Source organism: Teleopsis dalmanni, chromosome 2 (genome assembly GCF_002237135.1).
Source record: "Teleopsis dalmanni isolate 2A chromosome 2, ASM223713v2, whole genome shotgun sequence".
NCBI lineage: Eukaryota > Metazoa > Arthropoda > Insecta > Diptera > Diopsidae > Teleopsis > Teleopsis dalmanni.
This window is the reverse complement of record NC_051847.1, coordinates 22473757-22539431: the sequence shown is the minus strand read 5'-3', so window position 1 is coordinate 22539431 and position 65675 is coordinate 22473757. Positions and strand designations below refer to the sequence as shown.

The window sequence follows — 65675 nt, the reverse complement described above, 5'->3', positions numbered from 1 at the left end:
TATTCATTTAATATATAAGATAAATAAACTGCTCAACATCATTAATCAAAGTAGTTAATCAAGTCATTAAAATTCCCATCTCGAAGTGAGTTTATTATTATTAAGTTACGGAATTTTTTACTATGAACTAGAGATCTATTGTGCTCGATTCATGAAATCGAAGTATTTCTTCAACTTCAACTTCCTGTATAAATTGTGGTATTGAACCTATATTACTGATCTTTTTTTGGCCGATATGGCATGTATAATCCTTCGCTTATGCATCAGTACTAGGTAAACCCTTAGCATATGTCTTCCCGAATCAAATGGATATTCCTAAAACAGTAGAATTAATTTGCGACATATGGACTTACTAGTTCGTCTTCTTCTTCATTACATTGCGTTCCCAGAGAAACATTACTAGTAAGCAACTCAAAAATGTTGCAAATCTAATGAAATATTTTGCTTTCTTTTTAAAAGTATGTTTGTTAAGTAAAAGTAAATAGTTTGATAATATGGATTTTAAAACATAAATATTGAGATCTATAGACTGATAAATAGATAAGTAGATCCAAACAATAAAATTTTGTTATTACAGTGGGTATTATATTACAATTATGTTATTTTTCAGCTACTCATTGTATAAAAAAATATTTTAACTAAACATATGAATTTTTCATTTCCTACATTTTCCAATAAAAATCATTTAAAAAATTATATAATATTATAATTATTTATATGACCATAAGAATATAAAATTATAAAAATATTTGCCAGATAAACTTTTAAAAATTGGCAATAGAAAAAAATTTCAACGCATAATAAAATCATAAATAATACATTTGTTGTCAAAATGTATCTTATGCATTATACAAAATTGTCAATCTCCCACAATGGATGACAACTTCGTCGATTCCATGAGTTATGACTGCCAAAAGATTTAGCAAACATAAAGAATCTGTAATTATTTTGTTGCTAAAGTTTTTATTCGCAAATATCTTGAAATTAAGAAAAAATTTGAAATAAAAATGCAACTTTTTAAGTTCACATAAAATTAAATAAATTGTCTCCAATAGAATGCAAATCTATGTTTTATTATTATTTCATAAGTTTTTAAATAATTTTTTTGTTAGTGAGATTCATGGGTGTAGATGAAATTCAAAAAGTACGCTACACTCTGAATCACTGAAGCTGTTAAGCTTTTAAAAAAATATTTAATTTAAATTTAATTTAACAATAAACATTATTTTTTAATTCTTGTACAAATATATAATAATTAAAATAATCACTACAATGAGTTTTAACTTTACCATCTCTAACTGAGGGGTTATACCGTAGTGTTTACTATACTTAATTTTTATACAAAAGATCACTGTACCAGACTTGTTACTTTAGTACCTTGTTTAATATTGGACATATAAGCAAGATGTTACCATTCTTGATTGACACCTGCCATGGTGATTGTGCGGTGAGTATTTATATATAGATATAGTATTTATAAACAATAAGTTGTTATAAAGTTGGTTTTGTTTTTTCTTATACAATATGAACTTTTATTTCGAGTGTTAATTTTTAATATATTTCTATACGTATTTCGGCAAATTCGCTTCTTTGCCTTCATCAGGAGAATTCCTAATATATAGGTTGTTAGCTCAGGACCTGCAATGTTCATATTTTATTAAGTATCAGTCATGTTTATCAGATTAAGGATCATTAGAAATCTTCTTTAAGGTACAATCGATTGAATCTAGAAACAAATTATGATATTTAAGATCTAACTGCTCCTATTCAAACCCAAAACGAAACATTAGTGAATCATATGATGTAAAATGATATTGATGTTGCACCAATTTATCCTCTTTATCAACAGAACTGATCAGTCACTTGAAATCACGACATCAAATTGGAAAATGGGCGCACGAACTAAATATTCCGAAAATTTTATAAATTTGCTACTGAAAAATAAAAAAGCTAATGGCATTCTGATCTGCAGAACAGACTTTTTAAAGTATGTACTGTTTAATGTGTATTTTATGAAACTGCCTTCTAAATCAAATAAAACAGATTTTTGCATTCTTCGTGTTTTGTACACATTTAGACTTTAAATGAACTTAATTTATAGTTTCTAAGCTTTCATTTTTTTTTTCTTGAGATTTTTGCAATCACATATATGTGTCTTTTTTATTATCGAATATATTATCTAAAATGATCTTTTTTTAATAATAGTTTCTGCATTATTATTCATTTGTTTTATCTCATCTAATTTTGTAATAAAATGTAAATTATTCTTTAAACGAATTTAATTACCAATGACATGCAGCTTGAAAATACATTTGAAAGTCAATATGCACATTCAGGTAAGTGCCAGAAATCATTTTGTTTGTTTTAATATGTATGATCATAATAATATATGTATATGCTAAATAACAGTAAAAACTCATAATAATCGACATTCCCATACTATTAGTTCAATTTAATTAATATATATTTATGCATAATACGTAATCAGTATACATTATATACGTATGTAGATAATAGTTTATAATAGTTTTTATTTATAATTATCTGCAACAGTAGCGGAGCCTGGACGCAGGGCACACCGATGGAAGTCTTAAATGACTAATAATGACCCTACCTCGAGGTAATACTAGGAATGAACAAGGTCTCTAGGAATGAGGGGGAGTGGTTTAGCCCGTGCGAGTCGGGCACTCACCTTCCGGGGCGCTGGATTGTGGTCAGTGCGTAGGCATTCCACTCCTCCTTGCCGCAAAAAAAAAACAAAAAAAAAAAAAATGTAGATAATAGTTTACGTTTTTAACTGATAACAATACTTAAATTTTAATTTATTATTCGATATAAGACCTCGACATTTTGTCGTCGCGATAGGTGCAAGAAAGGAGAATAACAAACTATGAGTTGAGAATAATTTTTGTCACCATCAGTTTATTTATAATATAACAAAGTTTAGCAACAAATATTTGTATTTAGAATAAAATTCTTCGTGTTAGGTCTAACGAAACATCCAGGACAAAGCCATTTGTATATAGAAATTAATGCAAAAAGAAAAAAATAAACTTTGATGATCATTATCTACCTTAAAACCGGTATGTCTGCTTGTTCTCATTCAATAATCTCTTCGCCGATGCTGGTTACAAGGCCATTTTATCCATTTGGGCATCCCTAGGGTCTGAGTCTTGTGATCTATGCCGTGTTTCTGTTTACTATACAGTCTTAAACCTGCCACAAAATGTTTTCAGAGCACGCAAATTATAAACTATATGTTTTATATTGTTGAAATTAATACTGTTCATTTTTTGAATGATGCTATTATTTATCTTAGTTATATTTTTCATTAGTAGAAGTAAATATTATTTGTAATTGATTATAACTGGAATATATGCCTCAATTTTACTTAATTTTTTTTAATTTGCTTGATTGTTGTCATAACATTTCAGAAAGAAGTATATTGAATTATTGAAATTGATTTACAAATTAATTATAAAGCGATTTCGAAAAGTAGTGAACTGCAACAATAAAAATTCTTTTTTTTAATGGGTATTTGGCAATACTCGAAAAAGCTGTATGGTCAGCCAAAAATACAATTAATTAAATAATAATAAAAAATTTTTTTTTATTTCGAAACTTCTCTAATAAGATATAATAGTTTCTATTAAGTAAAATAGTCACTACGTTATAAATAATAAATAAATAAATAATATATTAGAGAAAGGTCATTGAACTATGTTATAACTTCACTCGACTAAAAATATAATCTTAGAGACATACTCTTTGCAAAAATAAAATATTTTTATATAGACTTTTTATTTTCAGTTTTATTTTTAAACTTTTTTTTTATTTTTTTCTTAATATTTAATATTCTACGCACGCACAAATTACATCACTTAAAACTAATACAACCAGGTTTAAAAAAAAACGCACTTAAAAAGAATTTTTTAAAGAAAATAAATAAATGCTCCTTATTTTACCATATTAAAAACTGCAGGCAGAGGTAGTAGGTTGCTTTAAATCTTTTACGAAAAATAAATTCTAAGAATAATAAATCTATTTTGAATTGTGGGTCAAATTAATATCTTTATCACATAATTAATTATAGCACTTAATAAATCCTTTTAAGCCTTTGTGCCTGCTTTAGCTGTTTCAGCTACTTTTTCAACCTTTTCAATAGAATCAACTTTTTTTGGTGTAGGTACTTCTTTAGCTTCTTCAACTTTTTTAATTTCTACATTCTCTACTTTTTTCACATCTTCCACTTTTTTCACTTCGTCAACTTGTTCGATTTTTTTAACACTTGGTACATTTTCAATCTTCTCTTTTTTCTCAACAGTTTTCAAATTTTCTATTCTAGTTACTTTAGCTTCTACGGTCTTAATATCTTCTTTTTCAACTTTAGAACGAGCTTTACGTCTGACTTCCTCTTCTTCAGTAGTGTCAGGAAGATCAGCTGCTGCCTTTGCTAAAGCTGTAATTTCGGATAGAATATTTGTTCCCACTGGGACGAAACCATTTTTGCCTGCTGTGTAATGTACTTCAACTTCGCGACCGTCGGCATCGATATAACGATAAGAACCGGAAACTTCAAGTGCTTCATCGTCGGTACCAGCATTTTCAACAACACCAGACTCTTCACGGAAACTCTTATCACCACCTTCGTATGTGAAGCGGAAGGAGCCGTCGGGTCTCTTATCAGTTTCGAATTTTAATAATGGTACAATTTCACGTTTCTCAGTTGTGGATTCAACACTGCCAATGCTGGCGGCATAAGTAGCCGCAACGCAAGCCAATAAGCACAACTAATTTTAAAAAATTCATATTAAACAAGCACTGAAATATTAAATATATATTTTTCATTTAACTTACAAACTTAAACATTTTTTGTTTGTTAATTTATAATAAATATTCTCTTCTCTATTATAGGTACACCACACCACCACCAGATACGAAACTATACTTAAGACGCAATCTTTGGCAACATCACTTTTATACTTAACAAATTATTTCTAGAAAAATAACCAAATTAGCATCACTTACACTTTTTCCAAAAATACATAAAAACAAATTTGAAACAACAAAAACTAAATATAAAATAAATAACCAAAATTTTGTTTAATTTGCATGCGTGACTCAAACAAAAAATTCCTAACGCGATTTCATTAGCCGCAAATGTTAATGGCGAAGCTATGCAAATCGACATTGTCGACTTACGCCATTAGAATAAATATTCCTCGATGACTTCTCCATGAATTCGATGATTTCTATGAAAAAAAATTATCAATAAATTCTATTTCTTTTACTTATTTTCTATTGTTAATACATTATTAATACAAGCCATTAATATATTTTTTTTATTTGTTTACAAGCGAACCTTTGAGAACCCGTTTTAGGATTCCACTCTTTTATTTTTGGCCTCAAGATTTATGTAATTATGTCTAACTATTTTAATCTTCTTCTAACAGATTCTTCACTAACTCAACATCATATCTATCTATCTTATACATTTTGGGTGTTAACTCAGAAGTTTGTTAATCTCCAAACAAATACAACTTAATTGCGATGAAGATGGCGATAAAAAATATTTAAAATCATAATGAATAGTTTACAGTAAAAAGAAGTAAAATAACTCTTCGAGAAATTCATGGATCAATTAAAATTAAATTCAAATGAAATAAAAATTTTACCACAACTTATATATAATATATAATTGTGTGGATATATACATAATATTATACTGAGTTTGAAAAATCGGTATAATCAAACCATTATTATTGCTATCTATTAATATAACTGAAACTTAATTTTTCTTACTTTAATTAACAGATTATATATAAAATTTTAATGTTTCAATACTTATAGAGCTATACAATCACAATTAAGTATACATAAATCTATTAACCTCATTATATGTCAATGATAAAAAATAAAACTTTAACTAGCTTGAAGGATTTATATATTATGTTAATTAATAAATTTACATATACAGAGAGCAAATTGAATAGTCTAGATTGAACTGATAAATAATAAGACGGACTTAAGGTCTCTAATTATTACCTACACCTTTATGAATAAGGAATACTATTATGCCCCTATTATATATAGATGAGACCGCGGGATGCTCACATGGCATTGTCAGCTATCATCACAAGCCTTAAAACAGGAATTAGTTGAAAGCGAGTATTAGTCGATGTGCAGAAATTGTAGCATACCAAACTCAAGAAAACTGGCGGAGTTTATTATCTGCTAATGTCCAGCATTTATGAGACTAACGCAAAACTACGTAGGCGATCCATGGTTAGATGGCGCCATGAGAAAAGAGGTTGTTGGATTGCTGCATTCATTAAGAACATATTAATATTCTATGAATTGACAAGGCGTGTTTTTCATAAATAGTTGCTCTTTCCGTCTTGATGACACTAAGGGCTTAGTTGATCCAAGCCAATCTAGTCAAATCTAGTCTAACCTAAGATTCTAAACAAACAATAGTCATTTTGTCAAGTATTTCCTTTTTTGACCAAAACAAGCAGTGCAGAGGCATAGAATGTGACAAGCCTCATCAGCGATTTCCAAGTTCGCTGTCTTTTCAAATATTTGGTGTGGTTCATACAATCTTGTGCACCCTTGCTGACTTAATTCATACTTGTCAGTTTTCAGACTTAAGTTTCGACTGTGAAATCGGATCATGGAATTCCCGAGTGTGAATAAATATCGTTTTCTCATTTGCTTTTAAGATATTATAATTAGAAAAATTAAGAAAGATTTGCATATCATGTTTTTAGATTTATAACAAATGACTAGAAAAAAATTTCAATTGGTATAGATAAATAGCCTTTGCGAACTAACTAAAAATAATATATTCTATAGATTTTCACACTAATGTATCTTTACGGTATAAAAACGCTTGATTCTGTTTTTAATAATAAAAACTTTAAAACATTAGAGATTGAACTTAAGATTTTGTTTTAGATTGTATAAGGATTATAAAGTTCTATTAAATTAAAATCTCTTAATGATATTTAATGAGCACAAATTATAAATTTATTTTTTGAAGTGTTTAAGATTTTAATTTTTCGTTATGACTTATAATTGTTTTTTAGTAAATTGTTTATATAATTACAAAAATATGTTTCGTATATAAAATATGAAAGATTTTAGTTATAATTCGAATGCAAAAATTCAAAACTCTTAAAGAAATAAGTCTTGTTCATAGTTTATTGCCTCATTAAGAACTACCAAATCTAACTATTAGTTTAACAAATTTTTATAAAAATTAATGGTTAAATTTTGTGAATTTTATGATTATTAATTAACACTAATTACCATGGTAACCAGTTTTAGTATTTGACATATTGTCTATGTGAACATAAATTGTATCTTACATATTAATTTATTTCTTTTAAACACATAAAGTGTTGGACTGAAAAATTTGATTATTTATTTTCTTTGATTTAATGATTTAATTAGTATAAATATTTATATAAATACTATATACTCATACATACAATTTTATATATGTACTTTATTTTTACAAATTATTAATCTTACGAAATATATTAATTTTTTGAATTTAATCTGCAGAAGACAGTTTTAATAATTTGACTTTTATATCAATTTTTATTAAATTAAAAGGTTGATTTTTTTAATATACATATTAGATAGGCTTGAGTCAATATAAACCATTGATCTGTAGCGATACCAGATGATGGTAAACCTCCATTTACGCATCAGTATCGTAAAAGTTGGCATTGTTACCTGTTTTGCGATTCTAAGACGTGCTGAAGCACGTTTATTTCTGGATTGAAAAAGCAAAATAAGCGATCAATTTTTCCAGAAGATATATCTTATCATTAGAAAATGTAGAGCCTATATAGAGTATAGAGCGAGCTTTATATCTAAAAGATATAAAATAAGAGTAGAATTGATTTATATTTTTTTACCACGATCATCTTGCCCAAATAAGACTTCAAATAATTTCTTTTACAGCTATACGCACCTGAAGAGTGGATATTATAATCAATAACTGCTGCATAAGCTGGGGTAATAAGAAGAAAGAAAAAATCTCTAACATCCTTTTATGTTTTACTCTACCGTATAGCAAAACAAATATAATGACTTTACATCACTAACAACTAGTAGATGATCCATAAATATATATTACTAATGTGGTGTTAACCATGCCATCCCAATTAGTGATATTAAAGATATGGGTCAACTTGAACTGATAATTTTGAATAACGCTTCAAGTATAATTATTTAGACCTTACAGCTCTTAAAATTTTACATGTGCTTATAGAAAAAAATCCATTTAACTATACAACTGTAAAAACTGATTAAATTTATATGAACAAGAATGATAGGGATGATAGTGTCAAAATGTTAAAGGATATATTAATAAAAAAATCAACATAATATCATTTGGTGAGTGGTTAAAAATAATTTAATTTAATTAATTTTATCATTGCATACAATTTTTTCTGTTTTAATTTGCTTAAAAAATTAGTTATATAAAACGAATTAATATTATTAGTTTTTGATTTGTAAATACAAATCTTTTGAATGTCTTAGTCTTCTATAAGAGACGGAAATTCTTTATTCCTTCTTCTTTGAAATTGCTAATTTTTCATCATATTCTTTGGGCAGTTCTTTTGCTGCTTCAGCTACAGCTGAGATTTCAGGATTAATGATGGAACCATATGGTACGAAACCATTTTTGCCTGCTGTATAGAAAACTTCTACTTCTTGTCCGTCATCGTTAATATATTTATAGGAACCCTTAACTTCGAGTGCTTCTTCATCTGTACCGGCATCAACAACTGTTGCTTTCTCTTCGCGTTTTGTGCCATCACCACTTTCATATTCTACATTATAGGAACCATCTTCATGCTTATTAATTTCTGACTTTAAAATTGGAACAATTTCTTTCTCTTCGTCCGCATTGGTACGTGCTGGTGAGGCAGAGACTGCGACGAAAGCAATGCAAGCTAAAACCGCGAACTGAAAACAAATAAGAAAAGTTAATTAATCTCAAATCATATTTAATTAATAATATCAACGTTAAGATATATTTTTTGCGATTTTAGTTAGTTTTAAATTATCTATCAGAATATAGATTTATATATTGGATACTACTTATGTTTCGAACATAAATTTAGTATCTTAAAAGAATGAAAATATTATCTTAATAAATGCAACTGTGACGTGTCATATGAATGATAAATTTGTTTCAAATAAATAAATTAAAAAAAATTAAGAAATACCAGGAAATATTATTACTATTATATTGGTATATACTATACTACTATATTTTGTAGAAAAAATTGGAAAAGAAGGAAGAAAAAGATATACTAGCCCTGATCGAAATGAAAAAGCTCATGACGAATTTGACAGGTCATAGCTCGAAAGGTACCAGTTACAAAGAGAGAGAAGAATAATAGACAGAAACTTCTTGAGTGAATGCATTGACTGAGGCATTGTTAGATTACAATATAATGAGTCTGTAGGACATTTCAAGTACAGCTCTTAAAAGAATAATCTTCTTCGTTAATCACACAGGTTTAAATTAAGGAACTTTATGTCCGATAACAGTATGGTACTTATATGGTATTTTGACAAAACAGAAAACTCTGCTGTCTCCAAAACCAATCGTGGTTCGTTACGAACATATTATAATTATAATATTATTATATGTTCATAGATTACTACTACTACCACTAATTTATATGTTATTCAATTCGATATGTAAATTATTCGCGTTATTTAAGTAGTGCGGAATATATATATTTGAGTATTTTTGTTAAATGTCTTCTTTTAAGTTATATTCTTTGCTATCTCTATAATATTCACTAGCAAATGTTTTTCTATTTTTTACAGAATTTATTTAGAGTTTTATTTCAATCTGTCATCTGTTGGACTATTTTGTAGCCTCAAGTCACAAGAGTTCAAATTATTTCCTATTATTTATTTTCGTTGAGTTCATTTTTAATTTAAAGTCTGTGTCACTAATATTAAATTTGAACTTGGCCCACTTAAATCTCTCACACTTGTGTCTGTGTTTTTATTTCACTTTCACCATTAGATTAAAAATGATTGATATTACTGTAATATTTTAATCATACCCGTATTATTTTAGAGAATTTTTTTTCAAGTTAAAATTTTTATTAATTTTTTTATTGAAACACTGCATTAAATTTCACTTACATATTTGAACATTTTGTTATACTTGAAGTATCTGAAAGCTTGAAGTTTTTTGGGATGAGGTCTGTGCAGATGAACACGTTTCGATAAATTGTGTTAATTTCAATGCAACGTCCCAACGTCTTATATACCAAAATTTTAACTAAATTGAGGCAAACTTTTCAGAAATAATTTGAAATTTTTAACATGCCAAACATGTTTCACATCCTGTTTTATTTTGTTTCTATTTTAAATTAAGTTTATTATCAAATTATTCAAACCGTGTAAAATATATCTCAACTCCGCAGATTTACTTACTGATATATTAATTTTTTTCATGTTTTTAAATGTCAGGGTTGCTGCCAATTTGCTGCAAAATTATTTAAGAGAAAAAACATGATTGCGAGGTGTCCCAATAAAATACAATATATAGAAAAAATGTGTACGATTTTGTGCAAACTATGTCAGTTCAAAACTGCAAGATACGTTATTTTTTATAGCTGAACTACTCACACATAAGTTCAGACATCAATAAATAGATGTTTATGAATGTATCTACAAACGAGTATCTGTGCATGCTAAGTAGTATCTTCTTGCTCGATGGCGTTTAAGATAAGCACAATTCCACGCTTACGTGCCAGACTTACTAATTCTTCACGATAAAAAATATGTTATTTTCTGAAATAGGTTTTTGTTTGGTAATTCTTCAAAGCGTTTTTCAGCACTTGCAAATATTGACAAATTTGTAGGAAGTGTATTGTTCATTGTGTAACACGTTCATTTACTCAGAACAGGTACTTTTGGATGGTAGTTGACAATTATTTTTAGATATTTCCTTCGCATCATAAATCATTACAAATGAAATAATTAATTTTTTTTCTTAAAAATTACTTTTTGTTTTTTTCATTTATTTAAACAACTATTAAGGTAAATATGTATCACTTAATACAAAATTTTTTACTTAAAGTTAAAACGTTTTTGTTGACCGAAGAGGGGGCACTTTCTTATCGTCTTAAAGTATCGTCTTAAAGTATAAAATATCGTCTTAAAGTATAAGTCCTGCAATTTTTTTGATGTTTTAATAATTGTAATAAATAAAATGCATAGATAATAATAATAATCCATATTATATTAATTATAACTGTAATTATAACTACATATTTGTATTTATAATAATAATTATAATATAAAAATTAATAAACTAAGCCGAAATATTAATTTACAATTTAAAATTAGAGATAAAAAATAATCATCGTAAATTAAGAAGTTTTCTCTGAATCAACATTTTGTCTCTCTATACAACGCGAGAAAACTAACAATATAGTTTTCCATTAAAACTATGTTGTTAACTGTTGGAAATGTATAACCATTATTGAATAGTAGGCTATCCTTATTCAATTAATTGTATTAAACCTAATATATATTTAATATGTATCGGCGTTTTTCCCAAAAGTTATTGAGACGATGGAAACTCAACACAGAAGTAAATTCGCAATTGGAGAAAAAGTGTTAGCTCGTAATTATTCGGGACCGAATAAATGGATCAGGACCGTGATACAGAAATTGTTGGGATATAAAATGTTCTCTAGATGTACATAAGATAATTATTACGTTTATCACAAACAAAAAACTTGTCAACTTATCGTGTAGATCAGGGCTGTATTGGCGCGGGCCAATACAAATCACTTTACAGATTGGAGGGCTACATACGTCCACAGTTGTTTTCGACAAAAATAAACATACGGTTATAATGTTAAATTTGGTTTTATTAATTTGAATTCATTTATTTGTTATACCATAAAAATAAACTAATATAGCTTTACCAGTACACCAAAGGAAAATTTGCGTAATTGTAGCAGATTAAAACCATGTCGCAAGCCGGACAATCATTAGCCCCGAGCTGTAATTTGAACAGCCCTGGTGTAGATGAATCACAATCAAAGAAATGATTTTAGTAAACATTGACTTCTTTTCCTGATAACGTCTCGGAATTTTAAAGATATTATTCCATTTTCATTAAAATATTCTTTACGTCAGGTATTTATTTAAATTACAAGTCATAATCATCTCCAAATAGGGAATTGATCGTAAGCGCTCCCTTGCTGTTGAATTAAACTTTGACTCATTATATGTTAGTGATTTTTTATATAAACTGCATAATTAATTTAATTAAATAATTTATACTACTTGTTTATACACACTTGTTGAGCCGTAAACCAAGCCTACAATTATTAAATCATTTAAGCCATTTATTTTAAAATGTATAAATGCATTCAATCGTTTTTAATAAATTATGTACATTTAAAATATACATATATACACGTATAAGTAACCAATCAGATTAAAATACTTACATATAAAATATTGTATTTAACACAGAGCGCATCTCTACTGTGAATACAATGTTACAAACCATTTTAATTTAATGAAAATATTAGAGGTTGGGTAATATATCGTTCCACTGACAATGCAACAGTATAAGTAACATTATATAGAATATTAATAGCGTATATTCAATTATAAAACAATAGCCGTATCGTTTCGAACTTTCATACATCCTTGTAATATATTCCTTAAGGTTTTTCTTCCAATCAATTTTAATCTTAGTAATACTTTTAGACATATTATTAATAATTATTTTGCGAAATTATGTATTATGTTGCTTTGCCTCGATTTTTTATTAATTAATATTGAAGCTTGTATCAAAAGCTATCCTCTCGACACGACTTTATCCCTCATGTTGACTATGCCATCCGCAATGCGCGGTTTAGGCATACTCAACTAAAAAATGCCCTTCGTAGGTACAACCAGCTCACACAAATAGCTCATTTGCTGCTTGCTTACTTACGCTTTCTCTATTTGATCTGCAATCTCTTCCGCCCAGATGGAAAACATCCGTCTTTTTGAGCACAAGCTCCTTTGCTATTGCACCAATTACAATCACAAGCCTAACGGCAAGCACTTTTCCAACTCTGTCCTTCTAGACTCATCCAAAATTACTCGCATCGACGAGTACCTCCTCTCACACGCTCGAAGGTACCTCACGCGGCTGCACTACCTCCCGCCTGACATCTCAGAGCCTACCACTCTCCCTGCGGACTTATTTCCAGGCCTTACGTAACAAATTCCAACAACACCTATCCCTTAACCTCGATGAGTGGGACTCTGATTCCTCCATCATCCCCAGTCACAGAGTCTACCGCTAGAACTCTCGCGCTTGCGCAATAATCCCGCCCCCTTTACTAATACCCAATTTTCCTGCTTCACGCACATACTTTCTGGCTTAGATTAACCTCGTTCGCTAAGTATTAAGCATCTTGCTTTAATCTCTCTCTCTCTCTCTTGATTACTCGAATAGAGTTGTGTACGCTGCATTCGACTACAATCTTCTATATTCATTCCTAAAAGGTGGTTTAAGTGGGTTCAAGTCTCACACTGTGGCTTTCGATACTTTCCACCTACTGCAAAAAAAAAACAAAAACGAATTTACATAAAGAGAATCAAACTGTACCACAACATAATGTTCGAAATATCTTAATGGTTACAAATGCCGACCGTTTAGCATCATATATAGTTATCTGTGGTGTTCCACAATTGGAGAACTTTGCTTCGATTCAAAATGATTTGAAAAAAATTCTTGATGAATATGGTTATGTGCTTTTTAAACTTCTAGTGCATCGAGTTCTTGTAGCAGAGAAAATGTTTTGCATTTGTAGGGATATCGAGACTAAAAATAAGGAATACGAATATATGCGAGCTGTTGTGAAGAAAATTCTCCATAATAACAATAATGTAATATCACCCAAAAAAGTTGAAATTTAGATTTCATTAATCATTAAGCCAACTTTATCTAAGTCGAGAGGAAAATTCGTGAGTTAATATCTGAATAATTATTAAGTTTATCTCTTTTGTGAAAATTGAAAATGCTCCATTTCGTCAAAATGGAGAATGATCCATATCATGAAATGTTAACAATTAACTAGGTCTATTGAAAAATATTTATTATTTAAGATACGCTTATGTGATCATTAACGATCATAACGAATTTGCTCCAACAAATTTATAATGTTTACTAAAAAGATACAATAAAAGTATATTGAAAAGTTAAGAACCAACTGTATATTCTTTGATTATAACTTTCTTGTGTTGTGTTGCTTGTGTTCATTGAAATTTAAGCTAAGTATTTTAAGGTAGTCTTTGGAAATTGCTCCATGTATCTTCAATTTCAGATTCCTCTATTAATTGTAGTTGCTTTTTCGTAATATCGCTTTTTAAGATTTTACACGAAAAAGTGTAGTGTAGTGTTTGCATGCACAAACTGAAATCCGAGCTTAAAAATTAGTGTGAATTAATATTGTGGCTCATGCAACATTGAGCACAATGATGAGCAACGGATTAAGCTGAATTGTGCCGGCAATAGCAACAATTACTGCTGCTTAGCAGCAGCAAAAATCAAAATTGCAACAATTTATAATTTTGACAGCTTAAGTAATGTTAAAAATCTCATTGCAAATTAAATAGTTTTGCAGGTTTCCTATTTTTAATTTCATTATTAAATGTTGAATCTGAATTTTTCAACGAAGAAGTTAGTATTACACAGTTACACAGTTAGTATTTCGAAGTTTTCTCGTCGAGTTCGGAGTGTTGTGCTCAATGGCTCGACTTCCCTGCGCGGTTGTAAGGCAGAACAGATCGGTTAGACTTGTCCGTAGTTTGTCAGATTGTTTGTTTGTATGTTGTACATTCATTGGTTTGTTTGTTTGTTTGTTTGTTTGTTTGTTTGTTTGTTTGGTTTATTGTGTGTTGTGTGGCAATGTTTTTGGAGGTGTTTGGGGCGCTCCTCTACTGCATATTTGCACATTGGATTAACGCTTTTGTTGTTATTAAAGACACTCTTTTCATTACAATAATTTGCGTTAGTCCAATGAAAGAATTTGATTTAAATTTATTTTAAAAAGCCTCAAAGACATGAATTTTTCTACTATATTTGTTAACCAAGTTGGTGATAATGGCTTTGGTAACATTTAAGTTGCATCCACTAATTCCGTTCAGAAGACAGGTGGGTACTTATTGTACTGAAGATTTGTTCTTCATGTTATTATTACTACCAGTAATATTTTATATTTTTTTTTTTTTTTTTTTTTGTTATTTCTTTGGAATTGTAATTTAAGGTGTTTGCCTTTTGAAAGGCGTTTATTTTGTTACAGTTTATTATTTTATAAATTAACTTAATGTGTTGCACCTTTAAGACTGTCATTTAAGTAAAGGTTAGAAGTAATGCTTTTAATATGAATAGCAAAAATATTGACATTTGACAAACAATAAATTTGCATTTGATTTTATAATATAAATAATACAAATTCTTTAGATATTTTATTTAATAGATTATAATTAATTTTATTCAGGCTTTTGTGGTATGTATGTAAAACTTAAATTTATACTTTAAACTAATGTTGGCACAATTTATGTCATACTCTATTCGCAGGTTTGAGATTATTTAAAATAAAATTTCAATTAGTTCTAAACATCCTCTGGATGTAGCCTTGCAGTTTCTGCAGCTGCTGCAGCTGCCAAAGATATTTCTTTTGGTATATTGGTACCTTCTGGGACGAAACCATGTTTGCCAGCTGTATATTTAACAACTACTTCTTCACCATTTTCATCCACATAGCGGTAAGTGCCGTGAACAACAAGTTCCTCGTCATCAGTGCCTGGGTTTATAACTTTACCGACTTCTTCACGGAAACTACCATCAGCTCCTTGATAAGCAAATGAGAAGGAACCATCTGGTTGTTTTTCTTCTGCAGACTTAACAATGGTTACGAATTCTTTCTCTTTTTCTTCACCAATGCCGTAATTTTTTGTGCTAACTCCAATGGAACCAGCAGCGGCCAAGGAAAGTAATCCAAAAAAGATAAACTAAGAGTAAAGGTAAAACCATTATTGTAAATTGTATTTCAAGCTTGTTGATGTATATATAAGCTTGTTCTGAAAATTTAAACTTACACTTTTATACATTTTTATTAGAATTTCTGATGCTAAGCAGCTATTAGTGTTTAGGAATCAAAGGCAGAACTAATTTCTTGTTGGTTACAATTTCTCTTTTATAGTTGAAAGTTCTTTCTTCATTTGCATTTTAAACTATTTTAAATATAAATATTCTTTTGTTAATATAAAATTATGTAATAGCTTTAAAATTCCAAATTTTAGGTTTAAATTATATAGAATTTATAATCTGTCTTACCATAAATTTGTTTAGCAAGAAGTCAAAAGAAAGTTTTTAATTTCGCATTTAGACTTGAGAGTTCAGCGAACTTTCTTCTTATGCGAATAATAAAAATTAATTTATTTATGTTTTCGTCTGTTTTTTAAAAACAGCCATAATAATATTTAAAAAAATTTCTAAAAATAGCAAAAATATTATGTAACGATTTTTAGACTATAATGAAAAGAATTGAAAAAAAAAATTTTTTAAAGCTTAATAAGAAGTCATTACTCCTGGAAAGATTTATAAGGGAAAGTTCTACAATTTTTTTTTTTCACAAAACAAACTTAGAAATATTTTAAGAAAAAATTTGTAGTCTTCAGTTAAAAGAAAGTTCTATAAATCACTTTTCATTTATCTGATGTTGATATCCATAACAATTCTCTTAAATAAATCTTTTAAAAATGTTGTCATTTTCTTATTTGAAGTTTGAAATCGAAGGCGAAAATAGAGATTTTTTTTTAATATAATACCTTTCGCTTTAATCGGACAAAATGTTTCGTTTTAAGTGAAAACCTCAAATGAAGAATAATAATTCTTAAAATTAAATGCGGAATTTTTGACCTGGTTCGGTGTGACGAAAAGTTCGTTTAAAGCGAAAAGTAATGTATATGTATAACATATAATTCGAACTTTCTATTTAAAGCATAGAAACTGTGTTAATAATTTGAATTGAACTCTGTTATGAGGTTATGCTAAGCCATCATTCCGTTAGAAACGTAGCTCTCTAAATACGCGTTTCACTGTTCTTCTTCAGTTACCGGCCCACAGAGTGGCATAGAACATAGCCCTGGCAGCCGTCTGAAAGTAAGCTTCTAATTCTTTCCGGGGCTTAATGCGACAATTAAACGAATACTTCCTTGGGTTTGTACGAATACAAAGCTCAAAATTATTCTCTAGATGAGGGCTATCTAAAGCACGGTCCACGGGATTCATGCGGCCCTCAGCATGTGTCTAATCTACCACAATTAGGCAACTTTCGATTTGTTGTGTTTTGATAACTACAGTATTTTATTTTTATGGTATCCCAAATTACATTTATTTGGGATGTTTTAAATAATTTATTACACTTCACGCTAATTTACTTGATTTACAAAGATTTTAGTATATATTTCTTTGTACAACTGGTTGAAAAAACTCGTATCCAGTGCTGTAAGTTATTACATTAAAAATTAGATATTTTTTGTATGGCAAAAACTAGTATTAATAATGTTGATGTTGATAGAATTGTTAAATATAAATAATTGTAGAATTCATAAAACTAAATTTAATATTATCGCTGTATTTTTGTTTTCTCCGGTAAAATTATATAAATTATATATATTTATTTCTGCGGCCCTCCAGCCTATTCAGTGATTTGAATTGACCCGCGATTTTATCTGGTCTGGACAGCCCTGCTGAACTTGTTAGCAGACAAGTTCGGATTCTGTTAAGCAATTCTCAAGCGTATCAACTATATCGCTATATAGCTATATTTAACAGACGAGTTTGGATTCTGTTAAGCAATTTAGAGCACTGTTCTTTTCAAGTGTATCAGCTATATTGCTTATATCGTACGCCTCCTTTTGACTAGATATACAGAAAATTATTATTTTGTGCATACGAGACAATTCAGATATACGATTTTTATGCAGTTTCGGTACAGTTTAAATTATAGAGCTCCTTTTTATCAAATATGCAGAAGCTTATTATTTTGTTCATACGAGACAATTCAGATATAAGATTTTTAGGCAGTTTTGACCCGGTTTAAATTATAGAGATTATAGCTGCACCACCATCAACTATATGAGAATATAATCAAGTGATCACGCACTTTTGATATTAGTTTTATATAGATATTTATTTTCAATTATTATGTCAGAATAAAAAATCTAGAAAAACTATATAATCTAAAACTATTTTAAGGGTTTTCTTTGAAGAGGTGAAATAAATAACTAAAGAAACCTAATATTATTTTATGAGAAAATATTAAGTTAATTTTCTTTGAATATATAATAAAATATTAATTAAAATACTTCATAGTTAAAAGAATTAAAAATATTGAAAGCACATTGAACTTGTTTCTGACATTTCTGCAAAATTAATTTAAATAAAATAAAATTTATATACTGCTCTGTGAAAAGTAACGTTATTTAAGTCATAAAGACAACATTTCTATAACAAGTCCGCATAGATTAATAAATAATTTATGCAGTTTATTAATTTATGCAATAAATAATTTATGTAAATAAAATTGCCGTGAAAAAAACTTGCTCACATTTAAGTTTTAGCTCAATTAAATATAGTACGATTCAAAAGCAGAAGCGTTAAGAGCCCCATGAGAATCTTTACGGTAAAGTTTTCAATTAAAAATAAATCTTTGAAAAATTATTGCATATTAATTAATTTGCCAAATGCAAGTACAAATTGCTTGCAACATAGAAAAAACTGCAAATTCCCGTGAATTGCGGTGCGGTAATTGAAATTGATACCAAAAAAAATAAAAACCGCGAATCAAATATGCAAGTGTGGGACGCGGCCTCATAAAACGCACCTAAAATGCATATAAGTGCTACGTTTAAGCATGAACTGAGTGATGCTGCGATGCAGTGCTTCTCTTGGAAGTTCATTATTGACAATATTTATTTGTTAAGTTATTTTGCTTAACATATTTCGTACATAAATTCTGTTAAAGATACTTTAGCCTCTTTAATTGCTTGTCAATTGTGGTAAATTATTGAAAAAAAAATTAATTAAATTGAATGTTGTATTCACATGTTTTACATATGTTTTTATATAGACACATATTTTACTTAGTAAATATTTTCGATATCATTAAAATTGTGTAGATATTCTGATATAATAAAAATGCAAAAACAATTTAAATTTTATTGCATTTTGAATAAAGAAAACTATTAGTTTTTAATATAATATAATTGTCTTATACAAGTATAGGACTTAATGTGCATTAAAAAAATTGCTTGTTGTATCAAAACGGTGGCTTCTCGGCCTAGGATAGAGATATATCTACCAAAAATTCTTTAATTCAGACAATCAATATACAAGGAAGACCGAGGAAGGAAGACACGCTTTTTAAAGGGGGTGCACTGTCCCATATGCATTGTCCCATATGCACTGTCCCATATACATTGTTCTATATGCACTGTTCCATATGCACTGTCCCATATGCACTGTTCCATTTTGCACTGTTTCATATGCACTGTTCCATATGCACCTTTCAGCTACGCTGGGGGCAATTATGGTCAATCCGTAAATGCAGAAAGATATGTATATCTTAAAACACGATACCAAATCACAAAAGCAACGAACGTACAGTAAAACCGCAAATATATTAGTAAACAACAGATAGACAAGAAAATTAAGGTTCAAATTAAGGTTCCACTGTATGAAAAATTGATCAGTAAAGAATAAAGAGCTTAGTGAAGTAATACTTTAGAAATAAAATGCCTTAAGAAAATTGTGGGAAAAAGTGAGAAGTGTGCTATAATAGTTTAACATCCAACATAAAGTCAAGTGCAGTCAATTTTAATGGTTCGATCATGCGCCAAGAATACCACAGTGGAAAATTCTCAAATACATACGAAAGGAAAGGCTAAATATAAAAGACCTCAGGGGCACTTAAGGTTGACATAAAAGGACAATCTTTTAGAGACAGCAAAAAGAACAAAAAGAAAAAAAAACGATAATCGAAATAGGAAGAACAACAGACAATGGTCAAGAGTGGAGAAAATTTTTTGATCCCTTCTTCATGCTGCTGCAACTATAAATCGGTTCATCATACACGAAGATTTCGGCAATACAGTTTTAAGATATCGATAGAAAAAAATTTTATTTTATGCACTCGGATAAGTTCAGATGATTTTTTGTTTTTTTTTAAAGATTTTATTATACTCACACTAATAAATTTCCTATATTCATTCAAATTTAATGAAAGCATAAATATTTCAAAATTATGAGACGTGGGTTGTTTCCAAATGAATTTATTTAGCTTACATTAAAATTTTATTGGCAAGCCAGTAGTGCCAAAATGCTCCATAAATTATGTACAATCTGAACGCCATAACATTAACCCAAATGACTAGATGAGAACTTTATGAGATTGCCAAGACACATCAGTACATTCATTTGACAAAAAGCCGGCAAATGTTTCATTCTGACAAAATTTTTGTTGCTGACCAGTGCAGTGAATTTGTTGAAAATCTCGTTTGTTAAGTTTCAGTTGTTAAGTATCGATTTCCGAAAATTTATTGTTGAATTAATTTTAACTGACTTAACAGAACTGCAAAACTTAACACGTTGACTGCTAATTCACAGTTTGACACAGTAACGAAGCATGAACTGCATACACCGTCGAGCATACAAACCTGTATGTACACGTATATAAATTTGTAGAATATATAATCTTAGATAATGCTCAATCCATAGCATTTGTCAAATTTCAAATCTGAAGCGGTAACAATGCTTTCAACTTTGCTTTGGGTAAATGTTTTACTATTATATACATCTGCAAACGTTGTATTCATATAAATTTCAATTACTATAATTCTATATATTAGTATAATAAGGTGACTGAAACAGATAGAAAAATACCTAACGAAATCTATTGATGAAGACGATTGGAATGAGGATAAGAAAATAAGTTAAAACATAGAGCATAAACGAACTCTTGCCGAAACATCCACATAAACTCAATACGAAAACGAAATTGCACGCCTTCATCTTCTCTTGTTGTGATTCACCTAACTCAAATAACTATAATTCTGTATATTTCTATAATAAGGTGACTGAAACAGATAGAAATAATACCTAACGAAATCTATTGATGAAGACGATTGGAATGAGGATAAGAAAATAAGTTAAAACATAGAGCATAAACGAACTCTTGCCGAAACATCTACATAAACTCAATACGAAAACGAAATTGCACGCCTTCATCTTCTCTTGTTGTGATTCACCTAACTCAAATGACTATAATTCTGTATATTTCTATAATAAGGTGACTGAAACAGATACAAATAATACCTAACGAAATCCCTTGAGGACGATGATTGGATTGAAGATAAGAAAATGAATTGAAACATGGAACATAAATGACCTTTTGCCGAAACATCCAAATTAACCCAATTCAAAAACTAAACTTACACGAAGTTAGTTCTTCTCTGACAAGAAGAGAAGATTCTTTTTGTGATTTAGCGAAATAAGATGAAAACATTACAGTGAAATTGGATTCTGCCTTGAAAGAATGTTTTTCCTCTATCGTAAGAAGAGTTAAAAGGGAATAGATTATCAGTTAGCCAATTTATTGTTAATACTTTCAAATTTCTGCTATATAGAAAAAGACTAAACGGGTATCTATTTAAAGACCAATCGTCAAATCTAAAACTAGACCAGTGACTTGCATATACTGTTTACTTATATATCACTGAAAACATCGGTCCACAAGACAAGCTATACGGTAAGCTGTTTCGATACAGAAAAGTTGTAATCACCTTATAAAACTGTAAACTTACAAATTTTGAATAATACAAAATCTGACCATGAATTACTTGGTGGGAGTTTACACCTCGGCGGACATTTTATACCAGATGAAGAAATTGAATTCAGTAAAATATTCTAATTCCATGAAGGGCACGCACTTGATCTTTAAGTCGCAACGCACAATTCTTCAACATAAATTGCTATAGAGTCGGCGACATACAAATCTTATAAGACACTTCAATGCTAATAGTTGTAACTAGTAAACTGGTAACAAAAGGTGGAATAGTGTTTATAATTGAGGTCTTATGCTCCACGAGGATAAGAGGACTACAGTACGTAAGTAAGTAAAATATAAAACGAAAATTATTTCAAGACACTGTAAAATAATAAATTGATAAAAGTTAATATGTAGTTCCAAGTTTAATAGCTCTTTTATACTAAAACGTTGGAACCTTGAGTCAAATCATAAAACATGCTAGAAAAGGATATTTATTTATCCACATAAAACATATATTATGTAAGCTTATCTCGACTTTATTCGCTCACCCTTTTAATTATAATCAATAAATAATTTAATTAATAATTTTATTACTATATAGTGGGTTTACACTGCACTATACAGTACAGTAGTCAGTGTCCACAACCATAATATCTTGAAGATAATGCTTTCATTTTTGATGGATTGTATTAAGTACTTCAAGATTTTTTAATCAATAATTTTATAGTCGCACTATTATGGTATACAGTGAAAATTTAGTGTAGTATATAGTATACCAATTTATAATTTAGTATAGTATATAGTACACCAAATATTTAATTTAGTGTAGTATAGTTGTAATTTTTGACTTCTGTACCTTGGAGACAACACGTTCTTTTTTGATGCCTTGAAACAAATATTAGAATTCTATTAATTCAGATTCTTCAACTAATAATTTTATTTTATATTGAAACTTAAGTATGTAATTTCCAAGTAAGTTGGAACCAACTTAAGTTGTTTCCAAGTATATCTTGGAGACAACTTTTTCATATTTCATGCATTTTATTAGTTACTCTAACTCTATTAATTAAGATTCCTGCTTACGAAATATTCAATTAAAATTATATAAAATTCTTATTGTCACAGCGATGATTTAATAAAAAACCCAATATAAGTAGAAATAATTAAAATTCAACGCCAACACCTGCCCTGTACGCAGCATGGAGCCACTACCGTCTTAGCTTATCGCTGATTTTACATCTGCAATTAAAATTATGTCGATTTTTGACTACTGTACCTTAGAGATAACACTTTCTTTTTTGATGCCTTGAAACAAGTATTAGAATTCTATTAATTCAGATTCTTCAACTAATAATTTTATTTTATATTGAAACTTAAGTATGTAATTTCCAAGTAAGTTGGAACCAACTTAAGTTGTTTCCAAGTATATCTTGGAGACAACTTTTTCATATTTCATGCATTTTATTAGTTACTCTAACTCTATTAATTAAGATTCCTGCTTACGAAATATTCAATTAAAATTATATAAAATTCTTATTGTCACAGCGATGATTTAATAAAAAACCCAATATAAGTAGAAATAATTAAAATTCAACGCCAACACCTGCCCTGTACGCAGCATGGAGCCACTACCGTCTTAGCTTATCGCTGATTTTACATCTGCAATTAAAATTATGTCGATTTTTGACTACTGTACCTTAGAGATAACACTTTCTTTTTTGATGCCTTGAAACAAGTATTAGAATTCTATTAATTCAGATTCTTCAACTAATAATTTTATTTTATATTGAAACTTAAGTATGTAATTTCCAAGTAAGTTGGAACCAACTTAAGTTGTTTCCAAGTATATCTTGGAGACAACTTTTTCATATTTCATGCATTTTATTAGTTACTCTAACTCTATTAATTAAGATTCCTGCTTACGAAATATTCAATTAAAATTATATAAAATTCTTATTGTCACAGCGATGATTTAATAAAAAACCTAATATCAGAAAAAATTATTAAGATTCAACGCCAACACCTGCCCTGTACGCAGCATGGAGTAACTACCGTCTTAGCTTATCGCTGATTTTACATCTGCAATTAAAATTATGTCGATTTTTGACTACTGTACGTTAGAGACAACACGTTCTTTTTTGATGCCTTGAAACAAGTATTAGAATTCTATTAATTCAGATTCTTCAATTAATAACTTTATTTTATAATTAAACTTAAGTATGTAATTTCCAAGTAAGTTGGAACCAACTTAAGTTGTTTCCAAGTATATCTTGGAGACAACTTTTTCATATTTCATGCATTTTATTAGTTACTCTAACTCTATTAACTGAGATTCCTGCTTACGAAATATTCAATTAAAATTATATAAAATTCTTATTGTCACAGTGATGATTTAATAAAAAACCTAATATAAGTAGAAATAATTAAGATTCAACGCCAACACCTGCCCTGTACGCAGCATGGAGTAACTACCGTCTTAGCTTATCGCTGATTTTACATCTGCAATTAAAATTATGTCGATTTTTGACTACTGTACCTTGGAGACAACACTTTCTTTTTTGATGCCTTGAAACAAGTATTAGAATTCTACTAATTAATAACTTTAATAACCAAGACAACTTTTTCATATTTCATGCATTTTATTAGTTACTCTAACTCTATTAATTAACATTCCTGCTTACGAAATATTCAATTAAAATTATATAAAATTCTTATTGTCACACCGATGATTTAATAAAAAACCTAATATAAGTAGAAATAATTAAGATTCAACGCCAACACCTGCCCTGTACGCAGCATGGAGTCACTACCGTCTTAGCTTATCGCTGATTTTACATCTGCAATTAAAATTATGTCGATTCGATATCGCTACAAATTATGATTATTTCAAATTGAATTGCTCGAAGGTAATTGATTTAAATTGACAGTACTTTGCAGCAAGATTATCAGCGAACACCAACGCGCTACAAAACTTGTCGTGGCAACTGGCAACCATCGTCAAGTCACTGGGGAGTCTACAACGAGGTTTTAGCTGCAACATAAACGATTTGCTACAATTCAGAATATTTCGCTTCGAGTTTGTCATGACGTAAAGGTCAAAGTGCCCTGGGTGACATGGGTAAAGTGATGAGATGCAAAGTTCCGTGATTGTTGTAACGACTTTCAATTTTGTAAAGCAATTTTATTATATATTTAGACCGAGGAAGATTTAAGAATGAAATTAAAGCATGTAAATGTCTTTAAAATTTTCGCTTCTTGCTATTTAATAGTTCACACCTAAGAAAAATGTTGCTAATCATACATTTTCAAGAATTTTGCTTTTGTTTTTGTAATTATTAATAATTTTAGTTTATAGTTCGCTGCAAATTTCGTAGCTTTGCATATTCTTCTGCCAAGGTAAATGCCAAACCAACCTCAAAGATACCACAGTGAATCATGTCTTAAAATTGCACAAATTATGAATTTTTGAATTTTTTTTTTTCCATTGCACTTATCATAAATGTTAGGAGATTCTAAGCTTCTCAGCCTAAAGTGAAGACACCCACAAATGCTACTTGGTTGCCAGTAAATTGCAGGTATCATCCAAACGCCGCCAATGCAAATATGGGGGCTAAATTAATTATGATGTTGCATATTTTCCGCAGTCATTTGCCGCAATTCAAAAACGCAAAACGAAGGCGGTCAAGTGTAAAACGTAGAAAACTACGCAAGCTAAAATAATTTGAATTTTGCCAACAAAGTTTTGTAGACCACATTTCGATAGAAATGAGGTCTGTAGATTACAGAGAACATGTAACATATATGTTTGCGGTCAGAGTTGGCAGATATAAATAAAGAAGTTGGGGATAAATGCATAAAGGCGCTGCAAAATGATATGAATATGAAAGGAAAATAGTATTGAGAGATTAAAGCATAAATTATCATTTAGCTCCTAAATGATCATTTATTTGCTAATTTAAAAGATTTAAATTTACAACATTACATTTATTTTAATGACAATTTATTGCTCATTAAGGTTTTTAATGATGATACTGTTATCACTGTTAGAGAAAATAAATGAAAATTAAACAATCTACAGTTTATAAGTGTAAAAAAGTGCTGTAAGTGCTAGTTTCTTCCATTTTTAAAGTCTGTTTTTTGTGTATACATACATACGAAATATATTCCGAATTGGTTGAAGAAAAATATTTTAAAATTTTTAGACTACAAAATAGGAACGAAAATAGTTTGTAATGATTGTGATAGATAATGATAATGATCATTTTATCAAATTATCATTTAAGATTAGGATAGTTTGCAATTGAATTTTTTTATATCGTTTTATGTTTATTTTTTCTTGCCAAGAGTGACGTGTCTTTACGACGAAAGGAAACTATTCAAAAGTTAAACAGATTCGAATAGCAAAGAAAAGACAAGAACAAAAATTTAGTTAATTTATTGAAATTTGGCTGACCATAGAACTCTGTTTTAAGTATTGCCAAGTACTCATCATCAGGGGTCTTAGGAAATATTCGAATTTTTTAATTAGTTTATAGTCCATATATAATTTGTTTAGACTGCAAGTACCAGTCTAAGAACTCGTGACCGTCAAATTAGAAGCGATAACTAATCGTGTCGTATATAATTGGCTGTGTTCGGTCTATTTTATTTCCATCAATATAGTTCTCCTCTGATATAAATATACATTACCTAAACCTTAAAAATCTGAGGAGGAACAAAAAGTCGAAACTTATAATTTCCATTGAACTATGTCGCATGCCAATCGCAGATTACTCTGTGATTTTGCTTTTAACTCTTGCTCTTGAACATCATTTTAGGTTCGAGAAATAGAAAAAAGTTGCAGGGTGCAATACGGGAAAGATAAGGTGGTGATCACCCTACTGAAAGTTTTATCAAATAGTATTGGTACGAATACAAGCGCTTAAAAATAATTATTAAAATTAAATTAAATAAAAACTATATAATTTGATTTAGAATTATTTAAATTTGATACGATGTACTGGAAATATTTTATTCCTCTGAAAAATATATTGAGTAAAATACAATTCCTACAAAAATTTGGATTTTACTAAGAATAAAAATTTTATTAACTTTTAAATTAATTGCAATCAGTTCACAAACTTAATTGGAGGCAACATTAATAATAAGAAAAGGCAGTATCGTGACAATGTTTTACAGCCACTCAAATCATTTATTATCTGTTAAAATAAACTGAAATTTTATTACCTTTTTAATTTAATAATGTGTCATTAATATTTAAAATGCTTTTGCAAATTGATTTTGTTTTTTTTTATATTTTTCAAGTTAACTACTAATCGTCTAATCTGACTCTATTTAATTATTAATGGTTAAACGATTTAACACGGAATTTGGTTGCTCATTACGGCTCTCCGAAGACTTCACATTTTAAATCTGAATCTGCCACACTAATATTGTTAAAGAAAAAAAAAGATATATATATATGTATGTATTTTTATAAATATATATATATAATATATTTTTTGTATCTACAAGTTTATTACATTTAATTTTAATTGCACCTGTACTTTTGCTGTTTGTCTAATGGATGGGAGTGTCTTCTGCTTTATAGACTTGTGAGAAATCAATTTGCTTGTTGGAGAAGAAGACTGCGGGTTTTGGTTTTAATTCTTTTGAATAATTTTTTGCTTCATCGAGTGAAATATTGTGTCTTAGTAGTCTTAAAAGCTTAACGGTTTTACAAATTAATTATTTTGCTTAATCATTTATTTATCATCGTAATATTAATCATTCTTGAAGCGTTTTTGATATACTTTCATTTCTATTAGAGTTCTTTTCTATATAAAAACAAAAAATATTTGTTGAAATACTTCTATTTTAATGTATAAATTTTGTTAATAAAAGAAGAAAAGAGAATAATATATATCATAAATGCTATTCAGCAACCTCTGTTATAATATCACTATCATTTAAAACAAAAGATATTGTACTAATACTTTCTTTATTAGGGTTCAGGCATTGTCTTTACACCACTTATTATATATGTAGCTATAATAACGTGTTTTCGAATAAGTAGCCTGATTCTAAATGTATCCTTCTAAATGATTCTGTGACTTGCTTATCATAACTTAATACAACATAACATAACTTGTTACATGATAGTTAATATGGAGTTCAAAAACTAAACTTTAGTTTATTTGCTCTTATTTACTAATTTACCACACTAATTTGTTTCAGGTGATGTCAATTACAATACCAATTCAATTCCGACTCTGGAGATATAGATACGGACTCTATTGTTGAGAGTATTAGCGCTTAATTTTCATCGTTCCCTAGTATAGTCACTCAAGAACAGTTTCCTTAATATTCAGCTTTCGAATAACTTTATAAAAGAAATATTCCTGGTCGATAACAGTGTGTTGAAAGGCCGCATGCATCAGCACTTCAGCTAAATATACCTAGAAGAAAGTTTATCCTATTGTTAAAATTTCGTTACCCTATTCTGCCTAAAAAAAACTTAATCAAGGACTTGACTTGAATCTTTGGTTTCTGGTTTTGGATAAGTTTACTTTATCCTTGATCACATATTTATAATGCACAAATTCTAGAAGAAGTCCAAAAATATAGCATGAAGACTAACCATCTTTTTATCAGCTATAAAGTAACATTTAATAGTCTCACACCATATTGCATTTTTGTCAAAATATCTGAGCTCAGAATCAATGCTAAGTAATTAAGCCTCTACAGAATGACGCAGAAAAGTTCTTGCGGCTTCATCGCTTTCCAAACTTGTTGACATGCTGCAATACACTATTTTGGTCCAAATCTTCTCATTCTAAGTGCTGCTTTAAATATCTTTTTTTTTTGGAACATCGATTCCAGGCCAACCCACTCCAGCCGCTGATTACTAATTTGCTAAATAGTATTAATATTGTTAATAGCGGTTACAATTGAATTGGAAGCGATAGTTTTAACCCACACGTTCAGAACAAAATCTCTGAAATTGTTTTCGATATGAATTAAGAGGAAATATTTACAATTTTCGCAACTCTTTGATAGCTCTTTGAATTTTGGTTTTATATAAAAATTATTATGTTTTAATTATTATCAAAAATTTTTTTATTGCTTGTTAAAATAAGAAAATTATTTTTGCATCTAATGACACTTTTGTAGATACATTTTACAAACTGATTTCAAGAAAATTACTAATGAATCTAATTGAATTCAAACATATTTTTAAGCTTATTAAGATTTAAATAAAATGAAAAGCCCTGTTGGATATTTAGATTTTAATGAAGAGAGATTTTTATTTATGAAATTTGTATCCAATATAATGCAGCATACTTTTGGGAAAATATTTAACTCCATATGATTAAAAATTTTGATAAACTTTAAGTATAAGTATAACATCAATTAATAAAATCAAAATATTTATAAATTTAGATAAATATTAAATAAATTTATTTTATAAATTTATATAAATGTAAATAATAAATATTTATATTAACAATAGATTAAATGTTTAATTAAGCAAGTATTATAACGATGATCACATCCAGAAAACTCAATATTTATTATATGTAGTTTATATCTAATTTATATTATATATACATAGTACATATAGCCTACATGGTAAAAATAAAAATAATTTATTTAGTTAATGATTTGTACTATTATGCTTTGAAAATATAAGAATTTTATTTATACTTTTTTTTAGAAAAATAAATAATATTTAATAAACAGGCTTTTTTTTGTCTGTTGATGTTTAGTTAGTTATTTAATTTAGGTAAATACCTTATCATTTACTATATCTATATTCTTTTAATCATCAAGAGTAGAGTAAATTATATTAAATCATCAACATTGAATAAAATCAAACTCTTTTGTTCTATGTGTATTAGCTTTTGTTTTCAAGAAAGTGTTTAATTTGTGTTTATTACTTAATATGAATATTATAAATAATATAAAAATTCTACTATAAAAACTTTATAATAACATTTTTTTATTTATGTTACAATCTATTTTTATGTTAGATAAAGACTTGTGGATTTACAATTTTTATCTGCGTTTAAGCTATTAGTAACCTACTTCCGTTCAATATGTTTCCAATTCAAAAATAAAGAAAAAAATTATACTTTGTTAAAATAAAAGACAAATTACGTTTTTAAATGTTGCAAATCGTTGAGTTTTTTTAAAATAACGAACAGACTAAATCACGCACAGTTAATAAATGTTAATAAGTATGTTCGGATTGGTCGGAAAATCGTGCCTATGATTAAATTGTCAGCGTTTGACTCTGTGAATAGCAGGTGTCGGAAAAAATGCATAATTTGCATTATTAATTACTGAATGTGCAAACAAGATTTCATGCGTGTTCAGATGTACATCGAGATAATGTCTACTGACTTGTTTTCATTTAGATAGAAAAAGATGAAAACGTATGAGCCTGCAAGATTTCACATAATCAATCATTTTGATAATGATGAATAACAAAAAGTTAGTTTAGATATTTCGCATAAATATTTGTCATTTTAATTTCATGTCAATTTAAGAACACTGAAAATGTCTAATGAGAAACATCTCTTTAGAAATACAAAGCAAAATTTTGCAGAGTTTATATATTTTCATCTATTTATATCTGAATGAAATAAATCAGTTGACATTATGTCGATGTAATCTGAACACGCATAAAACTATAACTGAACTCTACTTTTATGTTCCGATCATGTGATTATGGGGAGTATAATCACGCTTATGAGTTAGCGATTAGCAGTGATACTTCGATAGCACTTCTGGTATGAATTCCTATTCTTAACAGTCACAGACGAAAATTGATATTGATAACTTTTTATAGCAGGGGAGCAGGACACTGTCTAATCTTACTTAAGTATCCAAAGGTACTTTAAATCTAGACATAATTACTTAATTTACAAAAATATAATAGTTATATTAAAGATAAAATTAGATCCCACAGAGCATTTAATTACAAGACGACATGGTGCCATGCTGGGTTTGTCTTGACAAAATTCCTATAAATCGTGTTCACCAACACTTGACTAGAATATATGTGTCACTTTCTTGAAGCTTGCCCAGATCCAGACATGGGCACATTCTTTAACTAATTTCATAATATCTTCAACATAAAAATAATGAAATATGTACTTGCTTTCATCAATGAGTCCAGTTTATTGTAAAACGAAGAGTGGGTACTTCAAGATATCCTTAAAGATGAATGTACCCAAGATTTCAAGATTATTAGAAATTTTTTAGGAAATTATGGTGAAGAGTAATAGTTGTTATTCAGCCTTTTTATAATTAATATTAAAGAATAGTGTTTAAGAGGTCCGTCCATTTCTACAGCTCAGTGCATACAGACTTTTAGTACTATGAATATCAACACTATTAATCATAATTAAGTAAAACATCAGAATTTTGAAAAAAGAATTGTTTTTGTGAAATTGATCTTTTACGGATATAATAGACTGCTTAATATATAAATGCAACTGGAATGTCTTCTGTATCTTTGGATTAAATTAAACTTGATTATAATTCAATGACCTTAACATTAAAAGCAACCGCCTTCTTTTAAACAAAAACTGATCTGCAAATTAGTAGATCTATAATGCATAACCCAAAAATCATGGAACCGCAGAACATAACTCAAAAAAACACCTCAAATCTTCTTAACAAAAACAAAAACAATAAAAAACTAGCGAAAAAAAATTATACTTTTTTACTAAAATATTTGTAAATGAATTTTGATTGAGTTTTTGTGCTCGACTGAATCATAAATTTTCACAGTTGAAAAAAGCAGAAAGATACAAAAAAAATCTATAATGAAGTCTTAAATTTACTTCCACGATAAAAATCTTAAGTACTTTAAGCAAAGAAAATTTATTTGTCCTTCTGTCAATGGTCAATAAAAAACCAATAAATATCACAAAACTCAGATGAGACCTAGATAACAGCTTACAGGTCGGAAAAGTTATGCTGCTTAGTGGCTAGTGTTTGCTCTTCAACTTGTTAACAAAATTTTACTTTTTTACTTTTTTCAAAGTGTTCTCTTATTATTTTCTTACTGGAAACCTAAGCGCCAATAATTAAAAAAATAAATGTTTACAGTAACAACAATCAGACACACTTTAATCTATCAGCAAGTTACAAGAATATAATGATCAGTACCCTATTATTAAGTTTTTAACTGATGCATGGATATAAGAAACCCCGAATATGTAAGTATATATTTATTTTGGGAAAAATTAATCAACAAATGTTTTTATGATACACTGAAATGAAATCTCAATGTTATGAGAAAAATGTACTCCAAAAACTTAATGAAAATAAATGTTCTCTTAGTACTTAAAATCATTCCCTAGTATTGCCCAGAGAACATACATATATTCACTAACACTAAAAACAAATATTCTCTTGGTAGGTAAAATCATTCTCTAGCATTGTCCAGAGGGCATATGTTCATCCAGTAGCTGTTCGATATCGCCAATGTGAACATTTGGGTCATTGGCCTTATTATTATAACAACGCAGTAGTTTTCCGAATAAAACAGTGATGTCCTTATCTAAAGTTCCTAAAAAGAGCCAGCGGATCTTTAAACTATTATATTACAATGGATTCACTCTATAAAATCTAAAATGTCCAAATGGTTAACAAGGCCTCACTGGAGGCGTATGGATTAACTTAGGGCCGATTTCATAGTCGTATTTCAAGTATCAAAACTTGCTTAAATATAAATTAAATCAGTAAAGTTGTTCACTTAATTATGACTTAAGTCAATACTTCCACTCAAGTTATGTCTGTGAAGATGGCCTTTAGTTTTCTAAGGCTTGACTAAATTGGAAGTGTGACATTCGTAAGAAGTTAACGCACAATAAAAAAACATTCAAAGTAACCAGAATTAAAGATTTTGCATAGATGACTTTGATGGATTACGAGAAGCAGCGACTAGAGGATTGTGATCAACTTTTTAGCGCTTATTAGCTGATATAACAAATACAACTTCGTAAAAGAACAAGAATGGATCGTTCAACATTATTATTTCAATAGTATATATTCCATAGATAAGGCGATATAGAAAATATGCACTGAGTTACTAAACAAATAAATAACAACCGAACGAATATGGTTTGTCTTCGGATTTTTTTAAAGTAAATCCGTTACTGAAGAAGAATATCTTCTAAAATTATTTCCGAATTTCGATACTATTGCTGAAGAAACAGAGTACCTTCTCAAATACCTAGAAACCCTTGTTTTTTATTCGCAACGTTCAGCCAAATCGAACTTTAATCATATTTTCTAAATGCAATTGCACAGGAAGTGCCAGTAAATCTACAGCAGTGTTAACAACTTAGATTTTTTTTCTTCTCTTGAACGTTTGCTTGGCACACTTGTAGATTCTTTGTAGCTTGCTTGCCCATCTTCGTTTATGTAAATCCGCCCAACTGGGCGTCGGGCTACTTGTGTTAACAATTGTTTGCATTTTCTTTCATTTCGTATAAATAAGAGAAACATTTCTGATTTAGAATTAGTTTTGTTTAAACTATCTGTAAAAACGTGATTTTCCTATTAAATTGCTGACGTCATTGATTTGCCGTGAAAAATAACTCAATCGAACAGTAAGTTGACAGTATCAAATTGTCGGAGCTTGTCGAGCGTGTAATTCGGTATTTTAGTCAAAAATCGCCTGCCGGGTTGTGAACTATTGAACACTTACACTTAATTAAATATCTTATAAAGACATATGTAAAAAATTTAGAAAAAAAAATAAGTTTGTTACCAAAATTGCTAAAAAAATGTATAAAATAAAATTGCAGGTAAATAAAGTTGGATATTCTGAATAAAATATTATTAAAACATTTTAAAAGTGTTACAAACTACCAGTTTCATCTTGTGCGAGGTTGATAGTGCGACTAACCCTATTTAACATATGTTTCTCAAAATTATGATCTCTAAGTCATAAGACTTTCAAATTCAAAGTTTTCTTAAATAAGCGATTTATAAAATTTGTTCAAGGCGGACGAATTTTGGCTAAAAGTTACAAAAGATCTTACTTTGCAGCACTTGATCGTTAATATCTTTATGTTCTCACAGCATTGGATTAATCTGTTAAGTGAATTTATCTAATCGCTTAGTAAAAAACAACACCTGGTTTATTTTTACTGAAGACAAAGACACTTTAGCTATTTAGCTATGTATGACATTAGGCCTCACTAAATTAATGGCGCATGTAGTATTAATCTTGTCTGAGCCTCAATGAAAACATATGAGATAGCTTCTAGCTAAAAGTAATCTAGTGTAGTCAATCTTTTTTCTCTACAAGCTGGACAGGAACAGAAAAAGAGATTTGATAGTTTCTGTCTTTTACTCATCGGTATAGTTTATATAGTAGTTACTGGATGTAATACCCATTTTTGGGCATTATTTTAATATTAATTTGAGGTATTAATATCTTATTAATATCACGATATTAAGATTAAAATTTTTCATTTTCATTTAAAAAAATCTTCTTCCTACAATTTTCTACATCCATTTTCGCCAGATGACACCCATGTGTCAGTGTGTTGGTTCTCGATTGCACCATTTACATTAAGACTGAAAAGTTTTCGGAAATTCTCATTTAAAATTCGCGCGCTGTATATTTTTCGATATTTTAAGTTTATGTAGTTTGGCAGCACTGTCCTTAATTACTATGCCAAAAATGAGCTCGATCTGTCAGACAGTTCGTTTACGGCAGCTGTTGAAACCAGTTCACCTCAGTAGTGCGTTGCGAAATGTCTTCGACGGTCGTACGACCGTCCTGGAAGGCTTTGTACCACTCATAAACTTGAGTTTTCGATAAAACTGATTCCCCATAAGCCTTTTGTAGCATTCGCAACGATTCTGCACACGAAATTTCGTTCGAAACACAAAATTTGATGCAAACTCTTTGTTCAATATTTTTTTCCATTGTTTTTTTCGCAACGCCCTACTGAGGTGAACTGGTTTCAACAGCTGCCGTAAACGAACTGTCTGACAGATCGCGCTCATTTTTGGCATAGTAATTAAGGACAGTGCTGCCAAACTACATAAACTTAAAATATCGAAAAATATACAGCGCGCGAATTTTAAATGAGAATTTCCGAAAACTTTTCGGTCTTAATGTACTTTCGTTTTTTGAAAACTCTCTTTACCATTACGTTTGCAGATATGTAAAGTGTGAAATTCTGTCATAAAATATTATAAGTGACCATTTTTTTATAAACTGTTCTGTTGTGTTAGTTTATCAAAATTATTTTATATTTTTAGACACGCTAGCCGAGCAAAATTTTTGACTAAAAGTTCTTGGTAGTCATTAATCTATAACTATACATTTTCTATCTATAGCTATAACATATATATATCTATAACACAAGTAGAAAAGAAGAAAAAACTTGGTATTTGACAATTTTTTTTTAATTGAAACATAGTTTATGTTTTTAATAGATATTTTAGACTAAATAGCAGAAAACTCACAAATCTCTCTAGTATCGTTTGATCCAAATCAAGTATCTTGCAAATGTATTTAGTTTTGTTTCATGTAATACGTAAAATAAAGGCATCAAGGTACTAGTATAACTTGATTCCACTAGAGTAGTATTACTACTGTAACGCTAGTACATTTTAGTCCCAATTAAGTATAACGAGTATAGCATGAAGAATTAACATGAAATAATAATGTACCGTAACCAAAATGTATTGAAATTGAGTTGTCCAAATTTTTGCTTACAAATGATCCAAAAACTTAACTAAACCAATATGAATATTTGACCAAATTAAATTAAATCTTTATATTTTCTTCGATCAATTTTGTTTTTTGTATCGAAACTAATAGTTTCAATATATTTTATTTACTTTCTAAAACAATTTGTCAAATTTGATAAATTTTTTATACAAAAATTCCATACGTGGACTAGCATTTTGCGATGTTTGAAGTGATTTTACTTTTAATTATCATTTATAATTTTCTAAATACACAAGATTAAACTTTAAACTAAGCTATCAGTTTTTTTTTGTTTTTTTCTTGCTAATATTAATGCAAATATTTGTTATTTATATTTCCTCAGCTAACTGCTAGCATTCTGTTGGTAATTAGCCTAGTCACCCATTCTGATTGTCAACAAAGTAATATATTCAACCAAACACCGTTTCAACGTCAACAACTGCAACAACAACAACAAACTCAGCGATTACGTCAACAACTGCAACAACAACAGCAGCAATTGCAGCGTCAACAACCGTTTCCAGCCAATTTTAATAATCTAAACCAACTTAATCCGTTAGCAGCTCTTAACACTATACCGCCAATTGCACCTATAGGTCCGCAGGTAAATAAGATTATTAAAATTTTTAAATAAAAATGTAACAGTTAAATAAAAACATAAATAAAAAATTAAATGAAAGGAAAGAATTAAAAATATATAAACGATTCCTGGGTTCGAAAGTCAGTTAGACTATTTTCTGCTGTATGCCGTCTTTCAAACGTTGCGTTTGTATCATTCATGTTAACTTTTAGTTTCTAAACATTTGTACTTCTATTCTATAAAAAGATTTCCACCTGACATCTGGGCCACTGGCAGCAACTGATTAAAATTTAAAATAGAGATTTAAAGAGTTAAAAAGAGTTATTTATTTTAAGAGATGTGCGGACTTCGTATCTCTAAAAAAAAGGACAAGTTACACATATTTGCTCTATTTGCAGTACAGTGGGGTGTTAAACTATAAAGAAAAATTAAATAGACTTTGAAAAATAAAATTTTTTACAAACATTTTTAAGTAACAGGAATCAACAATTAAGATTTAATATAATAAACTTAATCACTTTTTCCTCAGGCATCCTTTCGTCCATATAATCAGTTAACACCACCAAATTTTGTGCCAATCACAGCCTATCAGAACGATTTGAATTATGATGGGAGTTTCTCATATGGTTACGCTTCTGCGGATGGTACAACAGCACAAGCTCAAGGTTATGTCAAAAACCTTGGTCTTGGCGAAGCCGTTGAAGCGCAAGTAGTAGAAGGATCCTATTCGTATACGTCACCAGAGGGAACACCCATAACAGTTCGTTATATAGCAGATGAAAACGGTAAAATCACAAAAAAATATATTATAGGTTAATTATGTTATTAATACGTAAACATTAATAAATGTTTTTCTATAGGTTTCCGAGCCGAAGGTGCACATATACCCACACCACCGCCCATACCTGATGCTATTGCTAAATCTTTGCAATATATATCTTCCGTACAACCATATCAACAGACACTTAATCCCAATTTAAATCCATATCAAACACCGTTTAGACAATTTCCACAAACACAGAACTTACGTACCGGTCAACAATTGACACCACTACAGTTGCAACAACAACAGCAACAACAACAACGCTTCTTTCAACAAAATAGTGGGCAGTACCAACCGGAAAATCAATTTGGAGGTGGCGTAGCACAGCAGTCTGGTTTATTGGGCTCTAGTAACTTATCGGGACAATTTGACGGTCAATCGGGCATCTTATCACCAAGCAATGATTTAAATCAAACAGAGCAACGGAATTTACAACAAAAACAGCAACAACAGAATTTACAAAATGCACAACAACAGCAGCAGCAACAACAACAAGCCCTTGCAACACAGGAGCTACGTGAACGCAACAATCAATTTGTGAGTCCTTTCGGTTACAACCAATATCGTCGGTATAAGAAGGCCACAAAAACCTGATAATTCAGTATTCTGTTAATATTTAAATCTGAGAAAAGGTTTTTCTTATGAGTTTTACTTTTAAATTATTTAAATTTTTAATATTACATTTTGTTAATTTAGTTATAAATTGTAAGTTTTACGTAGAAAGTAAGTTAGCCGTTTAACATGTAGTAATCGGAAAACATGAAATACATGTGCTTAAAAATCCAAGTTTTATTTTGTTTTATTTTATTTCTATTTCTTCGAGATTAAAAATTTAATTTTTATTAATTTTATAACCCTTTTGTTAATAGTTATATTAAAAGCCTATATTATTATGAATAAAATAATAATTTATTATACTTAATTTTATGCGCTCAATACTTTAATTATGAATTTTAATTAACCGAAAAGTATGCAACAGTTTTTAATAAGCAAGTACACTAACCCAACATTTTTAGCATAAAATTACTAAAAATTAATATTAAATTAATAATTAAATTCGTTCTTATTAATTATTATGATTTTGAATATAATTAACATTTTCAACAGAATAAAATAGATAGATAGAAAATGATAGATAAATAGATAGTTTTCTATATATGCTTGGGTATCGTAAATTTGATTTATGCATTCCAACTGAGGTTTTAAGAGAACCTGTATGTCAAGAAATTGATCTATTCAAAAACTATATACGTTTTTGTAATAATATCCCGTGCCGATAAAATATTTTAATTCAATAATTGATAGATTATAGATTATATAGGAATATCTATGATAAATATAGTTAGGCAAAGAAATTCTGCAAGTAAAAACCTCTAAGATCATATCTATAATTAGAAATACGAATAAATGATGGGATTTTATATATAATGTGACAACATATTGAAAATAGACGGACGTGTAGAGTGTTTAAAGTCTGATTCTAAATTATACGAGGGCGATTTGATAAGTCAATGACTTTTTGAATAAAATAAATTTTTTTTCGGCAAATGAACATTTTATTTTTCTACATAATCACCTTTTAGCTTTATACATTTAGGCCAGCGTTTTTCTAATTTTCTTATTCCCTCCAAATAATAGGTTTTGTCAAAGCTCTGAAAATACGCGTTTGTTTCGGTAATGACTTCTTCATTTCACTCAAATCTCTTACCGTCCGGCCATTTCTTTAGGTTTGGAAACAGAAAATAGTCACAGTGGGGTAGCAGTTCGTATCCCAATTTGCGGATTTTGGGCACGAATGCTTAATCAGCACACGAAATTCACTTTTTTCCATTTTCGTAAAAATTCACGAGGTAGTCTGCTTTGAACGAAATTATTTATGTACTCACCTTTTGGAACAAGCAAATAGATTGAGTGTAGAGTAGAATACTAAGTAACCGGAAATACAACAAAATTAGACACATTCATATATGATAAGTAATTATATAGCTTTTGATAATATCCTAACATAAATTGATACAATACAATTCATCCTACTATTAATAGTTGCCCCTCTATAAGTCTGTCTATTTAGTCTGCTTTTTTAAGAGTTATGTAGTCTCCCTTTTCTTTTTCTTCATTATTGGTACTATATATATGAATGCCTAACAATTTGTCATAAATAATTTGTTTTTAGAAAAGTGAACTAAGATAATGCTGATAAATTCTTTACCGATTAAAAGAAATTGTTTGCAGTGACTTCATCTAAAAGTTCCGACAGTAAACGTTGTATATCATCTGAAAGTTCCAAAACGATATTAAACCAGAATTCAATTAAACCGGAAAATCGAGTGCGATGCAGTTAGTTTTTATTGCAGGATCTTCATTATACTCCAATATTTGAGTATCGTTGTTAGCTGTCATCCTGACTGCTGTCAGATGACTATTTAAAATTAATAATGAAAAAAGGTGTTTCAAATTGATACCAGCTATTCAAAAACTTTCGATTTATATTCAAATTCTTTGAATATTTTCTGTGTTGTATTGACTCCAAAGAAGATTGCTTCGAATTAACAGTGACAAAAAACTTAAAATAATAGTATTTTATAGTAATTTTTTTTGGACTAGCTTATTGGATCTGAGACAAACTGTGTAACCCTATAGTTAATGATTCCAAATAGGTTAATCTATTAAGTTTAAACCATATAATTAAAAAATCTATATATTCTATTGCACTTTCTTGACATTCCAATTATCAGGACTATACACTAAGCTAGGTGTAAGAGTACTAAGCAACAGCGACTCTACAAATACGTTGAAGATGTTTCAGCCTTTAGACATACCAAGCCAGATTTAAGCATTCTTTAAATTATTATAAGTAATTGCAAACATTTATAAAGAGGAGTAATTCCTGTGATTATCTTTTTTCAAAAAAATTTGTAAAAAAATGGCAAATAAAATAATGTGTACAAACATTATTTAGGTTACTTATTAGAGCAGATTTCTGTGTATCTTACAAGTTTCATTTGTAATACATAAAAATGTATGAAGCCGTTTTAAGACCTCTACTCCTCAAATAAGTTGTACTGAAATTTTAAAGTGCATTACCAATACGAAATTTATAAACCTTTACAGGTTATAAATTGTAGCTCATTTAGCGAAATCGTTTTTCGCAATTAACCCTTTAACAAAAAATAAGACAAAATTTGAAAAAATTATTTCTCAAATGTCGACTAATCAAATAGAAAATGAAATTTTTTATATCGAAAACGTGACAAGAACTCAAAGTTTAAAATTAAATGCCAAAAATATAATAAAATTAATTTTAGAAGAACTCCAGTGTCCGAACGATGCCACAATTTTTACGCGTCATCTCTTGTCCGTGCTGTGAAAATTGCTTTGTTTGATTTATTTTCTTAATTTTTTATATACAGTTTATCTTTTTATTACTATTTTAGATTTAAGATTTTCCATAAAGCTGAACTATGAACTTTTGACTGGGAGTACAGTACGCAGGTAAACGGTTAAATCGGCTGCATTGCATACTCAGTTCGAGCGGATGGCAAAAGCAGATCAAGTAAACTCAACAGACTGGAAATGTGAGCTTCTTCTTTGAGGAAACTGCAATTTTTCTATAAGCATTTGAATTTTTTTAATAGCAAAATAATACAACATATTAAGTAGCAATAAAATGTTAATTCTTATTTGAACATTGACGTTTTTATCAGCAACTTTTACAGCCTATCATTTACATGTTTATTAAGTTTTATCTTTGCTATGAAAAGACAAATTACTTCAAATTTAATTAATGATGATAATATGCATTGGTGTTTGAATAATGATCATTTATCAAATATTCCGACAATTTGAGCTCGCGTAATCTTCACCGCAAATAGCCGGTTTCACGGTTCCGTCATTCTCACGTGCGAACATGAATCTTCTGTAGAATTGCGAAAAAAAAAATTCCAAAATATTGCAACTGAGAATAATAACATTACGCATTCCGAGGTTCATTACAGGTGTGACCAATCGATTAAAAATTAATTTTTGCTTAATTCCAATGTCTGTAAATCTAGAAATATATTTTCAAATAATTACGCTAGCGTTTTATTTGTTTTTGAGAACATCTTTTGCATTACTTAAACACATTTTAGAATTCCAGTCTAAAATAACATTAACTGTGTCTAATTTCTCAAGTTAGGGACTGCGAATCAAATAATTATTCTTTACAAAACGTAGTAACCTCCATTGGCGACATTCACCAATTAAAGGTAATTTCAATGTAAATTGAATAAGTAAAGGGTAAGTCGCTTCAAGGAAAAATTATATATAAATTGATTGACTGTCATGACTGTCATGAGAGAAACAGTGACCTTTTTTAAAGTAAATTTTTTTTGTCGAATATGACGTATCTTATGACGAAAAGAAAACTAGAAGGGTTCAAACCGTATGTGGACAGTCTTACGAAGTCTGAATCTTTTTTGTCGAATATGAGGTGTCTTATGACGAAAAGAAAACTAGAAGGGTTCGAACAGTATGCGAACAGTCTTGCGAAGTCTGAATCGGCCATTCAAATCTGTGAACCGAAACCATATTGTGGATTAAATTGGTCTACAACTACGTCGCTGATTGATAAATGGTTTACAGCCGAGAGAAGTCGCTACTGACACGACATTCCATGTAACCATCAGGTTACAGAGCTGGTTCATCCCTACAGTTATGGTATGGTATCTTTCTTCAGCAGAACAGAGTTAAGGTTGCTGGTGGAATATTTAACGAGTCTTCATGGATTGCGTTATCATCTTAACAAAATGGATCTGCCGGAAGAGATGGATTGTCGATAGTGCTTAGAAGCAGACAACACTTGCAGTCATATTCTTTGTAACTGCCCGGCCTTCATCAGGGCCAGGAGGAGGTCACTGGATCGAGAACTACTCTCTCCTTCTGACATTACGAGATCTTCAACGGCAGACATGTCGGTTTTCATTCGGAAGGCGAAATGTCTTCTGTTCGGTTAGGGTCTGTTGCAGCACACAAGATCAATCATGGTCGCAGTACTCCGCTTCATTAGGAGGTGGTACCCTGTTTATTTCTATTCTATTCTATTCTATTCTAGGGTTCGAACTGCAATGAAGAAACAACAGCTACAAAAATTTGATGAATTTATTGAAATTTAGCTTAAAATCACTGATAAGTGATAAGTGCTTAGAAATACTCGAAACAACGTTGTATGGTCAACCAATTTTTTTGTGTGTTTCCCTAAGTTCCCCCAATCAGTTTTCGACCACATTCAAATTGTAACTTTACTCTTTTAAAATTTATAATATACATTAAAGTAAGTACAATTAAATATAGAGCTAACTCCTCCCCAATTCTTTGGCTAAGATATATATTTAGAGATGTGAATAATCTGTGCATATCACACGCAACATGCAAAAATGATGAAATTCTTTTAATATTTAGCAATACATTATATTGTTGATTTGAAATTGAATATATCCTTCTTTATGTATAATAAAATATAGAAATAAATATAGTCAACCATGTACACATAGTATAACTCCTCTTTAAAAGGAGAAATTCTAGCGATCTCATTGAGATACCTCTTAGAGGTGTTAGTCTTATAATCAGATTCCTGCTAGTATGCTATTTCTAAGAAAACCATGTCAGAATAATAAATATTTTCTTCATTGATTCTTGCCACAGCAGTGAGAAAAATAAGGAATGTATTTCAGATACGCTTTGTCGCTGATAAGATTAATTCCATTTTCCATTCTTCATATAATACATATTATTATCTTTAGCTAATTTAATATTAGCAATACATTTTATTTACTTAAAGAATACTAATTTAGAATATTTGCTTTACATTTCCACACTTTGCTGCTTGGAGACAATCTATTCTAGATATATTGCAAAGGACTAGAATTATTGTGGAATCCATCAGAAATAAAAGAACAAATTTAAATTTGCTTAGGTTATTACTGCAATTGGATTCAACCCTGGAGGGTTAAAAACGGTGTTAAGCCTTTTATAGACTATAGATACTTTCAGAGAGGAGTGTTTACAAGCTATCTGCTAAAGATTTCGTTTAAGAAAATGTACCCTAACGATATTTACATTCAATTGCTATTATAAAAATAATATTTCAATAAATTTAAGTTTTTAAAACATTTTTTTTTATTTTCACATTCACATCGCGCTTTTCGTAAGCATTTAAAATAAATACAATAAATTGAAGTTAAAAGAAAATTCTTTAAAGATAAACGTTTTCAGATAATTTACAAAAATTTTAAGCAAAAATTTTTGTTTTAAAATATATTAATAATTTCAAAAGATTTTCTGTAGAGTTTGTAAATCTAATTTAAAATTAATAATTAATAAAAAAAGCGAAAAGTTCACAAACACTTGGAAATTACTTAAAAAACTAAAATCCTTTTTATAGGATTTTCTTTAAAAAATTAATCTAAATAATTTAATGATTCGAAAGAGGTTAGACATGGCAAGCATTAAAAATATCAAATAAATATTAAAAATGATAAAAAGTTACAAAAGAATACATCTTAGTTCTACGAGTATTTTCGGCAGATGATGTTTCAGAGAGACAGTGTTCAAGGAGATTGTGTTTAGAAGTGCAATAAATTCTACATCCATGAATCTAATAATTGTATCCTGTTTGAGGATTAAATTCACCATTTCCAGGCCGACCGGCGGCTGGGGGAATATATTGCGTACCGGGCCCACCAGCGCCACCAGCACCTCCTCCAGCTCCACCGAAACCGCCAGCACCACCACGACCAGGTGCTTCAGGACCACCTCCAGCTCCACCGAAACCACCAGCACCACCACGACCAGGTGCGCCAGGACCACCAGCTCCACCTCCAAATCCTCCAGCACCACCATGTCCTCCAAAACCACCCGCTCCTCCTTTACCGGGTGCTCCAGGGCCACCGGGACCACCACCATAACCTCCAGCTCCACCAGCGCCTCCAGCTCCACCACCTGCACCGCCACCATAACCTCCAGCACCTCCACGACCAGGTGCGCCAGGACCACCGGCTCCACCTCCAAATCCGCCAGGGCCACCCTGTCCTCCAAAACCACCCGCACCTCCTCTACCGGGTGCTCCAGGACCACCTGCACCACCACCATAACCTCCAGCGCCACCAGCACCACCACCAAAACCACCAGCACCTCCATGACCTGGAGCACCAGGACCTCCGGCTCCACCTCCATAACCGCCAGCACCAGCACCAGCGCCACCACCAAAACCACCAGCACCTCCACGACCAGGTGCGCCAGGCCCTCCAGCACCACCACCATAGCCTCCAGCTCCAGCTCCAGCGCCACCACCAAAACCACCAGCACCTCCACGACCAGGTCCTCCAGCGCCACCACCATAACCACCAGGACCTGCACCACCACCATAGCCGCCAGCACCAGCGCCACCTCCAGCACCACCACCGAATCCACCGGCACCTCCACGTCCAGGTGCACCAGGACCTCCAGCTCCACCACCATATCCACCACCTCCAGCACCTCCGCCGTAACCTCCAGCTCCGCCATAACCTAAGATTATGCATAAAATGTTAATACATACATTACATTAAACAAAATATATACTAACCGCCAGGTCCACTAGCACCAGGTCCACCAACAAAACCACCGCCAGGTGCCTGTGAGATACCTTGTGCTGCTAATGCTTTAGCAATAGCTTCTGGGATTGGTGGGGGTGTTGGTAAAGCGTCGCCTGAAGGCTGAAACCCATTCTCATCAGCAGTATAAGTAATTTCAACTAGTTCACCTTCTGGATTAGTGTAGGAATATGAACCAGCAACTGAGGCAACTTCATTCTGTGAGCCCTTATTTTTAATAGTACCCTCTTCCTGTGCCTTAATACCATTACCAGTTTCATAGCTAAAGCGATAATTTCCGTCACCGTCATTTTCATTAACATATGAGAGAATTGGAATTTGTGGACCTGAAGGTTGGGAAGGCCCAGGAGCAGGACGACCACCAAAACCACCGCTTGGTGGACCAATTGGTCTTGAAGGTCCGCCAGCACCTGAAAAACCACCCAAACCATTATTTGGTTGACCAAATGGTCTGCCAGGACCACCGGCACCAGTGAAACCGCCTGGACCTTGCAAACCAGGCCCACCGCCTGCAGAGGCCGCACTGGCAGGTGGCGGTAAATATTTGTTGTCTAAACGAGCGCCATATGTCACCGCCAGTAGCGTCAGTAATAAAAGCTGTAATGAAAAATTAAAAATGATTATTTTTTAATATAGATGCAATGTATAATCGTTAAAATATAAGTATGCAAACAAGTTGAACGCTATGATTGGGTCACTCAGCTGGTCACTCGGTTACTTGGTTACTTGGTTAACGAAAAAATTACAGCATGTAAGTAAGTAAATTGGTGTGGCATTGCTGACATTACCTAAGAAGCTGAAACTTGAATTTCGCCTGCAGTTGCTTTGATTTTTATTTTCTAAGCCTAACTACAATGCGCGCTGTCGATATTTTGGATGCATCCGCGTCTGTGAATGCAACGTTATGATAAAAATCTCGCGATACTGGCAATTGGCATTTAAATCGTTTTGGGGCTGGGAACTTTTTTACAAATTTTATTGCTTTTATTTTGTGTGGCAAGCAGTGTTTGCAAGTAATGAATATGACAAACAATGCGGCACGAAGAGAGTCACAGACTAAGCCTGAGGTACTCTCAAAGTCGAATGGTGTATAGATGTAGAGGGATGGGACTCATTAGTAGCGCATTAATTTCACATCTATATGAACCTAAATTTCAATTCAAATTACTAAACATAGAAAATTCTTAATTAAGCCACTTGGATTACGCAAAAGGTACGAGTATGTGTTCTTCACTCAAAGCAAAAACAAAAGTGAAGGGAATCACTTTGCACTCTTCAGTAGGTCACACAACTTAATTCCATGTGTTGTCATGCGCTACTGCGCCCAGACTTTAGTCACAACTACCGCACAGCTTGAACTCCAACTACGGTTAAAGCGCTGAAGCACTGAAGCACTTATACACGTGAATACACATCAAAATCACCAAAACTATTCGCCAAGCGTACTAAACTAACGAAACAGCATTCATGCAGAATTCTTGGCTTGGAGGCACATTCTGCAGTTAACACAATGGCAATCACAGCCGCCAACAGCCGCCAACAGATGAGACAAATGCTGCATTAGGCAAAACATCAATGACTTTATTTTTAATTTTTGCTCAAAAATTTTGAATTACTTGAACGGACAAAGGTGGCAGCAAAGTAGCTGCGATGCTGCAAAATGCATGAATGAAGTGCAGAACTGCACTTGGCAAATCTGGCAAAAATGATTTACGTACGGAAAATCACGTTGGCGAGTGAAATATGGTTTTTCGATATCACGTTCTCATAAAAATAATGCTAAGCAGTAATAAAAGATTAAGAAACTAAACGCAGTCTTAAGGCTTTGGAAGAGGCTACAGGCTTTTTTAATTTGAATTTTTTTTTTCTAATTTTAGCTTTTGTTCAACAGATTTGCGCCTTGTTAAATTGCGATCTTTGACATTTTTACTGCGTGTCGATTACCTACTGACAATGCTAGGCAAGTTAGGCGAGTTACTATGCGGTTACTTGGAGTGCGATGAGACTCCTCTAGCGCATCATATATCACGTTTTATCACAATTTTTTTGTCTATAGTTATTGCCCTGTTAAGTCAACATCGTGTTACTTTTGAACAAATAAGAATTCATACCAAAAATGTCAACTCGATGAGATTGGCAGTGCAATGAAGGTCAATGGAGTCACTAACAGTGAAAGGAAGTTGTCATAGATTAAAATTAAAAATGAAAAATATTAAATAAATTTATTCTGTGTCAAGTTTAAGTTTATTATGTATTGAAATACTAAATATATTAAAAAAACATATATATAAATTATATAAAGCAAGAAAAAAAACCAGAATAAAAAAAATTGCAGCTGCTGTACGGATCACAGAAAATTAAAATGCATATTTGAGTTGAAAAAATTCAATATAATTAAAATTAGATCACGATTCTAAAGAATTGATAAAACAATTCAAGGGAAGTGCGGAAGAGGCCTAGAACATGCAAAGTATATAAAGCATATAAAAATTCACACAAAAAAGGCTTAAAATTTAAGTTCCAAAATGTTGACAAAAATATTGTGAGGCAAAGCCAGAGAAGCTTAGAAGTGATTGTTACTGTATAGTTATCGAACCTTTCTGGACAATATTCACTATTTAAACTGCATTAGTACTCGTACTTAGAAAATTCAAATACAAATTGTTTGAAAAGTCATAGGTTCATACGATTTAGTTATATCAACTGCAAAAAAGCTGATAGATTTCTAAGTCTTAAAAGATTTCTACTTAAATTAGTCATTGGTTTCTTATTTTGAAATGCATCTATTAAATCACACCTTTCAAAATTGAAACTATATTAGGTACAAATTCTGTAATATGCAAAGAAAAAGGATCCATCCATATTTGCTTTTGTCTAAAAACGGATTTTATGCCTTCTTATGAGGTTCATTGAACCGAATGAGGATAAGAGTCTCAATTAATTCAATAATTTAATTTTGGTTAGATAAAGTTATATCTCACGCTTTCATTTCTTAAAAGTATTATGATTTAGTTGTCAGTAGCACTCTAATTGATAAAATACATATATATGATAGATTGTGACATTACAATAAATAAAACATTTATTTTATAATCTGATCAATACTATAGAAAATATAAAACAAAAGTGTATTTAAACATTTTTAAATAGTATTGAGGAACAATAATTAATAAAAATCAAAAAATATTTTCAAAAACCACCAATGGTAGCTATTTGGTAGTATTCGAAGTTGCTGTATGGTGACCCAAAAATTCAATTGTTTAATTCAATTGTTTATAGATAATACTACTACTGAAATATATTACTGATCAAAAATGTTTTTATTTAAAATATTAGTTTCTTTCGTTACATTTGACTTTAAATTAAATTTAGGAAAGCAAATCAATTTTTTAATTTATTTATAACAAAAGATGTCCTTTTCAGACAGGGCTAAAATTGCTGGCAGACTAGACTACCTAACCGGACTTATTAAGATTTTTAGTCACATTTTTTTCGGCTTTATTCTTAGCCCAAAAAATAGCGTGCTGAAGCGCTCGTGGTTATATAATAAAAGAAATGCAGAACAAGAGTTAGACTGAGCCGTAGTCCTACATATACGAGGTTTCAATTTTCTAATTTTATTTTTATTAGCTTCATAAATCTCCTTTTTTCGTCAAATTTACGACGTTTTATTTTAAAAATATTGAAATTCGAAATAAAATACAAATTCATGTCTATATTTGGTATTACAAACAATTTGTAAATTTTAATTAAATGTTAAAAATCTTGTATAGCATATAAGTATATTTGTCGAAAACAATACAAGTGCTCTATTTATTACATATATTAAAAAAATAAAATTTGAGATTAAATGTCAAACCAATTAAAATCTCACCTTCGCAATTCTATTTTCTATACATTTTTTAAGTATGTCACATACATATGACAATTTATATCTAATCGAATTATAATGAATACATGTTAGAATCTGAATTAAATCATTAATTTTATTTACTGGCCACGATTGTGGATAAACATGACACTTTGAGTAACTTTTATGTAATATTGACATCATTGAGACGTATTCCCCCAACTGAATGCATTTTTTTTTTTTACTTCAAAACAACTTTTTCAAAACAGGCGTTGCCTCTGCACTGGAAAACCTTTATAGTAATTCATTCCAAAGATGAATGGTAGCAACTATCACATGCAGATGAAACATTCAAATCGTGACCAACATTATTTCATCTTTATCCCAACTTAAATGTTTAACAATTTAACAATTGAAATATTATCTGCTGCTTAAGAAATTTTGAGCAATTTTTTCTTCTTTTTTTTTTGTGTTAAAAAATTATACCGAAAATGTTAACCTCATGTTAATTGTATGCAAATATGAAAGATCAGAAATTTCAAAATTTTTATTATTTTCATAGGTGCTGTATAATTTAAGTTAATAAATAGTAAGATCTAGCCTATTGCAGGCAAAAGCAAATTAAATTATAATAACAAGGAAAAATAGTTTCTTGAGTTTCAAATGTTATGAACAGAAACCTACCTATTTGTATGGGAGCTATAATTAAACGAAAATCGGTATATCCAAGTATTGTGTATAGCTGTTATTTTATATACTAAGTTCGATTAAAATATCTTTTACAAATGATAGAATCTTGACAATTAGATCATTAGAAATTATATTTATAAAAAACCATTATTAATACAACAATAAGCTTTTATTAAAATATGCAATTAAAAAATTCTTAATTTTATATTGATTTAAATGCAATAAAAAATCATTAATTTAGTTTTTATGGTTCTATAAATATTCTATGTACATATAGTACGTACCAGTATACATACAGACCAATTAAAAATAATATTTTTAAAAACTCTAATGTTCATACAAAAAACTTAATATGGTTATTTATATCGAGTGTATTCATTTTAATTTCCCATCTCATCAATTAAAGTAGACAGGTATGTTCACAGACTTTTATATGCGTCGCAACAAAACAAGCCATTAGGTTAACAATTAAATAATATCATCGTAGCAACATTGAAAAATTTATTTGATGAATCAGGTATGTTAATAGGCAAAGTGACACATGCGACACAACAAATTAAGTCATAAATAATCAAATAATATCGTCTTAGCAACATTGTTAAATTGATTTTGGCGGCATTAGCAATAATATGTTGCATGAAAATAATAAAAGGCAACAAGTTGTTAACTAAATTGTTGCATATCAGATTATTTTTAACTGTATGTGAATATTTAAATTTATTCAAAATACCTAAAATTTATAGTGACATTTTGTACTTAATTTTATTGTATTTTTATGTGCAAATAAAAAGAGAATTTAAGAAAACGTTTATAATACGTGATCGCAGTTAAAAGTTTATATATTTTTTAAAGATCCGTACTTACTCTGCTACTGTTCAAAATAATTACAAGTTGAGTACATAGATATTACTCAATTAAATAATTTATTGTAAAGAATTTAAAATATTCACTAAATAAATTTAATATTAAATATTTAAATTTATTACTTTTAAAAACTTAATATTTATTATTAAAATCGCAACACAACATTTTAAAATTTATTATAAATTTTTTTTATTAATTGCTTTTAACCTCATGTCTCTAAACACAAACTTCAACGCTTAATATAATAAGAAAATATAATCAAAAAATTATTTAAAAATTGCATCATGTGCACAATTTTATGAATACACACAAACAATACTTTTAACAAATTATTTCATCATATTGATTGAAGCACTGCCAGACATTTGTTTAACTCATGATGCTGTAAATAATGTAACCTATAATTTTCATTTAAGAATGTTTATAAACATATCTTAATCACAGTGATTATAAATTTTATAAGCAATTATTCAAGAATCTTCAAAGTGTGTCTTCGATTAAAACATTAAAATTAAATGATAATAATAAACAAAAAAAACAGTAGTTAATTAAAAACTTATGAAACTTATTATTTTCTAAACATATTATATTATAAATTGTATATATTTTTGATTATTTATGATAGAATTTATAAAATGGATGTGAATTATATAATTTAAAAAGTATGAAAATTTAAAGCCATGAAACTTCAGCGTTTCACAGTCGTCGCATAGTAAAGTACAGCACGAGTTAGTTAAATGTTGATGAAATTTAAATAAATTTTATTAACAGCGCAGATCTCTGCTAACAGAGCTCACTGTAAAACAATGAACGAAATATCTTTATTAAAAAATCCCTTTGTAATAAGTATAAAAAAAAATAATTAGTTGTTCTATTGTTAAAAAAAGTTTTCGTAACTTTTTGTGTAATAATTAATATTTATGAATAATTAATTGAAATAAACTTTTTAAGTTCGATTTCTTATTTTTTAACGATTTAAATAATTTTTTATAAATTTATGACAAAAAATTAATTTGAAATAATAAAAGACAAAAATAAATTTTGAAATGATGTGTTAAAATATTTTTTTAAAGCATTGAATGCTTTTTTTAAAGCATTTTTTTGTTAAAGCTAATAAGAGATGTAATAATATAAGAACTACTTCATTGATGTACAAAACTGGAGAAACTGCCCATGCTGCAGGACCACCTAGAGAGGTACTTCTGCCGAAGCCTGATAACCAGCTGTTACCGAAACCTGATAACCAGTTGTTATAGCCAAATAAGTAAGTACTTTTACTTAATTATTTGTAAAAAATTTACTATTTATGACCATAATAAAAAAAATATAGTAGAACAGAGAGAAATATGTTAGAAAATTGAGCAGCTTTAGTCGTTACCCATATTATCTAACTATACTACTTTAAAAAAAGACTGAATGGTTTTATGCAATAATTTTATATTATATATAAATTAACAAATCAAGATATTGTATAGCATTTTCAGAAATATAATAATTTTGAGGCAGCATAATGGGTACTATATGCCTCCGAGTGGAAATGCAGACAACTCTCAGTACGCGCCTTCTGAACCTAACCTAACCTTTAAGTATTTTGACACATAAAATTGGCTTTCTAACCCAATATGGGTGGGATCTACCTTTGCAGAAAGTCTGTATATAACGTTACGGTTTAAAATATGTCACAAAAACTCATATAGACACCATTAAAGAGATTTTAAGTCATATGTTTCGACTAAAACCGCTAATTTATGGATATAAATATATTTATGCTAATAATACGAGTATTTGTATTAATAATTGCAGCAATATTTTATAGGCATAATCAAAAGACCGTTCCGTTAAGATAAAAAATATACTCTGTAATTTTTGTATATATACAGAGTGAGAATATTTTACTTTCTATATCTTCTCTAACTTATAGGTTCGTGCTCAAATATATTTTCTTTAACTATAAAATGCAATGAATTTATGTTATTTTATTATAACTGGCTTCGACTAGTTTGTCGTATATTTGGAAGTAATGTTACTAACATAGTAAGACAATGTTAACTTGTCGTGATTGAACAACTGGAAGACAGCCTACAATTACGATTATCTTAACATCCATGATGACAATATACAATTTATTAAATTGGTTAATCCTTATAATAAAATATCTCCAATTGATATAAAAGCTGGGAAAATTTATATTTTGATATATAAAATAGAATAATTTATCATTGCAAAATTGTGTATCATAAATATTTAATTTTTATTTTAAATGTTCAACATTTAAGTGGAATGGAAGATATAAGTTATATATAGTTTTTTTATGTAATCTTTTTAATTATTTGAAATTTATTTATGGGAGTTATATTTGTTAAAAAGGTTATGTAAATATATTTTAGAGTGATTATTTATAATTTAATATAACAAATATAATAATAAAAACTAATCAACAAGCTTTTATTTTTTATTCACTTTTATATTTTATTTATTTTATGTATTAATGTTTTTATTTATTTTTTATTCACAGTAATTTTTTATTAAATACATAATTGAGAAAATTGAGTTCAAAAAATAATGTAAATTGTTAAACTAAAATATATAATATAACACAATTTAAAAAATAACTTTTTTTAAAACACCACTTTTTATAAAACATAACCTTTTATATGTTATATATGAAGTCTTCATATTTTATCTTCATACCTAGAAAACAACAAATTACATTATGAATTGGAAGAAGTCGTAACATTGTAGCTGTCATAAATTTATGACATCATTATAAGTTTGTTGTGAATCATTTAAACACTTTTATTTATTATACGCTGTATTAACGAATATGTCATATACATGAAAGTAATTAAATTTTGGAATAGCGGTAGTATATTACGTCTTTCAGCTTAAATGGCTCACAACTGCTAAGGATCGTTCTCTTAACGCAACCCTTATAAAAGGTCTTGTGTTGAAACTTTATTGGCTCTATGTTTGGAATAAAGAAATTTTAATTCTTTTACTACAAAAAATTACTCTTGTATAGGTTTAAGCTGAAATACAACCATAAAAATATCAACAATTCGCGCTTATGCTATTAGAAATATTTTGATTTTATATAAATTGAAAACTTCGTATATTTTTAAATTTAATATTAATAGAAAGCCAAATTTGTATGTACATCCATCAAGTAAAATATCACAATCTTCGGTTGATATGAATAGAAAAAATGAATTATTTCCCTTCAAGAAAATATTAGAAAATATTAAACATTTTACTAATATTAGTGCAATAATAGATTAAAATTTTAAAAAAAATTTGTGACAACCGCATCTAAAAATTTTTATTGATTTCATCCCCCCACTTAGTAATCTTCTTAAACACTTTTACTCACCACTTTCATTTCTAAACACTGTTAATCCAAAATTCTTCTATTTGTTTTGTTATTCTATGAAATTGTCTTTATCCTTTTCTCAAAGGATTAAATTCACATAAATTCTTTCACTCAAAATGGTTTTTCTATATAAAATATCACTTCTCTATGCACAGCATCACACGAACTCGTCATATATATATGTAAATATATAATTCTGTTTTTTAGTTTTTTTAATAAAACTTAACCAAAAGTCCCCTCTTATTATTATTAATTTAAGTGCAACTGACTTGCAATTCGTTTGCTTACTTAGGCTGCAAGCAATTGTCGAAACTAATGTGCCATCAAACCGCAAAGTTCTCTAGCTTTTATACAAATTTTGTTAATGTCGTTTGGCGCCAAACAAAATCAAATATGCCAAAAGCAAAGTGTTGCCAACTAGTCGAAAAATAGGCAACAAGTGCATGCATTACAAAAACAACCACTTCAATTGTTGCTTTTTTTTCATATAAAATTCACAAATATTTCAAGAATTGAATTTATTAATTTTACTGCAAATACATTCACAACTTACACGCACACTAATATTACAAAAACACTTCAGAAGGGAGGCTGCACTTGGACACTACCAAACTCAGTAACAGTAACAGTAATAGTAACAAACACTCACTCACTCACTTCTACTATTGCAGTTCTCAGCCTTACTTAACGTTTCGCTCAGTACTTGTCTGCGGCTGTTTGCCATAGTCATAGCCAGCAAGTAAAGTAAGAGAGATCTTTAGCACATCATTTTCTGCTGTGGTTTGGAAAAGTTTGCGCTCATAAATTTCAGTTCGATAGATCGCACAGTAACTGCAATAGCAACATCTTAAATTGCTTCTTCATTGTTGCACCATTGTGCTTGCTCAGCGGCAACATCAGATTTTCCGTCTACGGACTTTTAACGCTTGTTTTAGTTGTTGTTAGAATGGTTAAAGCATTTTTAGTTCGTGCAGCACTCCGTTTGAGACTTCTTCACAATATTAACAAACTTAAAACCGATTTCATGGGCGGATGTCAATAAATTTTCAGTTGTTAAGTTTAACAGACTAAGTTGTAATAATTTAACAGCTTCTTTATTGTTGGAAAAAAATGAAAAATTAAATAATAAAAATATTGCAAAATTATTATTTTTTTAACAATGAGTGAAATCATTTTAATTTTAACAATTTGCTAAATACTAAATAGTTAAATTTTAGATTTAATGGAACGCCTACTTTAAACTCACCTTAAGTAGAAACAGTAGTCCAGAGACTGCATGAAATCCTAAATGAACTTAACATATTGCATATATACCTGATTAAGCTTTTCCGCTTTAAGGGTATGTATGTATGTTTTAGAAATAAACTGACATAAGCTTCGTGTAATATTTATTGGTTACCAAAGTTGGGAATAATGTGGGCTTGATTTAAAGTCACATATAAAAGAAAACTTATAATTATGAAACTATTAAAAATTTAGATTTCTGAAGCTACTAAACTATTCACAACCATATGGTTAGGTTATGATTTCTAGGGATACACTTGATAGTCTATTGCATAAAACTCGATTAGTGCATTTTTAGAGAACACTTGATAGATACAATTAATTTAAATTTACACATAGGTATGTATTCATTTTACAAACTATAAAAATACATAAAAACACCATATATATATATATGTGTATGCACCATATATATATGTAAATAATTAAGTTATAAGAAATATAAAACTGTTTCTACAATTGTAAGAAGTAACACATATATATCGATTGGAACACCTCTTATGAAACATTATCACCAACCACAAAAAGAAATTGAATGATCAGAAAATATTTAAAGTCAGTTAGATATGATTGAAAATTAGTTCATAAATTAAAATATTTAAATTAAATTAAATTAAAATATAAAATGAAATAACGTTTATACAAAGATACAACACAGTATATTACCTTGGAATGACTTTAAAAGAAATTTCAAATGGAGAACTTATATTATAAAACTAAAAAAGGTATTAGTTATTTGAAGATCAATCTTGATTAAATTTAATCTTACAGGCATACATAGGTTTCATTATAAGACGATACTGAAATCTGTCTGGACCTAAAACATTTAGTTTGAATCCACAGATCACTAGTTCAGTATCACTAGTCATTTATACATTTATACATGCTGAAATACATGCTTTAAGATATTAATATGAAAAATTTGTAATAAACCAATATATAAGAAAACTTTAAATTGTATCGATTGTATCGTATTAATTTTGATTGGGTGAATTGTTAAATATTAAATTAGGGAAGAATTTTAACATGCATAAGTTATATTATTTATTAATATACCAAATTAATTTAAATCAAATTTAATATATATAAATTGTTGTAATCGCTACAGCATGAAGATTTTAAAAAATCCGTTATTACTACTTTGTTTTGATATATATTTCATAAATAAGAAGTTTGTTCATTATTTCTATATACACTATATATGTGTTATTATTTACCCATATATATATACCTATAGTAATCGTTTATATTATTACACTTAAATTAAAATTATATTTTATTCATATTTCTTCCACAAATTTATTATTAATTTACATATATATGTGACCGTGTACTTCTAAATTCACTTTTGGGTCATGGACTCACAGACTTCCTCCTCATATTAATTTCACTACTAACTACACCCACACCTGATTGTTATGTAAAAAGAGAGTCACTAATGGATTAATAAATATTCATCGTTTTCGAGGATGTGCGCAGACACCCCACAAAATACCATCTGAATTTTAATAATCACAGTATCTAATTTAACTAAAGGTCATTATTATATAATTACTCATAAATTTTAAAATCAATTTAAGAAGTTTTCTTAAATATTCTATTCCTAAGCAGATTTACTTATTAGCATTATTTTTATTATAATTTCATGGTTTGCATTTCATTATGAATTTTAATATTTCATTATGAGTTTGAATGCTGCATGAATTGTGGCATAGAAACACACCATAATTCTTTTTTTTTTTTTTTTTTGAAAAAGTGAAAAAGTAAAGAATTCCTTTTTAAATTTTTGTTAAATATAAATTTTTAAAATCCATAAGATATTTTCTAACCTATCACTTGTCCGGGTATCGCTAACATACATGAAACTAACGAATCAATCAACTTCAACATCTATGTTTTGAAGTATTGTGTATAAAATGTATTATAAACAAAAAAATGTATATGCAATTAATAAATTCTTAGCAATAAACTTTTACCTTAAATAAAAAAAAATTAATTATAAACTTAATTATAAGTTTTTATGCAAACTTAAAATTTTTTGCTTGAAATTTTTAAAATAACTTTTACACATTAGAAATATACTTACATACTTACATACTATATTAGAAATTAATTATTATGCAAAATTATTTAACAGCAAATATTTTATTGAACTTGAAATATTGAAAGTATATAAGTAAAGATGACGATCACACTACTGCTTAATTTTGTTTTTTGTTTATAAATAGTTTATCCGCATCAAAATAATTGTTATTAAAATAAGATAATTAATTAAAAATAAAAATTATAATTAAATATAAAGTTCCGTTTTTGATTTATAATAAAACCATTAAAACGAAGAAATTAAAATTTTAGAATTTCCCAAATATAAATATGCAAATTTTGTTAAGTAAATAAGATACATTCAGAGTTTAGTCAAGCCGAGCTTAGGCAGCAGCGAACTCAGGCCAACAGGAGATCAAGTGATGTAGAGAAATGCACAATGCACATAAATGGAATTCATAATTAAGTTGTAGCAAATTTAATATTCGTAATTTTGAAATACATGTACTGCACTGTTCATTGTGTCCGATGTGCAACTCGATATGAAATCAAGTCTAAAAAAATCTGGTGACAACAGACGTCAAAAGCGAAAATGGGTGGCATTATTTATGACTGCGGCTTGATGCCAAAATAAATTAACGACAATTTTTTGAGGCGCAAACTGGGCAGAAACAATTACAAAAACCAACAAAAATGTACTATTACTGCATGTGCAATTAAGAAGAGTAATGATCACAGTACACCCACCTTTTTAAAATATGAAATATATTTCACAAAATAAAAACAAATATATTGTATCTGAACCAAGAACCAATCGCTCACAATGGAAAAATGCGAAATGAATTCAAGAAAATTCAGTCATCAACCGATTTGCCCAAGAGACTACGCTGGCACCTGAGATGAAATGATCTGAAATTACATAAAAGCGTTGTAGAATTCCGTTTTAATTAACTGAAGTTTTATAATTTGAATAAATATTAACATTGGTTATAAGCACATTTATAATTTGAATTTGAATTTAAATTTAAATTTTTTTAATTGCTTTGATGACAAATTACTTTTGACACATGCCGCGGTTGATGCCACAGTTGATGCCGCTGATGCTATCCAAGTCGTTCTAGCAGATTTTTTTATTTTTGAAATTTTTTCTTTTGTTTCGCTGTGATTTGCAGTTGCAGTTGCAGTTGCATTCGGTGATGTCAATACATTTTAGAATGTTAGTTCAAAATACTCAGCTGCAGCTACAATTAGACTTGACTTTCAATTATCTTAGCACACCATTACTGTTTGAAATAAATGATAATTCACTGAAGGCATCAACAGTAACATCAACGCAAATAGTAAATCAATCCAATTGCCGCGACTTTAACGTGCAATTTTTCGGCGAACTATGAATGCGTGTCAGTGACTTTCGGGTTTGTCAGATTGTCAAATTACAATGTATTTTATTGCCTTTCAACAATTATGAAATATATTTTCAAATGTCAAATAATACAGTGTGGCCTGCTTCAAAACAGCACACACACGAGCATATTAGGTTTATTTTCTGCAATGTGACAAAAGAAGTTCAAGCAGTTCTATTAGACTTGAAACTTTTCAAGTATCTTTTTAATAAATATTCAGTTAATATATATTTAGGTCGCCGATATAACTTTTTAGCAATGCATTTAAAGACATAGAAACGAATAATATATAACTTTTTTTATTATCCCATGCGCGTTGGTAGAGAATACCATAAAGCTTCTGATTCATTTTTCTCTCAAATGTAATGTAAGCCTTTGCATCGTACAGCAGGACAAGTATCTATATTAAGAGATATCATTTTTATTTATCAAAAAAGAGATTTTTGTCTGAATTCTACTCACTCCGAAGCAACTTAAGTGATTCTTTGTTAAATCACTTAAAAGAAGACGTTATTTTTGGTATCCTAGACAAACAAATTCGCTCATAACTTTGAACTTATAGTTGTCAAAACTAATGTGGATCACAAGACACCCAGGAGCCGCACTACTGAAAAAAAGAACATTAATATTCAGATCAACAAATCAATGTCAGTGGAATATGTTAACAGTATCATACTTTATTAAAAAATCTGGGAGTACTATTTAAATCAGTTGTTCGAATTAGCTTTTCAGCATTAAACCAAAGAAAACACACGACTAGGAGACTCTCCGCCAGAAAGCTTAATTGTTGTCGAATGGCTCAGAGAGATTCTTGAGCTATCCAATACTACGGAGTTGGTGGTCATACTCAGTATTATTGTAGAAAAATATATTAATTTTTGCTGAAATATGAAAATCAGTCATAGCGATGTCTATACTGCTTTTAATAGCACAGCACAGCGCCTTGACATCAACGAAAAGATAGTGTCACAATTTGTAATAATTGGTTATTCTCTAGGATTTAACGCACTGTGTCAAATCCATCATATATAGTCAATGATGGATAACATTAGTTTCAAGTTACATATTGATATGGTCTAATCAGTTGGATAGTAATGATTCTTTCTTAAAGACCGTATCGAATTAGATGAAATAATGTGGTTCTTGTTGGTCTGTCTTGAAAGTACAACTACCTACATCATGCAACTGTTGTACCAACGCATCTCTTGACGTTACAACTCTTCAGGGACCTAAGTCTGGCATTCATAACGGAAGTTTTTTTATAAAATAAAGAGTTTAGCCGAACTATTCCTAGAATTTTGGCAGCTAATTATTTTGACTTTCCAAAACAATTTTTTTGTCACGACATTGTTGATTACATAGGGTAAGTTGATCTCTTCTCCTTTCTCACCTGGATAATCGGCAATTATGAGAAAAGGTTAAGTATCTATTTGACAATATTGAGGAGTTTATAAAAAACTTAAAAATAAATTTATATTAATTATAAAAATTATTTTTATTTGAGGGAGTTTACTGTTTTATTCAATTTATTGTTAAATGCTTCGTTTCTATAAAAAAAACAAATCATAAAGATAATTTGCCGCACCATAACTTGAAAGTATCAAATGCTTGCACTGCCTTCAAGACCCTTTCAACTCATATTTAACGAGCATTGTCAATTATAATTAACCCATCGTTTGCAGTTACTCTAAACTAATTCACATGGAGCTTCAAATTCCTATGAAATAATTTTGGCACAATTTCTGTTTTAAACTTTTTATAAAGCAATTTTTGTCGATTGTTTTCAGCATGCGAACTTCAAAGATTGGCTCATTATTTTCAATCCAAAATGCAGTTTGAAAAAGGTCATAACACATGTTTACTTAGCTTTGGGAGCCCCAGTTGTACACAACCTCAATGGTCCAAAGTAAGAGTACTCGTACCTCAGCATTCGGTATGATGAGTGAAGTTACTGTAGTAAATATAATGAAATACTTTATCATAAAAAAAAAAATTATGAAATATTTATATAAAATCATTTAGCGAGACACATTGAATATTTTCTTTAATATTATTCGATAAAATTATACTTTTTAATTTTTATTCAAGTTATGCTTAACTATTCTATCCCTGCCTTTTCTTAAATACTGCCGAAAAGCTGTGTTGGTCAATGAAGTCATTTATGATGTTATGAAATTAAATTCTTTTATAGCCCCCCAAACGTACAAAAGATACTTTAAGAGACAGCGAAAAATATTTGCGGTGAGCATTTTTCGTAATATTAAAATTAAAAAAATTACAAAACTAAATTGAAAATTTAAAGTTTTATGTTAATAAATCATAGCGTAGACGTTAAATTGAAATAAGAAAACCATGTAAAATCAAGTTATCTCAGTGTATATATTAAATAATTTTTTGGATAAGACTAACTTAAAATCAAACTTAATTATACAAAAACGATATATCGCTTTATTTACATATATTTTACAGAACTCAAATATAAGATTTCTTTGAAATTAACAAAACATATACATCACAGTATGGTAAGATGTATATGAATAGGTCCAGAGACAGCCATTACATGGAAAACGAACTCATTTAAAAGCTTTATTGAAGCTGAACCACTTGTTTGTCTTATGGGAGTAGTATATTTGATGAGGAAATAAGATATTATGAAAATATCTATTTAGCTATCAATATAAAATAAACCCCGAATATGTAAACCCAATTCACACTACACAAGTTAATTTTAAATGTTACGCAAGTCAGTTAAAAATTTACTTCTGTTGAAAAATTTGAGATATAATGCAACCCCTTACAGCTCTGAACGCACTAGTTTAATTTTTGAGAATTAAGCTTAGTGGATTAATTTTTGCAGGAGGCCACACTAGATGAATTTTGTTTGGTTGCAAATTTGTGTACGGGAAATGTACATGATTGTCTATGTATAAAACTTTTCAATTGTAAACACTTACGTATTGAACATACTAAACAAATTGAAGTGGCTCCAGCCTTTTTCATGCTCAATCTTTCCAAGTATGAGTGATAGCTGTAGAAAACATTATTATAAAGCACAAAATCGGGTACGTAACTATCGGAGTCTGTATATATGTTTCTGTGATATGAAAAATTTCTTTAATAAATAATGGAAAATCAAAGAAATCTAAGTTTAATGATTTATTATTATTTTCCAGTTATTATTTAATTAATTCTATATTAATTATTATTATTATATGATTATTATTATATGATTAATATTATGTGATTATTATTATATGTTTATTATTATAACATGCTACTCATAAACTCCTATAAATGTAATATATTTTATCATTTATTTATTAAACATATAATAATCAATTATTTTTATGTATTGTATATATAATTTTACTTGAATATATTTTACTATCTTTTGCGAACTTAAATTTTGTAATCTTTTTAATATTTGTATGGTTAAGTCAATCTATTCAACATTTGAGACAGTTCATCACAATACATTAGTGCACTCTCAAACAGATCAACTCATCTCACGTTGTTGAAAGGCTGATTCAAATGATTGATATAAAAAAGTTGACAAATTAAAATTGAAATTTATACTTGAAACTAGAAACTTGTTGACATTCTTCAGTAAAATTTATTTAAAGAACTCCAAAGCGAGTGTACACATCGAACGCAGTGGGGGATTGAAAGGTTCAGTGTAGTCGTTCCATCTCTTCATAAAGTTATAAAGCAAAAGTAAGATTATATGTCGCTTAGGCCGGTGGCGCTCCTGTGCATAAGATTTTCTGTTTTAATAGAAATTGAAGATATCTGAATTTAACTACAAATGATCAGATTGCCAGAAAAAACAAGAAGTTAACAAATTGCAACAAATGGTAATTTGTATTTTATTGGATGGTACAGCTTTTCCTCTTCATCTTCATTTGAAAAGATTTGCATTAATTTGACGGCAACTTGTCTCCGAACTGATGTGATAAGATTGATGTACCTTTTCATTTTTTTGGACAGACACAATAAGTTTAATTGCTGATTTTTGTCAAATTTTGACATTAAACCGATAAAATTACCATTTTAATTTATTTACTTTAAAATTTGCTACTGAAAGGTGTTAGTTTATTAAAAGAAAAAAAGGATTATCAAAAATTTATCCATAATTAATTAGTTACATATTTTGTAATGAATATAAAATGTTCTTATTCAAATTTATTATTAGATTAAGTTATTATTAAATGAATATAATACTTAATTATTATTAACTAATACTTGAAACAGAAGAAAATTATGTGAATAGTCGTATTAAAAAGAAAAAAAAATTCATGAAAATGTTATCGTAAAAAAAGTAATTTTAATATATACAATACGAGGCCTAATATGTGAAGTTGAATAATAATTTATTACGACGAGTCAGACAACATTTATGTTATTACCTAAGCTTATTAGTAGTTGATTATTTATGATTATTAACTATTATATGATAATTGTTGATACACGTATACGCGGTCTACCAAAGTAATATGTTTCAAAGCATTTAACAAATATCGGAAATGTTAAAGAAAGTAAATTTAAAAAAATTATTATATTCTTCAACTTATAATAAACATTATATTTGTAGGATGCAAACAGCACACTAAGGTAACGAAAGGGCTTACAGTCTTGTCAAATGAGAAGCCCAATGTCAATTAACTAAATCTGAGTCCTTCTCTACTCTAGTCACATAAGTGAGAAACTTCGAGTATTCCCAAATGAAATTTAAAAGCCCAAGACAAACTATAAGCACCATCAACCAATCTTATACAGGCTCTAAATAAAGTCTTTACTTTAAGCAAAGTTTATATCAAAATACTCACTGGGTTAATGATAATGCACTATATTATAGGCTAAGGTATCGCTTTAACATATTGGACTTTTCAGAGGTCCATATCTTATATAATATAGATGTGGAATCGTCTGAATACATTCTCTGAGAAAATTGTAGACTGAACAGTAGCACACTTATCTATCTAGGAGACAGACCGTTGAATGTGGTCAAGTTCATTACTTTTGTAAAAAAAATTAATGTATGTGATCGTGAATATTTCTACAATATTTTGTACTATATTTAATTGTTGCTTACTGGTAGGTAATCTTGGTACATGCCTCACCCACAATATATGGTTCAGCTTGTCATTGTACTAGACTCGATATAATCCATCATTCAGCAGCACTGATCTGCACATTGTTTAAAATACTCTTCTTTCTTATGCTAGTTAATTTCATGTAATTTAAACGTAGTTTTTTTTTAATTTGTGAAAAATAAATAAAAAACCATCTTTATTATTGTAATTTCAAAACTAAGTTAATATATGCTAACGTTCCTTTTAAGAATATACTCTTACATCAATTTAATCGCTCAACCAATACTACGCTTATGACAACGTTACCCCTTTATCCCAGCTCTTCCGCATTTTTGATATATGAGCAACTGTTGAAAATCTTTCAAGAAATACAATATAGATGTTATTGAATGTCGATTAAATCATATTGATAGATCGTGTTTATTTATTTCAATTATGATCATGATCGTGTCTTTATAATATGCCAAAAATTATTTTGTTTTTCTACTTTAATAAATTTATTACTTCATGTTGCAGTAAAGTAAATCTCAACAAACTCATGCAATTCTGCAAACAATGGACATACTGTGAATTTAGCATAAATTTAAAATTATAATGACTTTTGGAGTGAACTCACATCACTTTTTTTTAAATATGTATGAGTATTCATGAATTTAAAAGAATTTTAAGAATTTCATAATTTTACAATTTTAAAAAAATATCATTACTTTAGGTAATAAAATTTAATAAAAAAATATAGGTATTATGTTCAATTGCATTCTCATAAAAATATTCCATTTTTATAGAATTTTTTGTAATATACAGGGTCTTTTTCTAACAGATACTATATATTGTTTCAATACAACAACACAGAAATAACCGATAATCTTTGAAAAAGCATCGTACAAAAACTTACATATGAAAACGTCAATTATACGTAATTGATCTATGGATTTTTGATACATGTTCTGATCGCTACAGCTATCCGATTACTAATGTAAGACCATAAGGTAATAATAAGTAATATAAGATGTCTCGCGTGAAAGAGATTCGAATTCTGTATTTCACACCTAATGACAAGGTTCAAATAATGTATTGATGTTAAAATTTAATCGAAATTTCAATTACAAATGTCTTATACTTTCAGTTTCCAGATATTGCAAGCAATGTGCTTTAAGTCATCGAAAATGACCTCAAAAGCACTCTAATAGAACATTCAAACTGTCTCATTTAGGCGGTTTTGCTCATTATAGCCACTAATGAGGATGATTATAGTACATTCACGCTGTCTCATTTAGACGGTTTTATAGCCATTAATTAGGATGTTTTACCATAGAACGTTTTTTTCTTATAAATAAGCTCATTAGCAATTAACCAACTCATTTAAAGTGAAAAATGTCGAATCTACCTAAATTTCCCACAAGGGAAATTACCTAAATTTTAAAATATGTGTCTTATGTTTTATATGTAAAATGTAAACAAACAACAGCTGACCTGTAAACAAAGCCACTAAAGAAAGTAAATATTTAACACAAACTTTGTTTTTAATAATTGAATATGTCATTGTTATATGAAATGTATATAAATGATTTAATATATCAATTATATATTTCATTTTTTTGTGTGATATATTTTTAAGTTCAATTTGTAAGAGCATATAAAAGTTCTATCAGATGCATAAATGACCTCATTATGATGTGAATGTGCGCTAAGATAACGCGTTAAGTTTATTTCAATGATGTTTTATTTTACACCTAGTGAAAAGAACTTAACGACATATTGAAATAAACATATTGTTAAAATCTCTATTAACATATAAAGGTTTTTACTTTACTTTTACTTTGGAACCACAAAATGAATAAACCTTTGTATCGAAAATATGTTTTCAGTAGAATATATTTACAGATGCTTTAACTAAAAAAAAATCCCTATTAAATAATAAAATCTCATTAGGAAATATTATTTTAAAATTTTATTATTAACATTTTATTTCATTTGATACATGGTAATTAATTATTTGATTACTTTATTTACACTGAAAAAAATTGCACTTATTATCAAAAAGCTTAACAACATAAATAAATATTTCTGTGTACAATTAGTACATTGGTTGTGGTATGATTTGAGTAATTTTATATAAAATTCAAATGCAATCTATTCTCCAGTCATCATCTCCATGAATTCTGAAACGAAAAATTTAATAAAAAATTAAAATTAATTTCAAACGAAGTACGAAGTAAATAATGAGTGACTATAAATAAAACTCTGCCAAGATACATTTAATGTTGCAGATAAATGTTGCAAGACATTGTGTTGCATTTGCTCTCTGAACTGCAACATTAATCTAATTCAAAAATAGTGTATTGTGTAAACGACTATAAAAAAAGTGTATTAGAGAAGAAAGGAAATACATTGAAGATATACAAAA

The 65675-nt window shown here is 29.2% G+C and overlaps 5 protein-coding genes across 5 annotated transcripts; 1 reads left to right on the top strand and 4 right to left on the bottom strand.

Moving 5' to 3' along the window:
* Positions 1 to 4068: 4068 nt before the first annotated feature.
* LOC119679013 lies at positions 4069 to 4931 on the bottom strand. The gene is made up of 2 exons (XM_038091151.1): positions 4858 to 4931; positions 4069 to 4790 (listed from the first exon to the last, which is right to left on the bottom strand). Exons 1-2 carry the CDS (start codon positions 4867 to 4869, stop codon positions 4110 to 4112), a joined length of 693 nt encoding a protein of 230 aa, XP_037947079.1. The 5' UTR covers positions 4870 to 4931; the 3' UTR covers positions 4069 to 4109.
* A 3532-nt stretch (positions 4932 to 8463) lies between these two features.
* Positions 8464 to 10266, bottom strand: LOC119679014 (endocuticle structural protein SgAbd-6-like). Its single transcript, XM_038091152.1, has 2 exons — positions 10189 to 10266; positions 8464 to 8985 (listed from the first exon to the last, which is right to left on the bottom strand). Exons 1-2 carry the CDS (start codon positions 10198 to 10200, stop codon positions 8581 to 8583), a joined length of 417 nt encoding a protein of 138 aa, XP_037947080.1. The 5' UTR covers positions 10201 to 10266; the 3' UTR covers positions 8464 to 8580.
* A 5418-nt stretch (positions 10267 to 15684) lies between these two features.
* Positions 15685 to 16182, bottom strand: LOC119674117 (endocuticle structural glycoprotein ABD-5-like). The gene is made up of 2 exons (XM_038085241.1): positions 16171 to 16182; positions 15685 to 16083 (listed from the first exon to the last, which is right to left on the bottom strand). Exons 1-2 carry the CDS (start codon positions 16180 to 16182, stop codon positions 15685 to 15687), a joined length of 411 nt encoding a protein of 136 aa, XP_037941169.1.
* A 17509-nt stretch (positions 16183 to 33691) lies between these two features.
* LOC119674116 (probable serine/threonine-protein kinase yakA) lies at positions 33692 to 37634 on the top strand. Its single transcript, XM_038085240.1, has 4 exons — positions 33692 to 33712; positions 35981 to 36241; positions 36747 to 37002; positions 37078 to 37634. Exons 1-4 carry the CDS (start codon positions 33692 to 33694, stop codon positions 37632 to 37634), a joined length of 1095 nt encoding a protein of 364 aa, XP_037941168.1.
* A 5778-nt stretch (positions 37635 to 43412) lies between these two features.
* Positions 43413 to 53748, bottom strand: LOC119679012 (glycine-rich cell wall structural protein-like). Its single transcript, XM_038091150.1, has 3 exons — positions 53446 to 53748; positions 44644 to 45268; positions 43413 to 44585 (listed from the first exon to the last, which is right to left on the bottom strand). The coding sequence occupies exons 1-3, from the start codon at positions 53452 to 53454 to the stop codon at positions 43675 to 43677; spliced, it is 1545 nt and encodes a 514-aa protein (XP_037947078.1). The 5' UTR covers positions 53455 to 53748; the 3' UTR covers positions 43413 to 43674.
* Between the last annotated feature and the right edge of the window lie 11927 nt (positions 53749 to 65675).

Bases quoted from the DNA above. Each gene is read 5' to 3' on its own strand.
- LOC119674116 (XM_038085240.1), top strand. From the start codon at position 33,692: ATGTATAAAATAAAATTGCAG. The intron at 36,242-36,746 runs GTAAATAAGATT...CTTTTTCCTCAG, and splicing joins TTGCACCTATAGGTCCGCAG to GCATCCTTTCGTCCATATAA. The intron at 37,003-37,077 runs GTAAAATCACAA...GTTTTTCTATAG, and splicing joins TTATATAGCAGATGAAAACG to GTTTCCGAGCCGAAGGTGCA.
- LOC119679012 (XM_038091150.1), bottom strand. The intron at 44,586-44,643 runs GTTAGTATATAT...GCATAATCTTAG, and splicing joins TGGTGCTAGTGGACCTGGCG to GTTATGGCGGAGCTGGAGGT.